This window comes from Homalodisca vitripennis, chromosome 1 (genome assembly GCF_021130785.1).
Source record: "Homalodisca vitripennis isolate AUS2020 chromosome 1, UT_GWSS_2.1, whole genome shotgun sequence".
Taxonomy (NCBI): Eukaryota; Metazoa; Arthropoda; class Insecta; order Hemiptera; family Cicadellidae; genus Homalodisca; species Homalodisca vitripennis.
The window spans coordinates 89,898,031-89,970,119 of NC_060207.1; the positions used below are offsets into that span (position 1 = coordinate 89,898,031).

The window sequence follows — 72,089 nt, forward strand, 5'->3', positions numbered from 1 at the left end:
GCGTGCCTCCCTCTAAAGTGGTCGTGGTCACTCACGCATATCTGACGGATTTCGTTGAAAAAGTAACGTTCGAATTGTTATAAATATTGTTAAAAAGTTAGTATTTTGTAGTTATTTTATAACTGATGCAAAACAGCTGATACCTTTCATGAGACAAACTCTTGGCTTGTGCAAGCATACTTCAGAAGTAATCGTGCTCGCTTATGCTTAGCGTTTTTTTTATTCAGACAAATATAGTTAGAATAGTTATAAAAATCATTAAATAATTGGCATCTTGTATATTTTGTATAACTATACTGTTTTCATTCCTTTAAAACCTTTTCAACAGGCACCATTTTTTTAATATAAAAGATAATCATAACATTCTTTTAAGTTTTTTCTTATTTTTAATATCTATGTGCAAAATTGTGTTTATATAACTTTACTAGTTATGTAAATATTATTTGTTTTATACAAAATACAAAATGGCGGCTAGCGGCTAAGATATAAATTTCTCGAACTATGTTTAAAGGACTTTTTTGTTTGGAATGATAAGTACTATCAGTCACAGAAGATTGTGACACTCTTTTGTGAACACCCTGTACATGACAGTAAACGTTAATCAATGAAAGTATATCTTACATTGAATATAAATAATTTATAAGTTAATTTTAATGCTAGTAAGTTAGTTTAGTTGTTGCTCTGTGTCACTAACCCGTAGACATTCAATCAGAGGTCGAATTTATTTCATATCTTTATTCCTACAGCTGTCCAGAGGTGAAATAAGAGCCACATTGACCTTTATTTTGCCTCACTTAAATTAAACACTTTTATTTATGCTAGCATTTGTGCTATTTATTATTATCAATAACAATTGTTTTTTTAATCAATGTTTTACAATCATTTCAAAGTGTCTTATTTACTCTCTGTATTGAGCACATCCTACTCGCCGACCAGCGCCGCCCCCCAGTCATCCGGCCTAGCAGAATGTTCTTAATGCCTAAAAGAACTGTACTTGGTTTTCCTCTGCTATTATCGTTGGTGGACGGAAGTTCCAAAAATGATGAGCTGATACCACGAATGGTCTGGATTATACAGAAGTCATGTGTGGTGAGGACTATAAACTGATGATCCCGTGAGAGTGTTTCTTAATCTCACCTCATTACTTATGAATACAAAATAGTTTTTAAATTATTTTGGCTTCGAAAAACCTTTTATTTACGCAGGTTTTGTACTTTTCATAATAAACCAACTTATTCAACTTTGACTTATTTTAATTTTGTTTTAAAATAACAGAACTGTCATTACTATTTTTAATGTGAATTGTGTGTCTGTAATTAAAATTGTAATAACACACTTTACAATTATGGTTTCGCCCGTGAACTTAATATTGTAGCTATTAGTTTAATTATTTAATGGAATATTTCTTAAATCTGTTGATTTTGTGTGCAGGTTATAGTATAAAAGCAAACTGAGCCGGTAAAGAGAGGCCGGCAGCGGAGATAACATCGACAACTGGAGCAGAGCCTCTGCTAACGATGAGAAGTCTGGGTTGTGACCGTCCTGGACAAACTACAAGATCGCTCTTTCATATTAGACATTTTGGAGCTATGAAAACTGATAACAACCACAACTATGGAACATCAACGCTCGAGTAGAGTAGTAGCCTATATATTATGAAGGGTTACTTAAGTTGTGATGGCAATAATCCTAATTGAGGGCCATTTTATGTTTCACGTGTTATGTCATAAATATCCCCAAAATATTGATAGTGGCCAATAACACCGTATACATGTAATCAAATTTATACAGTATACATGGATATGTTCTGCTTAAATTTACATTCAAATGTACATAAACAAGCAAGGACGAGTAAATCCATCAAATAAAGTTTACTTTTTCTCGGGAAACAAATATGAGTGGTTATTTTGATTAAATAGATATATTTGGTTTAATTAGACTGTCAATACTTAATAAATAAAATAAGTGAAAACTGAATTGATTACTTGACAACTTGTTACTTTCTAAAGCACATAGTACTAATTACACGCGTATAAACAAAGCAAACCGTTTCACTACGGTTCCTCTGTCATTGATCATATACATTATAAAACCTCCGGTAAAACTTTTAGTTAATTACTTGTAATCAAATTAAATTTTATTTCTTGGATAATGGGTATATCAGTCTCGTCGAAGAGCTTATAATTGAAGCTGAAAATAAATGGTACTATAAAAGGTAACACATCCGGCAGGTACAAAATAAATTAATGCGATTTGTGTAACCACGAAGGTTGTGTGGCTTTGCTTTACCAAATTTTGGGACATTATAAATTTCGTTTAACGCTTGCATGAATTGGGCTCACTGAAAACTAAACTGCTGACGACTAATCTGAAATAAATATATCTACTTTTTGTTTCATTTTATGAATGAACTGTGACCAAGCTTAAGCAATGTGTATATATTTACTAGAAAATAAGTACATTATTTTCATTAGTTCACAAAAAATGTGCCATATAAAATAATACTAATCTACTAATTCCTGGCATAATGGTTTTTTAATTACAAAACCATTATGTACATAATAAAGTAATTGTTAAAAACTAAATCAATATAGTTCTAATATTTAAGTTCTTTTTGATGGGTAAATGGTATTATAGATAACACAAAACCCTTATTATTATAAAAACTATCAACTATTTTTATTTCCGTTGAAATATAACAACGTAATGGTTCTGGTTCTTTACGTTGCAGATTTCCATTGCAGTTTATAAGGCTTCTATATTGAAACAGTAATTTAACTTTAACTAACTCTTGAAGCTCTAATATTCTGAGATCTCCCTGTCTATGTCAGCTTCGTCTTAGGGAACTCTCTGGCTCCGAGAGCTCTCAGTTTTTAAGAGCCCTTAGCTCTGTCAGCTATACGGCTCTAAACCTTCGAACTACGAGAATTCCTGGCACTGAACGCTCTGAGTCACTAGGAATCCAAAACCTCTAGAAGCTCTTGGCCATTGAGTACGCAGACGCCGGAATGTCCCGAAGGCCTGCAAATTTCGGAGGCTTAGAACTTCTAGAAGATCGGTCATTACGGGTTACACCAGCTTCTATTTATAAGGTTTCCCCCTTTTACGGAATCCCGTAAATATTTAGAGATTGAAAATAGACCTGTATTCTAGTAGGTTACAAAGATATAATTGACCGTGGGATTGTATGAATCCGAATGACTATTATTTATATGTCGGACGTTACATTTAATGTATCTTTTGTGAGTAACTTGATATATCTCTCAATATTTCGTTGTATAATTGAATCGTTGAATCTTCATAGATATTTTTATATCGATAAATTTTGAAATTGCGACGTACATTTCTAGCTCACAGATGAAGTGAACTATCTGCAAGAGTGAAGATCGCTTTATTTCATTAGAGCATATTTTTGTCGAGAGGCTGTTTTTACACACAGCCTTTGTACTATGTCTTTTTGTAGGCTTCAGGGGAAGGAGGATATGGATTTTAGCTAAGAGCGGTGCTTTAGTGACGTCGCGTCGTTGTTGTAGCGTCTGTCTATGACTGTGAAGGGGGTGGACAAAGAGGTGGCAGAGGGTAAGAGGTACACCTCATCACCTGGATGTTGATGAGTTTTATACAACGCAAAATTGGTGATCAACTGAAATACGAAGAGTTTATGAAAGTAGGGTTGGAAGAATTGTCAATCGGACTTAGGCCATCAAAGATATTGATTCGTCTTTATTGCAATATGTCTTTAATTTAACAACTTTGATTATTTTTCTTTTGGTTTTTATTATAAAATCTACTAGTGCTTTTGTTACAAAATCTTTCCGAGAAAATACATTATCATTTACTATATAGTTAAAAGTAAATCAACAAATGTCTTTAAGAATCTGTTATGAGTGAAACAGCGATTTCAACTACAATAAAAATATTATTATATAATAACACGTAACAACATAAAATATTCAAACACAATATAAACTGTGGTTTTGCGAAAAACTGATAAAGGTAAATAATAGATGTATGTGCTATTTTTGAGAAATACAATATATTTCTCAAATTTAATAATGGAGGGCAGTTCCTATATTGCGCTAAGATAAAGTTTAACCGTTTAAACATTCCACACATTTGGTTGAACTGTATTGTATACCGTTAATTACTATCTAATTTTAATCAATATTGGAAACAAACGAAAACATAGTTAAAGCCTTTCCGTACAGTCCTTATATACAAAATATAAACCCAATAAAATATTACTTGTAACACATGTATCGTTTAGTATTGTTTTAGTTATCCTCCCTTTTCGACACCTACCAAAATTAGCGCTACTGGTGATCAGTGTTTGTTTATTCACGAAAAGTTAGGTAGTATAGTTAAACTATGTAAATTGAGTATTGTTCTCCATACAGTAACAAATTACGTAGCAAGGAATAAACAGCGATATAATATTTGTCAAGTTCAAACAACTAAAGATTATGGACAGACGGTCTGATCAGGAACTCTGATACAGGATGTTTAAACTAATGGTGATTTGAGTTACATCTCATTTAAAATACCTGACTTGAAAAGGATGACTGAGACACGAGCTACACTTACTCAATATTTAAAATTTAATAATACCATGGTATTTGATTATTAGTTATGTAATATATCGACACAGTACAGGAGTGAATGCAACTATCCTGCTTGTAATTTATTAAGAAAAATACTAATATTTTTTTGAGTTACCATAATGTTATATCATATAAAATATATCAAATTATTAGTTATGAAGCTATATATCAACAAAAATCCATTATTTGTATCGCATGGTTTTAGAATCATTAAATGTATTCCAGATGTTTACCTAACAAGCATATCTACTTATAACCAATGGCTTAGAATTCCCATTCAATAGGAGAAGGAAGCAGTACTTTTTTTAACTTTAAAGTCTGATTGTGTCCACAATTTATTAAAGATTTCTGAATCATTTAATCAATTATTTACCATTTAATAGTAATTAGTTTAAAGATCACTAGGTTTTAACGTGAAATTCGAGAAATGACATGGTCCTTGGTAAGCAACATTAATTTCTATAAAAACTGTCCATTTTTTGAAGTAAAAATGCTAAAGGAGCAAATCTTTTCAGTCTAAGATTATATCAGTTTCATAGTGCACATCACTAACGTACTATGGTTGCCTGTACAAATTAAAATTTCCTTTATTTGAGTGTATTATTACTCAAAGGTTTTAAGCTTAAATAAATACAAAGAAGGAATTCTAATTTTAGATAGTCCAATGGTTTCTAAGGAAAGGTTTACACTTTCAGTTTCATGATTGAAGCATGTCTCAAAATAGGCTTAAGAGGCATGAAACGGTCCACATGGTATCTTCACGGGCTTGACTTCTACTACGAAACGACCACAATAGCTAATATACGTAGGATTCATAGGATAAATGAACAAGGCGTTTCCATGTTAAGTCCAGTTAAGCTGACAACATATCTGTGGAAACATCGACCCGATTCTAACCTGACTCTGCGCCAATGTCGTCTGATTACATCTGACATTTCCAGTCGGTTAATGTTCCCACAAAGCTGTACCATAATCGTTGGACACAGCCACTACGATTTTCTTTTTATAACCTTGTTGTTGTTGTAAACAATTTGCTTTTCTTACTTGTTCTATTTGTAGTAAAGGACATTTTGCTCTCTTAAAAAGTCTAAATGATACCTTTTCAAAACATCTTGTTTTAAAAGTCTGAAACCTGTTAAAAATATTAGTTATCAGACTTCATGCTGGAAACCTTTTTTCTATCTCTGAACCCATACTTAATATATTTAAAATATCGTGAAATTATTGATTTCGTTTTCAGTTAAATTATTTCAATACGGAAATCTAATGTTCTGCTAATCTTTGAAAGTCTGAATTAACCATTGATTCAGCTAAATAGCCTATACGTTCAGTTCAGTATGTTTTGTAAGACACCAAATCTGATTTAATTTTCCTGAACCCTTGTTCAACTAATTAGAGTACTTTAATAACCATTAATTCATCTAAGATCCCTTGAATTGTTTATACAACCAGATACAGCCATAGTGTCAAGGTATATAGAAGGGCCGCTATGTACTTGTCAGAATAGAGACGATCCTCGTATCAGGTATTGGTAGTCTTAGACTTTAAACGCAATAACACTTACAATACTTCAAATTCCAGTTTCAGTCACTCATACTTGATATCTAAAAACTGAAATTTTTAAGGTTCTTATAATTTTCATAAAAACCGTACACCATATGACTGTAGAAAGGATCATTTAATACCATGATAATTTCCGTATACACAGAGAACAGGATTTGACGAAAGATATCATTATGCTTCTTACGATTAAAATAAAATAATAAAACGGAAAAGGGGAAAAAATTAACCCTGATGATTTACCTAATACGAGCGACCCAGATTTCACTAAAGGTTTCATATAGAATTTCAAATCTTTTATCTCATGTCATTAAGTTACAAGTGTTACAATATCACACGTTAAAATTTCATATGAATGCACTCAGTTTTTATACAATTTTAGTCATTCGGCGATTTTCTCTTTGCCATAATGGCTCCCTGACGTTCAGCTACATCCCATGGAGTGACATGCGCCATCATCGAAAATGATGTTGCTTATATATAAATAAAGCTTCATGCTAAATCTCAAGTCTGTAAGCAGTGCGTTGTTGAGATACAGTGCTATCGAAGTTATTACAGCACCTTGAGTGATAGATTTCGCTAATGATTAGTCAATAACATACCAGTGAACCTCAAAGTCAGTACTACATTATATTACATAAACTTCCTTCACCTACGTCAAAATGTGAACATCACTTCTAAAATGTACTTAACTCAATATATCTAAATCACTCAACTAAGGGAGACGCGGTATTGTTCATCAGCCATCGCTGTGACTCAAACAATGTCGCCTCGATTGTCGAGAAGGTTGTTCGTATCCTATGTAGACGGAAACCCCTTAAATAATTCATACAATTCTGATATATTTACGCTATCAAGACTATAATCTTGACTGGAACAAGCAAAAATAAGAACTTTGGACCGCGGTTACAGTAATGCCAGGAGTAATACAGAATCGTTATCACCATTACAAATGAATAGTATTTGACAGTTAATTAAGAGGCACTGTAATGAGAGTACTAAGCTGACACAACTGTGCTTCTCATCTCTTCCACGACAACATACGCAGGACTAACGACTGTTAATAAAACTCACGATTGAAATGCTTTGTATGGTTTACGGCGATTTATATTGTACAAACATTTTACTAAATAGAATGTTATAATTTTTCATGTACACTTTTTGAACTGCTCAGAATTAACAAGAAGGCGATCTCTCCAACATGATTCTTTATGTAACACTCAGCCTTTCTCCATACAAAGAAAATACTAAACAGATTTTCAATCCATAACACACCTATTGTATATTGCGTTATAGAAAACTAATAGCGTAGTTATAGTATACTACTACCATAATTTTATTGAATAAACTGACTATTATGTCGTAATAATTCATAACTGCAGTTCAGCGAAATGAGGTCAGATGTTTACAGTACGTAACATTAACATATAAGAGCAAAGGTGGACCGTTAAGTACATTTCATATATTTTTATTAACTTTATTTATATATTTATTCATTTATCATCCTTCATTTTAATTAGGCGATCCAATTCCTACTTTGTGAGTATAAATTACTTTCCTAATTAAGATATCTCCAGAGTATAATTTAAATAAGTTTAGAGTTTTACCACAAATATTATTTCATATTCGTACTATCAATGCAATGTTTTTTTTTTTTTTAATTAATAATATGTATTGCAATATACAAGAATTGATTACATATTAAATTCATTTCAACATGTCAAATGAATCAAAAGCTTTAGTAACATGACTTTTAGTGAGGGGTAAATCTGGTATTTTTATGTAATGAACCTAGTATACAGTATACTGCATTAATATAACCTAATAAACTAGTTTAAGTTTACAACAACCAAAAGAAATTGAATAAAGTGACTAGTTTGTCCTAATAATGTATAACTTCAGTTCAGCAAAACGATGACAAATGTTCACAGAACATAACGTTAACATGTGAGAGCAAATGAAACAGCTATGTCTATTAAATAAATATTTCAAATCATGTTTCTTAACATTGTTAATATCTTTAACACTTCTTCATAATTAGGTGAACTGTAGTAGATCAGTTTTCTATTCAAGATATCTTCAGAAAAGATTTAAAATATGTTTTGAGTTTTACCACAAAATAATCTTCCAAATCTCGTATTATTAATTCAATATTTTTAATCAAAAGAACTCGTATTAAAATATACAAGAATTCCACTACATCAGACAATTCACTCCAATATGTAAACTAAATCGAAAGCTCTGGTAACATGTCTTATAGTAAAGAATAAAATTGGTATTGCTATGTAATCGATGTCATTGATTTATATTCTTTCCACCAACTAATTTCTGTCCAAGCATGTAAGAGTATATTTTGAAACGTACGTAAGAGAGAGGAGGACCAGATAAAACTACCATAGAGGATGTAACAACTAATTAGGGAATGCCGATGGCCGAGCGGTCTAGAAGTTGGACTTTGAGTCTGAGTTTAGAGATAGCGCAGGTTCGAATCCTATCTGTGACCCATGTACTATTTATCAGTACTATCGACCTTGTACTGTATCGACTCTCACCCTTATTCTATTTGATAAGGTCCTCGCACAGACCAGTAGCCCATTATGACGGGCAGAATAAGGCATAAAAGGGGACCGGCTTTTACTATTAAAAAAGAAGTAAAAATTAAGTTAAGTAAAAGAATGTTTGCTAGCTTCAAATATAACAGGTAACTTAAGAAATAGCAATGTGTTACTATGTAGATAAAGCATCAGCATAGATACGGCCCACTAACGAGTTTTGAAACTAACAAACAAAGATTTAATGTATTCAGATCCCAGGCAAGGTCGAGGCACTTCGGTTACCACAAACTCGTGTCAAATGAGTTTTTGAATATTTGACTCATTTTTTAATATGCCACACGTCCGGGGTGCATTACAATGACAAATTCATCACTCCCCCATTGTAAGCATTGGGCTGTGTGGAAGGTGACTAGTCTATAGCTCATTGGTAAACCAGTTACAGCAGTGTGTACGTTTTATGGTTAATTGCATCGAAAACATATATCAGACTATGCGAATTTTAAAATTCCTCTAAACTGATTTACGTAATAAGGGCCTATAAATGAAGTTTAGACTTTTTTCTGTAAACTTAAGTAACAAACTTCAAACATGTTACAATGAATTTGTTTACACAATAACTATCATTACATGCAGTCGCCCAAATGTTTTAATGCGTTTTATTATGTTAATGGCGTACCTTAAATAAAATATTCACTGTACTCATGTTTCATATTATTTTGAACCAATAAAAGCGAATAATATTATTTATTACAAATATTCAGCATCTTGTTCATGAAAGCTGGAACTCTGCCAAACATCCCAGTTACCAACCAACACTTGCTGATTCCCCCGAGCTGTAAGGGCATGTCTTTTGTAAGACTATCTCTTCAAACTCTATCCTACCCAAGTAGTCTAGTCCAATTTGAATGTGGAATTACTTTATACAATCTAGTATGTTATCATCGTATTCCATTCATGGTTATCAGAAGTATAATAAACAACGTTTTACATGTGAAAAAGCGGCAGTATAAAATTGTATTCTTTTTAATAATTGGATCTGATTTGGATGAGCTATAATTTAATTTTATAAGAATACGGTAAAAGTATTGATTTATTCTCATATGCTTCCCTACAAATAACATACCAATATTTCTGTAGTTCAGGTATATTAACGAGCGAGATTAACAACTGCTTAATTTAAACAACAATGGTTTTAAGTCTTAAAAAAAACAACGCTCTGCTGGTCAGCTTATAATGTATTGTTATATCAAAGCTAGGCAATTAAACTTTATTTGGAGCGGAAAACTATATTTTTTTTTCAAGATGGCTTTGTCGGATCCTTAATAATTAAACTTAGATATGTGCAAAAATTAGTCTAGTAACAATGATATCTTGGGACTCTGATGAAATAACCATTTTATTTTAAAATAATGCTGGACTTGATGGAACTATAATAAATATGAGAAAAATAAACGTTTTCAGTTTTACGACCTGTTAATAACTTTGAAAAAAATCACAGCATGTCCCGAGTGAGTGATCTTCAACATCAAGGTTGTCCCACTCCCTTACTAGTAGTGAGATACTACTGTTACCTAGCTCTTGCTTGTAAGAGATAAACGAGAGATTTCTTTACTTTCAGCATTTGAACGTTAAGCAGTTTGATTTGGGGACATTATGCTATTGAAAGTCCATAATTTTACAATTCTCTCTAGAAATGCAGTGCGAAAAGTTAGAATTCAACAATGATCAATTTCATCTAATTCGATTTTTTACATACATAATATTGAAGTTTCATGACAAATTTAAAGTCTACATGTCCATTTGTTCTGGAGATATCGAGGGTACAGACAGACGGCAGAGAATGTTTAACAGCCTGATTAATAGGTGTTGCTAACACTGTCAAATAATGAAGATCAATATATTAAATAACACAAATAAATGTAACCAACGAGCATCTGAAAATATATTCCACTTTATTTTCCCACACTATGTGTAAGGCATTTAAGTATTTTACGGAGTAATTAATTGATAAAACTCAAATAAGTTTATTTATTGTATTTAATACCATTAAACTTCACCATTATATGGATTTACTTCATATTTTCTAATGAAAATTCAAAGGTAAATCGACTGCTTAAACTGAAAGTCCAAACCTGGGAACTTAGTACTAGATGAACTGGCTATACTTTCTATTCTTTATCCGGATAAATCAGGATTGCTAAGAATTAATAAACATCTCACGACAAGTGTTACCAAGCTATCGAGCTGTACTTGCTATCCAAGCCAAAGATTGCTCAAACTGTAATGCAGTAGAATACACGACGTATGCTACCAATTTTATAGATCTGCCCACAATTCCCATTCATTGCCCAAAACTTTCAGGACTACTCAGACTGGATATAGAACACTCGACACGTGTTACCAAGTGTATAGTAAATAGTACTTCTATATTGTACAATCAACGGGTTATAATGTACAAAATTATGAATGGTAAATAATACTAAAGCATTCTCCTGGTATCAAAGTATCAAACGCCTGAGCTATATGAGTACTTGCACAATCAAGGCGTGAAGCTTGAGGCGAGAAAGGTAGAAATATTCAAATTCCGAGAGAAATGGAACGAGTTTTGAGGACTCTTTTTTCTAAACTATTTAACAGGAAACATGTTCTCTTTAAACATTTCCCATGAATTTCAATGTTGTAATCCCACTTTTCTTATTTCTTTTGAAACCTTTCATTTCATCAAAAATATTCTAGTTCATAACAATAAGACCCCAAGAAAGTAAACTTTAGAAGAAATACAAAATCAACGATTTATAAAATAGACGAGACGTTTTAGCTCACTTCTCTTATAACTGAAAATTACATCGTCCTATTTTATCTCGTAGTGCTCAGTATACTAATATGTATTTCAATGTTTTTCGCAAAAGTTAGTTGCCGTAAAAACCAATAATGAAATGTTTTCGCTAATTTGCTAATAAAACGACAATAAACATAACAAACGTTACATTTAACAAACGAGTTGCAGTTTTAAATGCATCTCAACAGTTAACTGAATTCATTCAAGATAAAAAAAGACTATTTTAAAATGAATTGAATTTTCAAATCAAACCTGACGACAAAATTACATTGAGAAAACGGTTTATAATTTTAAACTCATCTCGACAGTTAACTGAATGAAAACTATTTTATAATTAATCGAATACGCCAGTCAAACCTGATGACAAACTGTTATATTTAACAGAAGGGTTACAGATTTAAATGCTTTTCAACAGTTAACTGAATGAAGACTATTTAATAATTAAGAGAACTTGCCAACCAAGCGAAAATTTGACATCCATACAATTGTTCAATTATAATGTCTACATCATGTTGTATACAGACATTAGCAATAACATGTAACATCACTTCATTTCAGCGTTCATTATGGGTGGTTTAAACAGATTAAATATGCGTTTATGTCATTTTTCATCATTGTATGACATAAAATTGCAACAATATTTATATAGTAATATTCCATTGAGTTTTCAAATCAGTTAAAAGCATTTCTTGTATTTACAGAAACCATTTTATAATAAGAATGTCCCGGTATATTTCTATGATACACATAGCATTTAACATGCTTATAATATATACATATATATATATATATATATATATATATATATATATATATATATATACGAGTATATACGTATATTATATACCATGATGTATTATGTTAATGGTTTGAATATGCTTATTTAAAAAAAATTCATTAATAGCACACCCTGGTCTTAAAGTTCCATAAGGCTTGTAGGTCCATATATACCGTTTGCGTTTACCAAAGACATAGGCCTACTTGATTTATTTATTACACAAATACAAAAACCAAAATCTGTTTCGTGTGAACGTATTGGCCGTCAATCTCTTAACACCTTTGGTACTATGATACGAATCTTTGTCTTTGTCTTTCATGAGGTATATTGTTTTCTTGTGCCATTTTTTATTGTTTTATACGTGAAAAGAATTATCATCATAAATCATTTTTGAATGATAATGCACTCTTATGAATATCTGACTAAACGTTTATGTTGAGTCGAATGAAAGTCACATATATGCAGTACGCATCCCATGATGTACTTCTTGGACAATGTGACGGGTTATTTCACTATAATATTGATCCTATAGGAACACATTATTTCTGAGAATACTATTTGATTATTTATCATATAATTATAGTTGTACAAATAAACATCTTCCAAATATTAAACTTATTACTTTCTTTTTAAGTACAGTGTGTTGCTAAATTTCAAACGCCTACTCTAAATAATCCCCGCGTTTTTCTGTAATATATTTGATTTAATATTAATAATGCCCTTTGCATTGTACATATATTCTCAAATTCTTTATGGATGGGTTGGAGCTACGTTTTCAAACACATTTTTGTAATTCGTTTTTCACAGTAAAAACGTTCTTTGTCGATAACCAATATTCAAACTTGTGTGCTAATACAATTTAACTACAGTCAACTAAAACTTTCTAACAAAAGTTTTCAAGTGTTAATCATTTTTTTTAATATATTAGTACAATAATAAAATAAATACAAGTATAACAAGTATTTAAATTCTAACTTGTTATAAGCATCCGTCTCAAATTTGACACCTGAATGACGATTCCACAGAGCAACTGGAGTAATAACTTGAAACAAATCATAAAACATATAAAATGTTTAAAATTTAAATTGTATGTTATATTAATTTACAAAGGAACGGTGATCTAAATAGGACATGATCCACTGATTGACGTAGTTTATAAACATACTTATTACACGGTTGGTGTAGGTCTTTATGGACATCTTACCTTTAAATGTTGTGTATATGAGCTATTTTGATGTATTTAGATTACATTTTGCAATGCAGTATCTATATTTAATGCCTTTTCGTGGTTTCCGAAAAATAATGCGTATTTTTCACTTAATTAAACAAAGTTTTTCAATTATAACCCAATCAATCTGACCTTAATACAGTTATTATTATTTCTACATAGTTCACAGTTATTATTTCAAAAGAGTCTCATGTTTATTTTACCTTTTTTCAGTACAATGGGAAAATATTTCATCACTAATTTATATGCAGAATACAAATTTTGTTAAGTGGAGTTCATTTGAAAAGTAACAAGGTGGGCATAACACAACAGGTAACAGTTTTCCCGCCCTGGCCCGGCACTGGGCAGTACAGCCACGGTCAGATCGATATATAGTCAGCGTCACCTTTCCTTAAATCTCTTTGTAGTGCTAATTAGGATTACGCACGCAGAACTTCTATATTTAAAGTATACAGCAGTTCTTCATGGGATACATTTTGGCGAGGCAGAGAAACAGACACTGACTGTACTGTGAGTATTGTCCTTGTTGAGAACACGATAGTAAGCCATCACCTGTTGACTTGTAATGGCCGGTCTCATCTTGATTGTAATAATAGGCACTGACTATACTGTGAGTTAACCTGTCGACATCACGAAGGGGAACATCACCTGTTGAGTTAAGCTGAGGCTTGTCATGACCGGTCTCGTCTTAACTGCAATAATAGACACTGACTGTACTGTGTGTTAACCTGTCGACAACACTATAGTGAGCCATCACCTGTTGATGGTTAAGTTGAGACTTGTCATGGCTGGTCTTATCTCGTAGTAGTATAATACATTCCTAAATAGTAAAATCGCACAATATTTATATACAGAAAGTATTGAAATTTGCTCTTATTAATTTATTGTGCTTAAATAAGCACTATACCATTGCATTTTCTACATGCTTTATTTACGAGTACATACATCAATATCACATCTAGAAACACCGGTCCATGTACTCGCCTTGTAATATCATTCATACAAACACATAAATATTTATCTGAAAAGCACACAAATTTACTGTAATAAGGTTCATTCAATTACATATAGTTACTGTTTCTAAATTACAAGTTATAATGACCTATGTTATAGAACCAACACGTCATACAAACTGAACAACAATATTTACAAGCAGACTTAATTATGTATGTTTTGAAAACAAATTAATATCTATAAAAATGTGTTTGTAAAAAATAGTAATAGAACTATATTATAAAATGCTTGATTTATGAATTGGGTTACGGAGTTTATCTATGCAAGATGGTTTATTCAAGCGTGAATATAACCTCCACCTGATATTTCTGATGGATGTGGTGTTAATGCAAACACCGCAACGGACAGATCTATTATACCATCTATTATACTAACTTTCCAATTTTTCACCGTCTTAACACTATTAGGTATTAGTTTTCTTATACACTTTTTATTCATAAATTTATTTTTATTTTTGCAATAATGTGCAAGATGATACTGTGCCTGTTCGTAAAAACTGCAGGTAAATATCATATTATTTATAGAGTAAAACTAAAAACATTGTGTACTACAAATATAATAGTTACAATAAATAATTTATGTTACAAAGAAACAACCTTTTATTATTTTGATAATAATTACTATTACTATTTACATCTCAACTCGTTCTCTTCATAAAAATAATTTAGATTTTTTTAGAGTTATTCTTATTTTAATGTAATTTAATAAACTTTAATTACAGTTCATTGTGATATGAAAATGAAAATTACTTGCTTGACTTCAATAATAGCTGAGCTCACAAGTTGACCTGAGCTGAGCTGAGCTGGACCTGAATTACAACTGATAAGTTGTCATAAGCTAGATATCTGTGACAGCTGTGATAGTATGTCAATTGGACAGTGGCGTACGATCTGTCACTGGACCTGGGCAATAACTTCGACAATAGCTGAGCTCACAAGTTGACCTAAGCTGGGTTGAGCTGGACCGGAATTACAACTGACAAGGTGCACAAGCGAGATACCTGTGACAGCTGTGATAGTATGTCAATTGGTCAGTGGCGTACGATCTGTCACTGGACCTGGGCAATAACTTCAATAATAGCTAAGCTCACAAGTTGACCTAAGCTGAGCTGAGCTGGACCTGAATTACAACTGACAAGGTGTCACAAGTGAGATACCTGTGACAGTTGTGACAAGATATAAAGTGGACATTTGTGGATTCTGTGAAACTATTACTCTGATATTTATAGTTCACGCTGATGTATACATTCCTGTATACTTGTAGCCTACATTAGCTTTTCATTGCTTAACTTAAATTATTCCAAAAATTAAAAAGGTTACAAAGTTAGTGATTTCTGAAAGAAATGAAAGTTAATTCGGATTTCATTAAAAGATAAACCATTTAAAAGTTTTGTTAATATAATACAAGATAAGGTTTTGTAGTTATTAATTTTTGTATTTAGCATATACATTGTTTTTATATTTTTCTATATTTTTGCATTAGTTTACGCGCAAATTGTTTTGCGGAGAACAATGATTGATTATACGCTAGCGCCACAGTTTGATGGATTGGTAGACGGTAGTGTTACTGTAATGGATCTTTAAACATTGTAAAATTACGTTATATAATAATCTTTAGTGTAAATAATTATGTTTTATATTACATTTAATTTTAAAAAAAGACTTAAATTTTCTTTTAAAATTCAAAATTCTACGTTTATTGGATTTTATTTGTTATAATTCCTTAAATCAGCATGAGGGGATTTATTGAATTTAGATACTAGTTCTTGGGAGGACATTAAAATTTGCATTAGTATGTTATCTTTGTAATATTTAAGCTTTATAGCTTTTTTTTATTTTGGTTTGAAGTTAATAAGTGTTTCTAATAACACCATTATTAAATAGCCATTTATCTTCATGCAACAGTTATTTAAACTGTAATAATAGAAATTTAGGTTCCTTTTAAAGAATGGGAGAGCACATGTAAACTTCAGATGAAGGTGATTTTTTTTTTTAGTCCCGTTCAATTAACAGATGATTTTGAATACCCAATATTTCCAGTATCTATTCGGAGTAGTTTTTAAAAATTGAAATTTTTAATACTACAGGAAAATTGAACATAATTACATGATCATTTTTTTAAGCTTAACATTATTCTAATAGGCCTAAATTGAAGATCGAGTCATGTAATAATTTCTAAAACTTTTCATGAGGTTTTCGGCGACACGGAAAATTTTATTTTTTACTATTTTGTATTAATTACATCTAAAATACAGTTTATCTTAAAATAAAAATAAACTTTTAGTTCAATTTTATATAAAACGTGTACCGTACCGTACATTAAACATACTTTACGCTTTCATACAATAAGAAAGCCTTGTACTTTTTAGATTACTTATTTTACTGTTGCTGTGTAAAGGATATCCTTTAAAAGTAAATAAGACAATTTTAAATCTTAGTCTGTATTAGTTTTGTTTCGAATGAAAACCGAGCCGGTAAAGAGGAACCGACAGCCTCGGCTGACGGAGGATGAGGCTGGGATGTCTCCATCAAACTATAATAAGAACTGGATTGTCCTTTCATATTCGGATGTTTCAAACTATAAAATCAGATCTCCCACTTTCATAAAGAAAGCCGCACCAGTGTTCATAACGTTAATCGAAGCGGTTGGCTTAGCCTTGTGACTTGATGTTGAAAATCGATGACAAAGTTTATAAAAATCATCGTTTCACAATTACTGAACTCTCAGAACATTTCCCATAAATGTCTCAAAGTTTACTTCTTGAATTTTAGTAGGGAAGCTTGAATACCACACATTTTGTGCCAGGTGGGTTCCAAAAACTTTACTACTGCTACTTTATCTATGAAGCATTTTTCTTGTTTGTCATTCATTTTTAAAACAGTTAATTTTACACGTGCAGTACGAATTTTCTGCCAATATACACAGTTTTTAGGATTAGCCAATTTTATTACTTAATGGTCGTTATGATTCGTTGTTTTAAGACAGGCTATTTGAAACTTCTCGCAATAAAAGCATCTCTTAGCATCCTTGCCCAGTATTTTAATAAAATCTTTAATGATTATCGATTACACTGACTCTATTCGTTTGTTCCCTTATCTGGTAAAGTACCAAGTATATATCACTAAGATATATACTTGAAATCCACAAAACTCTATTTTTGACAAATAAACATGCTGTCTTACCAGATTTCTAAATTTATTTTCAATTTTATCTCAACCTTCCAAGATTTACTCAGACTTCTAGGAGAGGTCAATGCGAGTGTACCGTTTTATAGGCATAGGATTTGATGTATGTTTCTATAGTTGTATGGGCTGCAGACTAAGAAGGATATGGATTTAGCTAAGAGCGGTGTTTCAATGACGTCGTAGTAGCGGCTGCTGATGGTTGTTGAGGAGGAGGGTCAGGGGGGAGTGAGGGAGTAGACCTCGTCACCTAGATGGTGATGAGTTTTTAAGGAACGCAAAATTAGTTACCAATTGAAAATCGAAGAGTTCATGAAAGCAAGATTGGAAGAATTTCCAATCAGCCTTAAGACGTTGAATAAAGTAATTTCTTTTAATTCAAATATTTATTTCATTTAAAAGCGATATTTTTCCTTGTGATTGTTACTATAGAATCTGCTAGTGTTCAAGTGTCAAGATTTTCTCAATAATTAATTACTATGCACTACTAAGTAATAACCCTTTACTTAGCATGTACACATTTAGATACACCACTCTGGCTGTGTCTATTAATTACCGTGCCATACACCGTTTTATTTCAAATACTCCAAAATTATTTTGGAGATAAATGCTAAAAATACACCAATAATATTGTATTTGACGATATATTTCTTCATATTAATCTTGTATTGTTACGATAAATTTCTGTATAAGAGATCATAACACAAATCTAGACATTCTGCAAGTGACTTTGAGACCTTCCTTGCTGCTGTCCTTCAGCTCTTTTAAAACACTCATAAGCCATTCATCTTTCAAAATCAGTTGCTTTGGTCCCAATTTTATTGAGTCTCATTAGTAATCTCTTCTCCAGCAGCTGCAATAATTTGTATAACCATAATCCATCAAACATTTTTGTAAAACTACAGTCAAGCGACACTTCATCGCTGAAATGGGATGAAACAACAAACTTGTTTGACGATAACACTTTGACGATGTAATGGTTGTTCAAGCAGTAAACAATGTTAGCGGCCAAACATCATCCAACAGCCTTGTTCGCGACAGTTTTAAACCAAAGTGTCAATCAACTGTTGTAACACAAATTTTACAAGAATCACATACTAAATATAGAAAACATTATAAAGAAAACAATGCATTATAAAACAAAATTAAATCGTATTTATGTAACTTAAAATAAAAAATCCTGAACCAAAGTGTGAATGAACTGTTATAACACAAATGTTACAAACACAACAGACTATATATATATATACAACATTATAAAGAAAACAATGTCATTACAAAACGAGAAATAAATCATATTTATGTAACTTAAAATAAAAAATTTGTCATTTTCTTCTGATCCGTGACATTGACCAGGTTTATATCGTCTAATTTAATAAAAAGGACAGCAAGGTCATTAATTCGGAATACTTTAAATAAATATAACTACTTTACTTGTGTATACTGTTTTACTTGTTTTTTAAACTTTTATTTTAATCTCACTTGCTTCAAACTATTTGTTTCACTAATGGTATGACTTCTGGTTGTAATGTTTTCTTACTTCAATGAGTTTTTAGATAGTTTATTACAGTTACAAAATCTGTTTCATTTTTATATATTATATGTAAATTAGCTGTAAATTTACATCATTCTTTCCATCAATATATGCCAACTGTTGGAGCCCGAAGGCATTAAATAAGCAACTCAGAATAAATGGAAGGTTACGCAAACAATAACTTATTTAGAGAAAAACAAAATGTTTGCGCACTGAAAAGCTACATACAATAATGTAAGAAACATATTAATTAACAAAGGAACTGTCAGAATGAGTGAAAAAGTTTTACCAGAAGCAGTTTACGGATGATTTTTGATGGCGTCTAAAAATTAGATAAGCAATATGTAGTTATTTTATTCACATAAAATGGGTGTGATAATATCTTTAGTCCTGAGTACTTTGTTTTCTTACTAAGTTCTACGTCTAATGCATCTTACTGAAGTACTTGTATGCCAGTTGTGTAGCTTACATCAGTTGGCCCTGTCGCCACCCTTTCTTTTATAATCTCACCAAAGGTAGTGTAAACGATAATCGATTCGTTCCTGAGGGGATTTCTTCTACCGTTTTCACAATGAAGTAGGTTGAGTTCTACCGTTTTCACAATGAAGTAGGTTGGTTGAGTTCTACCGTTTTCACAATGAAGTAGGTTGAGTTCTTATGCAACGCAATTTGGAAGTGGTCACTCGGAAGTTAATAATATAGTTATCTCTGAATATAGTTAAAAGAACGTTCTGGCCTACAATATTTAAATTTTATTCCTAACGTTAGTCAGGTAAGTAATTGTTAATGAAGATAGCGATATTTCCGAAAAAACTGAATTATTTAATATCTATTTCATGTTCAAACTTTAGTGGGTAATAGTCTGACGTATAAGCGATGAAGCTGTTTGTAGTGAGCATATATTAGATAACATTAACCTTCATTAAAAAATCTAAAATGTTTGAAATATTCAAAATAATTCATTGCTACGAAAAATAAGGCCAATGAATGGAGTACCGCAGTTTGAGACCGTTATTTTTTCACATCACAGAGGGACTACGATTTTCCTATACAAAATAAATGTATTTATATCAATAAGTTATTAGGTTTTTTAAACTTCTATGAATAAAATTCTTGAACCTGAATCCTGAATTCGGATATGAGTCGACGATAATTATTATAAAACTACCAAGCGTAGGCTATTTGATATTGCAACTCTCAAAACATGCTAGAAGCCCTCATTTTATCCCCACGAACCTGAGTGATAGTACTACAGATACGACCGCAGCACCGCATTTCCACATGGGAATTCACTAATTAATGAAAGAAGCACTTCCATGCAACAGGTAGGCCAGTGAGTGACGTGTTGGAACATCGACCGGATGGCTATCTGGCTCTCAGCCATTGTTGACTGATTACATTCTGACATTCGCTAATTAATGAAATAAGCTCTCCCATGCAACCGGTAGGCCAAAGAGTGACGTGTTGGAACATCGACCGGATGGCTATCTGGCTCTCAGCCATTGTTGACTGATTACATTCTGACATTCGCTAATTAATGAAATAAGCTCTCCCATGCAACAGGTAGGCCAGTGAGTGTAAGATTTACTCAGACTTCTAGGAGAGGCCAATGCGAGTGTACCGTTTTATAGGCATAGGATTTTACGTGTGTTTCTATAATTGTATGGGCTGCAGACTAAGAAAGATATGGATTTCAGCTAAGAGCGGTGCTTCAGTGACGTCGTAGTAGCAGCTGTCAATGGTTGTTGAGGGGGGGGGTCAGGGGGGATTGAGGGAGTAGACCTCGTCACCTAGAAGTTGACGAGTTTTTAAGGAACGCAAAATTAGTTACCAACTGAAAATCAAAGGGTTTATGAAAGCAAGATTGGAAGAATTTTCAATTAGCCTTAGGACATTGAATAAGTGATTTCTTTTTATTCAAATATTCCTTTCATTTTAATGTGATATTTTTCTTTGTGATTGTTACTATAGAATCGAGTGTTGGAACATCGACCGGGTGGCTATCTGGCTCTCAGCCATTGTTGACTGATTACATTCTGACATTCGCTAATTAATGAAATAAGCTCTCCCATGCAACAGGTAGGCCAGTGAGTGACATGTTGGAACATCGACCGGATGGCTATCTGCCTCTCGGCCATTGTTGACTGATTACATTCTGACATTTCCAGCCGGTTAATGTGCCACAAAGCTGCGCTATGAACGCTCATACGGCCGCCACAATTTGCTTTTATAACCTTGTTGTTTTGTAACCAATTTGTCTTTCTTTCTCAGTAAACGTTTAATACTAGCTATATCACCTCTCATTCTCTAAAAATATATACGATCAAATTACAACTTAAAAGCCAAATCCGTTGACTTTAAAACAAGAACTATTTGTTTTCTTTCTTCGAATACTTTTCTCAATACTGAACGGTAATAATACTGGTTATGGTTTCTGTCAAAGTGTTTTACCTGAAACATGTTATTCTTTTTCTACCTAAACTCTTAACTGTAAGAGTGAATATTCCGTAAGATTTCTATTATTTAATATAAATGCCATAATTTTATTTTTTTTATTAATTTGTATGAAGTTTTATTTTTTTAATCTGTTGTCCTATTATCATATCGTTAAGCTCCTAGACACACACATTTTTTACCACCAACATAGAGCTTTAATAATTTTTATTTCATCTAGACATTCATTCAGTGTGACAGTGTAGTAAATCAATATATAACTTACTGTAATAACAGGAAAGAGAATATGTACCTGGTATGTTTGAATACCGGTACTAAGAATAATTGTTGGTATGTTTTCATCTAGACTACAGGCAACTATTGAATCACAGACTGGAGTCTCACCACTCCTAGGCTTTGTACGCAATCATTAATTTTACTACATTTTTAAATGCCGTCTTCAAGCAATCCATTTTGTATTTACTATTAAAAAAAATTACTATCTCTAAAACTAGTGAAACCATTTGTGAGAAATGTTTAAACAGATAAAGGACAACTATAAAAAATAATGGTGTTATTTGCTTTAATATAAACAAAATGGCATATGTTGAAAAGTGTTAAAAGACAAATAAACAAGAAAACCAGTATATTTATAAAAAGATTGGTTGTAATTTCCATATTATACGATTAAAAACAGATTTAAAAAAATAAAATTTCATACAAATTAATAAAAAAATAATTGGTTAAAATATGTTGTAAAATTTGAACAATTTCATTAAAATTCCTAAGGAAGTTTTTAACAAAATCCGTTGACATATAAGCGAGCACACCCACATTAAAGATAGGCTTGCATAAGTCGGAAATATCAAACTTTTTTTATAGGTATCAGCTATTTTACATAGGTTAAACAATTTTACAATATACTAACATCATTTAAAATATAAGTACAAAGCTTGATTAGCACAATAAGTATATATTTTTATCCATTTTAGTAAATTTGGTTTACCGACAGCCTAGATGACTGCTCGATTTGTACATCTACTGTTTTGAAATTACTTCAAATAAAATAGTCCATCGATATGCTTGAGTATTGTATGTATGTGTATTATAAAAACAAATAATAAATAAAGTAGAAATTCGATTGCAGATGAAACCTTTTTTCATTTTTTATTCTTTCAATTTACAAATAATCATAAGGGAACGTAACAGTTCACACGATAATAGTTCTTTTAATCGAGTTCATTTATTTACATTACATAACTAAACCGAACAGATTTCGTATCCTTAACTCAACGTTATAAAAACACACTGTGATAGATAAAATATGTAACAAACAGAAATCACAAAGAAAACCAGACATAGCAATCAACTTATGGCTGTAATTGCAGTAAACAAGGTCATATGTTCACAGCAACAATAAAATTGACAGAACGGATGAAAGTGCTAAATTGATTAAAGAAATACACGACAAAGTTGTCTCTTTAACAGTCCATCATTTTAATTAGGTTATTCGGCGCTGACTTAGTGAATTTCCATCAGATTCGCTACTAATTGAGTGTTTCTTTGGAATAGAATAAAGTAAGCCTTTACTAATATTTTAAATCAATTGAAATACCACTTCTTTTCTAACTTACTAGCAGTATAAACGTGTTGTGGTTTGTAATAATACCGTTTATGTATTCAAACAATGATACCTTAACTGTTTTCTGCATTAAAAATCTATTTATACAGTTTTATTATTTGTTATGTATTAGAACTATATTTACCAACTATTTATTTTACATTACCAAAGTTAAAAATCTTTCTCGGTCTGTAGGACAATGCTGGACGTTTTTTTTTTTTCATTTTATGTGTAAACCTCAAACTGTGTTGTCAAGCACGTTCTTTAGTTCACGTTATTTCGTCATTGTTTGTACAACGTCACGTGTAAAATTAAGACTAATATAAACATCAACACACCAAACATTGAAACTCGTATTCACTCAAATTACAGTTTCCTATTACATCCCAACAAACATTTACGTACGATTTCATATTTTTCATAAACACTTCCCTCAGGACTTAATGCTAAAATGGATCATTACAATGGATCTACATTTGTTGCTGATTTCAAATTCTGTTTGTCGTGTTCACTCTTGAACCCTTCCATTGTGTGACGATATAATGAACAGATTTGGAAAGTTAATAAAAGTATATTAAATTATTCGATTTTTGCATGCTATTTATGTAACACCTAGCGTTATGGATAAGAAACACAATATAATATGTTATGTGCCCGTATCATTTGAGCATACTTAGCCATACACTGAATAGGAATAATTGTCACTTACACATCGCGTAGTCAAGCGTGAAAGTTTAGTTTGTCGAGGCTTTCATTTTTCAAATGTTTTATGCCTTTAGGCTGTTTATTTACATTTCCACTTTCTAAAGATCTTATTAGTCTGATGTATTAGTGGGTGGTCAGATTGTGCAGTCTGAGAAACAGTCGCAGTCTAAGTAAAAATTATATACTTATAGTTCATAAAATCATACTACATTAATGCATTACTTATTAAATTACTGACATTTCGTATAATAGTATCTTGAGATCTGCATTTCGGGAAATAGGTTCATGTAAGTAATTTATTTTACTAAGGGGTAAACTCCAGAGAGGAATTTAATGCAATTGAAACTTGCTCTATTCTATATGTGTATTTTATTTCACTATTAAACACATTTTATCTATTGTAAACTATCTTTTTACCATTAAATGGTTACATGCAATTAGTGCGGTAACTTTATCGTCTCTCTCTCTCTCTCCCTTTTCATGCTCTGGTATCAGTTTTCAAAGTGAGATAAAAAAGAGCAATTTAAAAAACTATTTATCTTCTCAAAATATTTAAGATCACTCTGTGAGTGTTCATTACAAAAAATATATGTGTTTGGGGGGGGAGTTTGATAAAACCACGTTACAGTACGTGAAAATTAGACATATTTTTAGTCACCTAAATTAAATAGGTAGAATAAGGAAAGCTACCTTGTTTCAACCAGACAAAGCCGCAACATGCACACTGCTGACTAACGAGTTTTGAAACTTTGATAATAAAGATTTAATGTATTCAAGTCCCGGCAGGGGTCTGGCCCTTCGGTCACTACAAACTCGTGTGGAATTAGTTTTTAAATATTTCACGTTCAGTCTGCGTTACAACGAGCAATTCATCACTCCCCCATTGTTAGCTTTGGACTGTATGTGAGTTGCCTGGTCTGTTACGAAATGGAAACCCAATTAATTAAATATTGCCATAACTACAAACCTTTTCCTCGTACACTTACGTTCCTCTAACCTTAACGTACGCCTAAATTATGTTCACGATGTCATTCACGGTTATACTCAACACTTTTGTTCAGAATGGTTTATTAACATGTTCTGTATAATATAATTTGTAATTTAATGACTTTAAAATAAAGACGGCTTTTACATGTCAGATTTCCACACTTAGTAATCAGTTTTAAAATTGCATCGTCATTTTATAATAAAATTCAATGTATAACCTCCCCAGCAATACTACTACCTGTGGAATAAATATTTCCATAACATAGTACAAACTTTCTCCCCTTGTACAGGTCGAACATAATCACGTTCGCTATGTCAATTATGTTTATTATTGCATTGACATGTTGTAGGCCAATTCAGTTTGGTGTCATTTGCCTAGTATAGCACTATTAAATAATATATTTTACAATTTACTACCACCCATTAAAACTCTTTTGTACTCCAAGTGGTATTTGAATTGTAAGAAAAATGGATATACTTGTAAAACTTACTCAACTGGTTGGCTGTTAGCAATGAAATTATGGACCAAGTAAGGGAAAGTCTCATGCATTATACAAAGCTTTACCCTTGCCTAAGATGTAGTAGAGAACTATGGATGTCAGAAAACAGTTCCTGAAGTTTCAGGTAAACTTTATAATATTTCATTACTTAAAGCAAATGAGAATGTGCTGAATCGTTTTTGTAACAGTATATAAGCATAAGTAAATAAATGGAACCTTTTTAATTTTGAGTGTTTTACTACAAATATTACCTATGTTTTTAATTGAAAAGACATCAAATCAGAATTCGGAAACTAGTACATTCAGACAGCATATATGCCTACATTCCTAAAGGTTTTATTTTTGCGCCATCACTTGCAGCTAAGTGTACAATCCTTCTTTCGTCTTTGGATAATCAATTGCAAGACAATTTGTATTAACGTTTTAATGCTGGTTTCTTCCAATATTATAAAAAATATTCAGAATATCTTTAATTCGATTGTGCTCTTTCATATATCACTCTAGTGTTAGGATTTATTTATAAGATCACTTACAAAGATGACACTCGGTCGTTTTTGTCCCGATGACAGAGCATTTTTGTCTGGCATCCTAGATCTCCAGATCTCATTCCTTTGTTTCTTTTTCATTCCGTTAGCTATTAGGAAAAAATTGTTATACACAGTGTTTATCGCAGAGTATCACAGAATTCTTTGAATGGTCAGTCCATAACATTTTTTTAAATCATTGATGACAGCATTGATACGGGTTTCATCACAATAGTTAACAAAACTGGAGTATGAAAACGTTATGAAAATGGTAGGATAAGAAATGGGCTTCAATCATTCATTTATTTTCCCCATATCTTTCTAAATAAAATAAAATTATATTAATGCAATTTAAAACACATTTTTGAGTAACAGTTAAGCAGATCTTGTACTAGACGATGCATTTCGCTGTTTTGAAGTAACAGGCCTGTTGGGGCAACATTCAATCATTCAAATTGAATGCAATGCATATGACTTTTACATGGGAACATCGTAAATACAGTACAACACCAGTAACCAACAAGTGGGTTGTGTGCTGGAGGATTACATATATTTTAGTCTAAACTTACTTGAGGTACAGTATAAAATATGAAAGAAAGGTGACACTTTAAAGTAAACTGCTTCCAATTAAAACCTTGCCAAGCTTCCACAGCTACTGCCAGTATCGCGTATATAGGGTTGCTGGGAAAGAAATGTTCACTCGTTTAAAACGTAATGTTAACCAAAGAGCGCTGATGTTTACTTTTTTACAAATAAAAAGTTTTAATGAGCAATTTGCGCCTTTTTAGTAACATTGCTCTTGACTGTAATAACTTTCATTAACACAAGTTATTACGTATCATATTATTCTTGTTGAACAACCAACAAATCTGAACATGCTTACAGATTTTATGACTTTAATTACAGCTTTATACTACTCAACTAAGTTTTCCATTTATAATTGTAAAGTTGGACATTTTACATGTATTTTTTATTTTTATTGAGTAATAGAATATACTTGCTTTGTAAAAGAATATATTTACATAGCACTGTTTTTATTAGTGTTTTATATCTTGTGGGGTTCTAAGATAAGGGTCTCATACAGTTTCAAACCGTATACGATATTTTGATATGACTAAGATTAAGATAATCTCTAGCTTGACTTCTAAGCGATTCCAATCTGGCACGTTTATATTACTAACATTTTTAGTGGAGAATGCCACGCCATGTGTCGCATGACAGACTTTGCTAAGGTTACAAGCAAAATCTTAAGCATATAGCTCATTTTATTCTCGAAATGCTCTGCGGTTAGATAAACAGACTACTATCATACAGAGAAGAAAATTGTGTCAATCTATCGAGTGATAGGCTTTAAATAAATATTAGACATTTGAATTTTCCATGGTTTGATATGCACTATCACACAAATTATTCTTGTCTATATAGAAATGAAGTTTCATGCAAAACTGAGTCTGTGGATGATCTTTATTTTGCGACATGATACATTTTTTTTCATTAAGTTAGAATATTTGCTAACACTCAGACATATCCCATTACGTGACATACACCACCATCATCGAACTCTGTATCAATAATACTTTAAAAAAGCTTCGTGCAAAACCATCACCATGCGGATAGACAGGCAGACAAAACTAAAAATGTTTTAATCCCCACGAGTAATAGGCTTTTGCTAACGCCCAGCCAATAATTTCAAATTTAAATATTAAAATTGGATAAACTTTTTAATACAATTCAAAGTGAATTTTAATTTCGACAACGATTAAATATTATGGTCTTCTCAAACATGTATACAGAAGTTGCAAGATACTGTTTCAATTTAAAAAATGCTATTTTCATAAACATATTTTTCTTTACTTAGGAACAAGAAGTTGAGGAAATCTCCCATTGCCTTTTTACTTAGGAGTGACAGGATATTCAGGATGTGTAAGTTTGGGAGTTGAGGTCGCCGCCTCCCGAAATCCTATAAAGAGGAGTAATTGGCACTATCTTAGTTACGTCACCATGTAAGACAGGAAGTCTAGCTCCGTCCCAACCTCTCTCAGCCAAAACAGGCATGAGAAGCCATTACCCCTCATGTTGTAGGTTTTAACAATTGTTATCATTAACACAACAACATTAATGTTAACATGTTGACAATTATCTCGCCCACTTTAACAGTGAACCTCTGAAGTCAACTCGACCTACTGACCACTCCTTTTTACTCCATTATCTCACCATCTGCAGATAGTGATGTGCCGCTCCTGGACTTCTAAGACATTTGATAAATCTGGTTGCTCAGATTTAAGTTTTTGCTTTAACCGGTATAAAAAGTGTTGGAAGGTATAAACCATCCAGAAGTGGACTCTCGTACGGTTTTCAAATAACAGTTATAGACTTTTAAAATGCTTTAGAATTCTTTAACCGTAGTGGTTTTCAGTGCTTTTATACTCATATTTTAAATTCTGTTTTTATTTTTCAACTTATATCAAGAACTGTGTTCTGAAAAACAACACTTAAGTTAAAGATAAAATAAAAGCCTCCCATGCTATAAAATTCCAAGAGATAATAAAATGTTTAGTATAGTTGAGGAAACCGAATTACTTTACTCAAATAAACAGACCATTCTAAACAAGTTGTTTTTCTCTTCCCTCAGAACCCTACATCATCAACAGTTCTTTCACTCCCGGATTTATTTCATCACAAAGAACACAATTATTGTTTTATTACAGTCTTTTTAAATACTCCATCTAAAATGCCCTTTAACTTGTATTTTTATACTATATTAGAAATAGAATCGGTGTTTAATAATTTTCATAGAAAATTGAAAGTAAATAAAACTCTGAATTACATTGTAATGTCATTTTACAGAATCGATTGATGTCTATAAAAAACTTAAATATTATTTATGTTACTATAATTTAATATATGCCGAAACAATACCAATATAGACTATAAGTTCAACAGTGTAATTAGATGTGAAATGCATCAATTTAAGTAGTGGTCCACCTACGTTTTTAATTATAATAATAACTTGCTTCCAAAACAGCAGTACTGTGGAGGCATATAGAGGAAGTATTGCCTTTGAACATATTACTAATGCATAGTCAATATAGAAATAAAAGATTGTTATTTTAAGTTAAAGTCAAATTGTGTACATGAACCAGTAATTGTTCAATCTAAAAATAAAACAAACAGAAAGCAATGGCATGTTGGCATGTAGGCCGTGTTTGTTCACTATAGAAAATTCAAAAAAAAATTAAACTGCAGGGAACTCCGAGGTTAATGAAGTGGCCGATGGCTAACAAGGCAAGTAATTTAATTTTTTTGCTTTGTAAAAGAATAAAATAAGAATAAATGTATATGTTATAGTGTTATATTTATTGACTAATCTACAAATGGTATTAACCTTTATTACATGACCAATGTAAATATCCCACATGCAAATCAGATGTAAAATCAACAATAAACAACTTCAGACCCATCTCATTGCTCGTTGCTTTAATGGTAATGTCCAATTTATGACTTATCCAGCCGGCTGCAGTATTCTCTCAAGTAACAAATTTTGACTTGGACATAATAAAACTACAATAAATGTTATCTTTAACACATTAACATCTACCTCTACTGAGATTGATTCTATAGGTTTTATAACTTAAACTTCCTTGACTTTGCTAAAGTTCTTGCGTTCATTGGGGAGGGAAAATTAGGCTACTTTCAAATCTAGATCATGCTGAAGTGTGTATGAAACGCTTAATTTCTTTATTGACTATTACACTGATGGCAACGGTTTGCTTCAATTAATACTATTCAATATTAATTTTATAAATGTTGACTGTTAAATGAGTAAGTCAAGGAAGTACTGATTGATGTTCCTTTTCTGTATCGACAACATCATCACTGAAATTGTCATAATTAATAAGTTGTTTGTATTGTCTTACTTCTTTGCTGTAAAATCATCTGGTCTTGTGGTGGCTAAAACACTGTGAAGGTAACATTCTTACTAACAAGTTACAAAACTATTCAGTAAACATAATTAGACATCTCATGTTCAAATTTATTAAAAATAATAGTAAGAATTATGCTTATAAACGGCTCAGCATGCTTTTGAGTCATGAACACTGCGGTGCAGTTTATTTAAGTGCATGCAGTTGGCTCTACACGCAATTTCAAGGAAATCAACATTTTAAAGTACGTGGAAACAACATGAACCTGTTTAAGTTCCACGCCTCAATTTTGTTGGTATAAAATTAATATTTTTAACTGCATTGGCCGTATGCATTCTGCTTTGAAAAGCTTAGTAAAACTAACAATTGCTTAGGACGCAATTTTCTGCTGAAAAAGGGACGTTTCATTTTAAATTATACTTCAATCACTCCCACTTATGTGATGGTTACTGAAAGAGAGTGAAACAGTTTTTACATAAATGAATTTCTCTGCAATATTTAGTGACTTTTTTCCAGTATCAGCAGATGTTTAGATTCTGTCACATTCAGATCATTCAGAAAAAAATTATTACTGTTCCATTGTGATTCAAAAATATTTCGAGAAACTTTTATACGTTTTTTAACCTTCCTGAAACTTCAAACATTTTTCAGATTAGCCAAAATGGTCTAGCCATTCTTAAGATAGTTATTCAATTTGATTAGATAATATGGATGGAAAGTGTCAATTAAAGTGACATACGCAGTTTAAATTCAAAGAGGAAACTGTTTCTTAACTCTTCCTTACTATTCTTGTCTAATATTTAACCTCCAAATTCATTGAAAGCTACCTGAATTAAAGTTATGTACCAAAGCTCTTATTATCCTGCTTCTAGATATCTTATCCATATGTTAATAGTTTTTTTGTTAGTTATTTAGTTTTTAAACCATGTAGGCTAAAAACAAGTTAAAGTTCTTTTACAGAACAATAAACTCTATAATATTACATAGAAAAAGTTAGACATAAGGTTGGATTCAGAATAATTGGATATAGTTTTTTATAGCATTTAAAGTAATGTAACTTATAAAAATACCAACTTTTCTACATTGGTATTTGAGTACAAATAAATAGATGTACTGATAAAATCTAACGTATGTACAAATTCTCGAAGTCGTGTAAACAAAGACCAAACGGAAAGAACTAAGATTAGATAATGTATCCAAACTCTTACAGGCCTATACAACAAAACGAAAAACTACCACACAAATAAAATTCATTATGCCATAACATAACATATGGAGCTAAACCTACAAGTTTGAACAAAGAAGGGTCTACTGTCCATAGTTTAGGTAGTCGTCGTTAGTCAATGACAGACAAGGAAATTGACAAATTGAAATTCCACCAGCACAATCAGCGGTGAAATATCAGAGTTTTTTGTAAATGGACAAGGAAGTATGACGGAATAAAAGTTGAGGGAAACGCTGTGTAGCTCGATTTTAATCTCAGTTGAAAGTGAGCTGTTCCATTATTACCCGACCTCTTGGCAGGCGGCATTGTTTCTTTAGAGACGGCTGGCGAGGAGGTGGAGGTGGTCTTACTTACATTACACTGCTGACATTGACGTCGTTTCTTCACCTCCAGACTCTGATTTTTGTTAATAAAAATGCCACGATGCTGTTTGTCCTTTATTTGATGGAGCCCAATAGTTAATTGTTTTGTATGCTTTTATTTCCATTTTAGTAACATTATGAAGTTTTACTGATGTGGTTTTATTTTAAAATGTTTTAAATTGTTGAGAACTATTTAAATTGATTACATTTAACGAAAATACTAAAACTATCATGTCTTATCTTAATGTACTCTGATGGTTTCTGAATACGCTCTTGAGAAACTTCTGTTAGTGGCAGATTCATGGTAGGGGCATGGAGCCATGGCATCCTCCAAGATTAAGAAAATGTTTTACTAGAAAGAAAATAAATCTAGTATTTTAGGCATGTAAAACCGAAATCAAATTAGCCCAAAATGAAATAAACTTTGAGTATGAGTAATTTTTTTTTTAATTTTTACTCAACAATTTATATTTACTGTATAATCCCCCGTTAGACTAAAAACAATGGTAAACTAAACCAAGGTGGTCCCACCTGAAAATTAGTATTATGGGCCTAGACGTTAAATCAAGTAATTAACATCAGCAAAGATCAAGTGACATAGCCTGATTACGTACCGCCCCCGGTAAACTGGCTGGCCTAGTCCGAGTCTACCAAAATGAACACACGTCCCCCTCTCGCTCGAAGCCGTTGCTTATGATATGACGTAACCTAGTCCCGGGAGCGGTCTCTCTAAACGAGGTATTTCGAAACCTCCCCCACCGGTGGGCGGGGGTGGACCCCAGAACTCCTCACAGGTGTTGACTGGAAGTCTCTGGTTATCCCTGCATGTTTGCCAATCACTACTGATTATTTCCCCGATGAGGTCTGCCTCAAGACCGACTACGTGTTCTCTGACTACAATTTGTTGCCTGACGACGTGAATGCTGATTATGCTCAGCGGCGCGCTATCTACGCAAGCCACTCTCCACACCTGAGGTGTTTCGTGAACTGGTGTCCCAGCGTTTGGCGCAGGATTCCAGATAATAGATGATGGACTAGGAGTGGGTGGGACTAGGAGTGGGTGGTGGAGTAGGAGTTGGACAAGTGGAAGTGCTGTGGTGGGTCCACGCCCCGCTGACATTCAGCCGTCCACCGAGTACAGGCTGAGCATTGGTCGAGTCTTCCATCGCATCACACTGTGTGGCTCGGAAATTAGAGTCACACGATATCGTCCAAGACACCCATACCCACCTTTCAGCGTGCCTTATCGCTACCGCTTTCAAGCACCTGACCATGAGACATTTGAGACGTCCTGGGTAACATTCAATACTGAGAAGCTAGAGACCTGCAAATTGGAGTTATCTGGACCACACTACATCTGCACTAGAGGAGATTCAGACTTTGCACTTGTCGATTCACTGAAGTACTGGAGATTCCGAGTGTACATTCTCCCAGTAAAGTACGGTCAGCACTCGCAAGATTTTGGAAGGATCGGAGTACTGCGACCTTTACTACTCCCCCCTTACACAAGAGGAACAAGAACTTATCAGCGACAACTATTTGCGCTTCATAGAAACCTGGATCAACAAGATCCGTAGACCCTCTCAAAAAAAGCCTCGGGGGAAGCATGGCCGCAATGATTGTACCGTCAGTCCCCAGACCAGGTCCGGCTCCAAGGTGATGGATAGAGGAAGGGCATCTCCTGCCACCGACTCCACATCCCTTACTTCCAGCACAGCCGACTCGGAACATTCTGATTCTGTGGAAGACACATTGTCCGTACCTGGAGAGACTTTGCTACTGAAGGAGACAGCTACTCCTCAGGAGATAGTGGAGGCCATGAGACATCCAGTGTATGGTCTCAGTTTCCTGAGCCCCCATGCCAGTCTGCCTGGTCACGTGTTTGTCAGCTCAGACGCTGTCTCGTGGGCCAGAACACATGTTGAACACATCACCACAGCTACGAGGCTGCTGTGAAACTGATGGAGGATTTGCGTCAACAGAATTTGATAAGTCATGCTTCAGGAGATGCAAACCGACCCTTTTTTTGTTGGATTCCATCTTTACCACATTGTCAACTACGACCCTAACAAAGATGAACAAAACCACTGAAAGATTTGCAGAGTTTTGAGAGTGAGTGGTTGGAAGTAGAGATGAAACCTCCGACAGCTTCTCCTCCCACAGTACCTCTGTTCCTGAGTGATTCCCTGCCTACACAATGCCAAAGCTCAGCAGGCCCACACTACCGACACACCTCACCTGGAGATAGACGCACAGACCACAAGAGTGACCGTGTGGAATGGGGCCCACTGTCGCTACCAGTCTATCTACAGACCAGACCACGCATACGAACTTGTGGTGCAGTGGATGGCTGCTTCTGGAACCATCGTCAACGAGCTGATCAGTGGGTGGGCTCGGAAGGCTCAGTCGAGCGGATTACTGATGATCCCCATTCCTCCGGACCCGTTCGCTCTCCCGTGTTCTATCAAATCAGAGGTGGTCCGTGGAGATCCTCTACGGGGACCGATCTTTGTGCCTCTGGACACGGAGAGCCTTATGGGGACCAAAAGCTATTTGTTCGAAGAGTTCAGCCTGAAGAGTCTTGGGGCCAGCGGCTGATACTGTTCCAGGAAGCTATTGCTGTCAAGTTCGGCTTCATCGCATGCTCTGTAGAGAGTAGCAGCCAAGACCATCACCATCAGTATATCCATCTTACTGGTAATGTGTTCCTGATGATACCTGCTATGCCCTGTGATACCACACGGTCTAGCCTCAATGCCAGCTCAGCCCCGCGCAGCGTAAACCGCTACGCTACCCCACCTACAGTGACGTGAAGGCCAGTCCTCACCACGAATACATCACACGCTACAATACTGACGAGACCAAAGTGGGTTTTCTGTGGTCATGGAACCACATGATCAGTCGTCGCTGGAAGTGGACCTCTGCCCCAGCCAAGAGTGACGAAGCTTTCCAGAAAAAAACTTCTCAGCGACTTCCGCAACTTCTGCTCCAACTCCGACAACAGACTGAAGAACTTCTGGGACGCGCGTGCTGGGCAGTTCCTCGCTCCTAATCTTGCTATCAAGAGTTCCTCAGCTAACCAATCTTCACTGTGAGAAATGCTTAGTTGAGGCCTGAATAATATACTGATCTTATTAGCAAATTGTGTTATTGACAATAGACAAAAAACAACAATGGAAACTAATCAGCTAACGTTGCTAACTGTTTGGTAGTTTCAGAACATGAATATTATTCAGTATGGACTAGATCTTATTATACTTAATTTTTTGTCTTTTAATTTCTTTTTATGGTTTGGGTAGTTGTAAGAGTTTGCTTAGGTTAATGTTTTCTAGAAATGTTTTAATTGTTGTGGACATTATTATCAATTTCTCTTATTATCTTTCTTTTAGATTTATATTGTTTTAGAAATATTTTAGGGTGTTTTATGGTGTTTCTGAATATGTTTTAGGGGTGTTTTATGGTGTTTCTGAAAATGTTTTAGGGTATTTTATGTGTTTCTAGAAATGTTTAGGGTATTATTTTGCTGTTTTCTACTTATTATAATGGTGCATTGTATCCAGGGTTAAAAAAAGTGTTTAAAGCTGAAATTTAATTCAATATCAAAACATAAATAGTATGAAGTATTGTGCATTAAATTCTGTAAAGCACATTTGTGGTGGACTTCCTTTGTACCACGTGCTTCTCCCCAATGCCAGACACCTTTGAGAAGTGATAGTGGCGTCGCCAACTGTCCATCCACCCATGGACACCGAGCCGACCCCATACGATCGCCGATGGTGACAAGAGGAGAACCACGTCGGCGAGTCGGCATCAATCCTACTACGCATCTATATCGTTAATTGATTTTTCTCTCTTTAAATGTTTCATCTTTTATCAGAGCTTACATCTAGTGTTCTTAATGTTCCCACAATTTCTCATTTTCGATCATTAGGTTATGAATATAATTTGTTTATCACAGATAATATAAAGCTTTTTAATGGATAACTTGTGTGTCTATTAGTTCAAAAAAATAAAAGATTCTACTATTTTGAAATCTTTTAAAACTTGAATAATTAAAATAAGAAAATAAAATAGGGTATTGTAATCGCAGTGGATTTTATTTTTGCCAAGGTTTTTCGATAAAGCCGGCGTGTTACCAACAACTCCCAGACGTTAATTAAAAAAGGTTGCCGATAAAGCTTTGGTTTTTCTCTATTTCTTTTTTTTACTGTTATACATTTTATAAACTGACAATAGATGCTCAAAAATGTTGTTTACAGCCCATAAAACTGGCTATGAATTTCCTGAATGAAATAAACTGAGTTTGATGGCGGTTATAGTACCATTAACTTCAAATTATTATAACACCAGTCACAACAAGTTCTGCTATTTTATCATTGCCATCATGTTCCTTCAGACCAAAGAAACAGTGTTCCTTAACGCTAAGCCAAATCCCATGAAGTGAAATGCTCTATCATCAAACGTGGTATTGTTTATACAGAAATTAAATCTCTAGGTCAGTTTGGTTTTTTAAATATTATGTTGTGTAGACAGACAGACAGAAAGGAATTGAATTACTTCAGTCCCTCGAGTGAATGGCTCGCAAACGCTAAGCCAAATCCCACGAAGTGAAATGCTCTATCATCAAACGTGATATTGTTTATACAGAAATTAAATCTCTAGGTCAGTTTGGTTTTTTTAAATATTATGTTGTGTAGACAGACAGACAGAAAGGAATTGAATTACTTCAGTCCCTCGAGTGAATGGCTCGCAAACGCTAAGCCAAATCCCACGAAGTGAAATGCTCTATCATCAAACGTGATATGGTTTATACAGAAATTAAATCTCTAGGTCAGTTTGGTTTTTTAAATATTATGTTGTGTAGACAGACAGACAGAAAGGAATTGAATTACTTCAGTCCCTCGAGTGAATGGCTCGCAAACGCTTAGCCAATGATTGATGCAAAAAAACTATTTATAAAATATTATATTAATCAGAAATATAATTACATAGCAACTAAGGTGTAGTAATAACTCTTACAACGGTAGTTGTAATTAACTATAAACAAAGATAACGCTTTGCCAATTTTCCCTTATTTCAATACGTTTTATCATCCCAGCTTGAGTTAAAACTTTGTTTCATTTAAGGTCTTGTGGAAGTTTTCCTATTAAAATTTAACAAGGTTTTTTTGCCACGAGGTTACTCTTTTTAGCAAAGCATGGATTTATTTCGTCAACTTCTGTTTAATTTCTTGTAATATTGGTTTTCTAAAATGGAATACACACAAATATTTACGCAGTATTCAAGTTAAATAACTTTGTTTCAAAACAGTCCAAGCTTAAGTAATTTCCTCATACGGAAGACTGGACGCGAGCTGTTGTTTCATTTCACCACGCTTGCTGTTTGCAGATGTGTAAATCCTGCATTCAAATTTCGGTACAGTAAACTTTTCCATCGACGATAACTATAACTTTATTGTTACAATACTTCAATTTTTATAATCAGTCTAATTAATATGTTTTTCGGAAATAAGTTTAATGAGATCTTTTAGAAGCAATGAACAAAATCAGAGTAATCAATACGAAATTTCCCAATCAATACGAGATCAAATTTACCAATTCTAAAACTACAATAAAGAAAGTATTATAGATAATAATACAATCGTAGAAGGAATTAATCTAAACAATGAAACTATATTTGATACTAGAAAGAAACAGAGCTGTAAATATTATAAAAACCTGAATAGTAATTTAAGAAATAAAACAAGGGGTTATTCATTAGAAATATAATATGTTGTTTGGGTAAAAAACCTGGGATCACTATAAATATAATATTTAATTATCCAGAATACTTCATTTAATCGATAAAAGCAGGGGATATTACCCCCTATTATTATAGTTAATAAGTTGTTTGAGAAACAACATACGCGGGATCACTTTAAATATATTTAAATTACCAGAATACTTTATTTGAGAAACAAAACAAAGGGATATCACTAGAAATACAATATTAAAGACAAATGACGTCATATGAGAAACAACGTAAGAAGGCTGGAGCGATAAGCCGAGATGATAACAACTATCTACCAAAGATGGGTAACTGAAAATCTGGTTAGAAAATGTTTACACTTGAAATTTAAAATATTCATACTCGGGTAAAATTATCCAAACATGTCTCAAGAATTGTGGTTGAAGATTTTGTCAGGAGCATGTCTCTCCACGAGATTTGGTGGAGTGATAGTGAAGCTTATCTTTTCACAGGATATCTCGAGAGCAGAGTAAGTTATAGATATGAAACTTTTCCATAACTATGCTAGTAAAACTCTTCTCTTGTTTTATGACCATCTAGTTTGTCTGTTTTAGAAAATATGCTATAGACTTTAACTTTTGTATGCGGCTACATTCTGCATAAGCAAGATTAATTTCGTTAATAGCGAGTATCCGTTCATGGGATGTTGTTATCATTCAAGGGGATGCTCAAGAACAAATTGAGATGCGAAATTTTACTCGAACATTTACTTTTACATAGGTAAGGTTGAGTTCAGTAATGATGCACACTCGTCCATGGAATTAGTCTGAGCGTTATTTCAGCCTTTCAGTGAGGGTGATATATGAAAAAGAAATTAGCTATGGGCTTTAAATTGTAATGAAACTTTATTTCTAGTTAGACAAAAGATTGAGTTTGACAATGGTATTTGCCTCTCTTCTGTCCAGGATGCCATAAAGAGTACGATTATTGGCTTCAAACAGGGGATCCGGAAGGACAGCAGCTCTGGATGGTTACAGGTAACTTATAGTTTTTTGGCGGAAATTAGGTCAAGGCAGATTTTCGAACAACGGGAAAAACCATATTCCACCAGAATGTCATTCAGATAACTACACAGCCACAACTCTCAGCGGAGTATGTTACGGGACACATGGTTGGGCGTTCTCCTACTTTACCATATACAATCGGTTAATTTACATTCTATATCACTTAATGGATCTTTCCAGGAGCTCCCAGTCGTTTAGCGGTGCTTCACCTGTTTCAAATAAAAAATCTAAAGATGTAATTATAAACATTGATTATTTGTGAAGGAGAAATCATTCGCTTTTGTTAGTTCAAAATTACATGAACCGGTTTGCTGAAAGAGCAAAGGAAAAAGTTAGCAAATACAAGTAAAGGAGAGACGGAACGTATAGAAAATGTAATAAATTTCTTATTCACCAATCATTATTATTCAAACGTTCAAGAAAATACAATAAATTATTTATATTAAACATAATAGATAAATTATATAATATAAATTATAAAAATAATAATACATTATATTATTTATTTATATTATATGAATTATAGTCATATGTTATGTTTCATAATAGTGTCTTTATATTTGTTACATTATACTTACATTTTTTCTTGCACATTTTTTGGAAACCGTTCAACTAGTCTCTTTCACAGTAAACAGGTGTTAGTGATTTGACAATTTTAGAGTCATGTTTTGCTTCATTTTGTAGTTCTGCAGTTATCGTGTTGGAATAATATGGAAATTTACAGTCATTCATGGCCAAGTCGTAATAGTTATACAGTATATCTGTTTCAATTATTACAACTCATTTCGCTTGTATAATTAATTATAATGGTATGTTATACTGCTTGAAAATACTGAGATTGTAGGTGTTGTTGTTAAAGAATTGTTTTATAGTCGATGTATTAAAGTAGTTAAAGAGTCTTCAGTGTTATGAAAAACATATAAAAAACTAAATTAGTTTCCATAAGACTTGGCCACTTAGTATGTAAAGTAGTTATGGAATTTCGTGGTGTTTTATAATATTTTAAGTGTATAACATTCTGTTGATAGTTCATTTTGTAGTTCTGCAGTTATCGTGTTGGAATAATATGGAAATTTACAGTCATTCATGGCCAAGTCGTAATAGTTATACAGTATATCTGTTTCAATTATTACAACTCATTTCGCTTGTATAATTAATTATAATGGTATGTTATACTGCTTGAAAATACTGAGATTGTAGGTGTTGTTGTTAAAGAATTGTTTTATAGTCGATGTATTAAAGTAGTTAAAGAGTCTTCAGTGTTATGAAAAACATATAAAAAACTAAATTAGTTTCCATAAGACTTGGCCACTTAGTATGTAAAGTAGTTATGGAATTTCGTGGTGTTTTATAATATTTTAAGTGTATAACATTCTGTTGATATTATAAGAAGAACACTAAAATTGCCTTATTGTTACGTATACTTAATTATTTATGTAATTAATACATTCCTAGTTATACAGTAACTCTTTGTATTGGACATTTAACAGTTAGCAATCCGGTCTTGCGACCGGATATACTTAAACCTTTTTTTAAACTAACCGTTACCAAGTGTGACGTAGCATTCAATCTTTTGTACAGGAATGAATATTATGATGTGATTCCAGGAAGCTCACAGAGGAGACCATACATATACAATGCGCAGTTTTGATAAAAAGAACTTAACAAATTTATCCTCAGTACATAGTTTTTAATATAGTAATTTACATGTAACTTGTATGTTGTGTTGAATGTAAAATACGGTTTGGTTTGATCAATCTTATAAACTTAAATATTTGTACTTATTACATCATTTCATGGCAGAACTGTTTACCTCTGTATAGAAAAGCTAATATAAAGATGTGTGAAAGTGTTGTATCTGGTTTTCCCAATGGAATAGTCCCATAGGAATTCACTCAGCTGAGAGATGAATTGCTCGTTGTAACGCAGACTGGACGTGAAATATTTAAAAAAAAAAACCCCATTCCACACGAGTTTGTAGTGACTGAAAGGTCAGACCTCTCCCGGTATCTGAATACATTAAATCTTTGTTATCAATGTTTTAAAACTCATTATTCAAAGTACACGTTAAGCCTCTGTCCATTTATTTTGTAGTCTTCCTCTTTTACTGCATAAATAAAGAAAGCGCTGAAATCAAAGAAACCACCCGCTAAGGTGGGGTCTTAGGTAGATTTTGTATACAATCGCCATTTTCTTTCCTCAGAAAGAATAACAAATGTTAGAACATCTTTGTACTATATTATACTATAACATGTATTAAATTATATTATTCATAGTGTACTATATTATATCATAAAGATAAACATATAACTATTGCTGTAAGTTTGCGTCATTTTGGTTAAATTGTACAAGTAAAACGAAAACAAAATACTTCCATACTACTTTTACAAATTACAACTGTTTCAATTTCATTTTAGATGTGTTTAAAAAGAATATTTCTTAATAAAAATAAGGTACAATCTCAAACAACGGAATCTACTTCACTTAACTGTATTGGACCGTATGGCGTTGTCAAATTTAATTTGACAATTCAATTTCAGTGAAAACAACAATCTCCATACGCAGATCCAATTGTTATAAACCTAAGGGGTGATTAAAAGAAACATTTTTCTGCGACTTTAATTAAGTTCAATTTGACAAAGTGGTTTTCAAATGAAACCATTCTACACCGTGGCTTTAGTTTACAGGTTAACCAAATGTATGAACCAACATTATACATTTTATAGTGTTACTAAGTGAAATATTCCTTTATTATTTAACCATTACTTTCTTTACCTTTTCCAACACCAATTAATTTGTCTTCGATGATACATGCAGCATACTTTTTTTATAGTGGTATTCCAAAATATATTAAAAGTGTCAATTAAACTATTTTGACAATAATTTATATTATTAATATTAATATTATTAATATTTAAAAAATATAGATTATATCAAACTTGTTGCAATGATAACTCCTGTACAATTATTGCAGTGTTGTTGTGCATTAAAACCAACACAAAAACATTCTAATATTTTACAAATCTTGACAGCATAACTGTTGGTAATTACAAGTAGAAATTGAATAAATTAAAAATAGCCCTTCCGGCTCACTCGGTTGTAGTAGGTAGAAGTTGTGATAACTGAAATATTATTAATATGTTCTTATGCAACTTACATGTACCGTACTTTTAATGTAGTAATATGCTATATAACGGAGCTTGTGGAAATGGTAACAAAATGTGTTATGGATCTGGATTGCTTTATGTACAATTAGAACGAACAAAAAAATACTTCCATATTACTTTTACAAATTAAAACTGTTTCAATTTCATTTTAGAAGTGTTTAAAAAGTATATTTCTTGATAAAATTCAGTCCCACAGAGTGTCCCACAAAGAGGTTTAAACGTTTGAGTTTATATTACTTTCCAATTTATGCACCGAACATTTTCAAACTCTACACAACAATTAATAAAGAAGGTTTTAAAAATATTCTGTGAAAATCAAAGCTCCGCTTAATTGTAGAAACGAAATGGTGACATATTGAAAATTTTACCACTTTGCTTAAATAATCATTTCTTGAATTACCTGACTTGATTACAGCGTTTCAGTTTTATAGAGCAGCTGTTTAATAACGCTCATTGTTGAAGCTGCTTAGAAATAATAGGGCTGGAGTAAATTACATGGCAATAAATATACTCTTTCTGACAGATTTTCTTGATCATGGCTAGAAGGCGAACTCAACATTGGCGCCGGAAATATATACATATTTATATGTCGAAAGTTTTTCAATAAAGATTTAATCAAAAAATACTTGCCGCTTGCCCGGCGAGAGACCCAGATTCGAGTCCCGGCGGAGCAAGTGTTTTTTGTTGAAACTTGTTATGAGGCTATTTCCGCTTGTATATATATATATATATATATATACACATTAAATTGTATAAATGGCAATAGCCTTATTTAATTTCAATAAACATTGAATCACAAAAAGTACTTGCTCCGCCGGGAGTCGAACCCGGATCTCTCACTTGCCGGGTGAATGTGCTACCATTATGCCTGGTATAATATTTAATTACGAGGGTAACAAGGCAAACTCAACTTATGACACTGAATATACGTTAGATCAGAAGTAAATTACGTGGGCCGCAAATAATTACTTTTTAATCGAAGTTGATTCCTGTATTTTCTTCATTTGGGGGCAACAAGGCCAACTCCACTATGTTACTGGAAATACCGGAGACTGAAAGTCAATTTACCGACTGGAAGTTTCATTTGGCCTAAGTAGATTTCCGAGTCCTTTATATGTACATATTTCTTGATCCGAGCATCAGGGTAGGCAAACTCTTGTTGATGGTTATCTCTTGGAAAAAAGGGGCCAAGCATATTCTTCCACCCACAAAACATGTTCAGCTTAGTGCTATCACGAGCCTGTTGCAGTGTTACATGTGGATTTTCACTACAGTTATTTGTGTTAACCTTACTACTTAAGTGAAAATATGACTCATCAAAAAATATTATGTTGTAACAGAAATGTAACAGAAAAGATTATGTTTTACATATCCGCACAGAAGTTCTTCCAGGTAATCTTGTAAAGGTGACAAACTGTACAGTTTCAAAATGAAACGTTTTCTCAATACCGTAGCATTCCAAAAACTTGAGAAAGTGACAGTCACTGAAAGCTATTACAATAGCTTGATCCAGTTTAGATTTAAGATTAAATTAATATGGAATCCTGAAGTCGGAGAGTGAAACTGTTTTTTGGAAAAAAGGTAAAACTAAAGGGAAATTAAAATCGAAGTCCTTAGTTAACACATTTATGATGTAGAAAACGATTGCATTTTACTGTAGTTGATTAAAGTCCCAATAAAAACAAGCCCAGACAAAGGACAGGCTCTTGCCTGTAACTAGCCATTTTTAAAGTTTAACTGACACTGACAGATGAATAACAACAAAAATTTACTATCACCTGTTTAAATGTGTATATATTATTATGCTAATTTTTCTTGACTTTCGCAGATGATTGAAGCACATTTACTATATTATGCTAAGCCAAATCCGTAAATACGAGTATAATGGGTAAGGGAGTGTCAACGGAGTTTCCGAAACCATTGGGGCGTAGTCCGGAGAGATAGGAGAGAGAAATATGAATAAGCCTATATATTAACCAGGAACTCTAAGAATGTCCATGTAAAATTTCAGAACAATGGGCTCTGTAGTATTTACGTGGTTGAGTAACACACAAACAAACACCATTCGATAATTATATAATGGTATAGATTACAATTTTTTTTATATTTCTGTAGGTTGTACCATGAAATTAAAGATATGTTCTTTTACATCTAAAAGTGTCTTTAAAAATGATAACTTTAAATGTTAGAGCCCGAAAATAAGAAAAATAAATAAATAAAGCCTAAATTTTCTCATATAACTTTGGTGTGATTAAGTAATTTGTATGTTTCACTCTACCAAGCAAATTGATGTAGTCACATAGTGTATATAAACATTTTAAATAATCACTTTTAAAATTGAAAGCCATAAAACTGTATAGTACGTCGCAATGAGTTAGATACAATTGCTGTAAAGCCATTGATTGTCTTGCATATCCAATTAATGTACTGTTGGGACCAAATAACATACAAACTACTATACAGAAGAATTGAAAACTAAAGCAGGCTAGAGAGCGCCACCGTGCAACAAGTGCGTGCCCCATATAACAAGGCCAGCCCTACGACACACCTTTACCCGGTGCCTGCGTTCTGGGTCACGCACAACACGCACTCCGCTAGTACAACACCCAGCGTAAGCGTGACCCACCTACGCCTCACATGTTTACCGTACTCCTAATATGGAACGTTTGTTTTAATATTATACTAATCAAATGTACATATACCTATTTTAGGCTAAATAATGTTAATGGAATAAATAATAATACTTTAAGTTCTGAGACGACAGCAATAACATAACCAAGAGTTAGGAGTTAGTTCTTAATTAGGACAAGTCTTTTGTCATAGAAATACTACAAATTTAAAAATTAATACATGTAGAGTCAAATATGGTGTTACATTTTACTTCTGAATACTTTAATTATACTACCTATATATTTTAAGTTGCTAAAACTGTATTCACATATTCGTAAAACTATAATTTTCTACTTTGTGTAGTTTTGGCACGACCCTAAAATGTGAAGAAGTAAACTTTACAGTGTCTTTTTCCCCACAGAAAGTGCAATTTTCATTAAGTTCCTACACAAAGAAGGTGTACATGATGCATAAAAAACACGAAGAATTAGTATTTACTGTGGAGTCGTACCTCTAAAAACGACCTTTGCGATTTTCTCCCCCTTGCTCTTTGCAAGCTGGAACTGTTTAAGCTTGAGAACGAGCGACATGTCACATGGCACGGGTACGCGACGTTGACACGGGTCGCCCAGAGACGAGCGGCAGACTGATGGCAGAGGGCTACGCTACCGTTGCTAGACAACCACTGCCGGCACCCTCCACCTCCACCGCCCCGCGCAGCACCACACTGTCTCCTCCATCGATCTGTCCTCCTCGCGCTCATTGTTGCGATCAGCTGTAAACATCCCTTGATTGGGAACACGTACTTGTTGATCCTCGCAGTCGCAACCCGATCAGAGGAGGGTTTACAAGTCAACAAGTACTCTTGTCCTCCCTCAACGAATTACAGTAATTGGTTGAACCTCAATTGATTAAGAGTTGATTTTTAATTTACTTTCATTACATTAATTACAGACGTTTATTGATAACTTAATTATTTAATGAACTTTATAAAACAGAACGAAAGGTCAGGAAATTAAATATGAGTCGGGCTTGTATACACTTTTAGTTGCCTTGAATATTTTATTACTTGACGATTTTTATCTAGGTTAGAGTGCTACCGATTGGTGTCATTTAATTCATTACTACTCGTAGTAAAGAATATAACGTAATCCTTATTTCCACGAAATAGCTATGAATACTTTAACACTATTAGCAGATTAAACACAGCTAAATCTGTATTACTTTATTATTTTTCTATTCATAAATGCTCGAGCTATAATTTTACCAACATTTATAAATACAGATCGGCCATGTTAAACTAATAACTACTAAAAAGTAGAAGAACGCAACTCCGCGCGTCACGCAACAGGCATGACTAAGGTTGTATGCCAATGTTTAAGTTTATGGTTGATATCAATCTTGATTGCCTGTAGACAGACGTACAGACTGCCTACTATACAGAAAATAAATCTTTACATACTCACAGACAAAAGAGAAATTGCGTTTCAAAGTTGATTTAATTACTGGTAAATACACCTCCTGTATAAATGCATGGAATTGTTTTGACCTTAAAGACTAAACAAGGCCTTTTGGTTTAACGGCCATACAATTTAAGTACATGCCTGCTGCAGTTTGTAAACCTGGTAAATTTAAACTTACGTCACTGGTTCCATAAAAGCCACAAAATGTACACTAAATTAACTCTTAAACACTAAGCTACCGTCTTCTGAGAGCTTCCGCCCTCTGCAAGTCTCGGATTAAGGTCGTTCTCAGGCACCGAGAACTCTTATCCTTTGGGAACTCCTGATTTCTGGCATTTCGCAGTCTGTAGTCCGGGATACCGGGAACCTTCAGCCTCTATAGCCTCCCACCTCTTGGCATGGTCCAGCCTTCGGAAGCTCCGCCTAAAGGAAGACTCCGGCCTCTGGAGGGCCCCGGCTCATGGCAGGCTCCGACCCCTAGAAGCCCCGGATCCTGGCAGGCACCAGCCTCTGGCATCTCTAGGCATCTGAAAGCCCTCAGCCTCTAGAACCTATGCACCTGCGGGCGCTCTTAACCACCCGACCTTTGGTGGTTCCTGGTTTTTGGAAGCTTTCACCCTCGAAGACCTCCCGGCCTCTAGCAGGCCTTGACCTTTAGCATCAATCAGTCTCTTGGAGCTCTCGGCTTTAGATCCTCCCAGCTACTGAAAGTTCCGGCCTTAGGAAGATATCAACCGTTACAGCAGCTCACCACATTTTGCAATTCCTGGCCTTTTGGAGCTCTCAGCCTCTAGCACCTTCCAATCTCTGACAGGGCCTAACCTTCCTTAGCCCCAGGTCTCTTGCAAGCTCCGGCCTCTGGCAGCTCCCCACTTCTGGTACTTCTAAGCTTTTGACAGATCTCAGACTCTGGGAGCTCGGAAAAATCTCTCAAAGGGCACCAAACATCCTCGTCCAGTTAATCTACAAGTAAATATGTTTGAAAAATCATTCACCTTGGACTGTGCTCCAGAATGACATATTGTTACACTAGTTTTTTACTTTGAATAAAGGCTGCAGTCTAATTTGGGAACCCTTACATCACTATGAAACTTAAAATAACACAAACTGCCGCTTAAATCTTATATCACCTGTGTTCTACTGACAAAACTTTAACGAAGGCTTTTACTGATATTAGAAGCATAAACATTATCCGAAGTAGGCATTACTTTACTTACACATTTCTTAGAACCTAAATTATATGAAATGTTTTTTTTATTATACTTCTTTAAGTTCTAGTATCTAATAAACGTTTGGTTTTAGATTATTAATGACCAAGGCTTCAATTAATAGCAGTGTTTGACATTTCATTGTAGTCCCCTTTTTATTACCTCTCTATTGATCTTCTAGTTTTTCTTTCTTAAGCTAGTACTTATTATAGGAATAATACTAGGTGTAAATTTTGCTGTATGTTTTTTTCCGGGGAATAATAATTTTGGTGTTAATGAGATTTATTGCTCTCCTACTTACAAGTCTTTGGGTTTGCCATAACAATTTTCAGCTGTGTGATCAGGTTTACTACAAGTAAAGAATTTTAGACCGAATTTACTCTGACTAATGGCTCTACTGCTTGATAACATGCGGTGGATCAGGTTATGTTGCTTTGGCATGCAGGCCATTCCCCTACTATAAACATAATATGCTACATTTTGGCTGGTTATACAAATTTTCCAATCCTAGTAGAATTTGTTTTATCGTATTTCTGTTTCAGGGACAAATTCTTTGCTTTGTACAATCAATTAAATCTTGTTCTGTTCAATTACACAAAAAATTTCACTATTGGCTTTTTATAATATAGACTAGCTGTTACGCACGGCTTCGCACACAATCTTAGAACCGAAGTCCTTATATTACTTAGTAAAAGCAATTATGATGTAATATGTTGGGAGTCCTATAAAAATTTTAAAACGTAAGTAGATATACATCAGGTAGATATTATTTAAGTTCATTGTAAATAGTATCAGAGTTTAACTTAACTATTATATCATGTTTGGCACGTGTAGGAGCATTTCTGGTTCTATTTAATTATATACATAACGTTACAGCTGAATCTTCCTTGTCATCTCGATCAAGAAAACACAAATCTCGGATCATACAGGTCTCGGAAACTTACTTCGGTCAAAAAGCGTATATTTCCAGTCCTTGTCATATATTTCAGTATTTCAGGTCTAAGATATTTCCAATACCATAGTAGAGTCTGCCTTGTTGTTCTGACGAAGAATATATATATATATATATATATATATATATATATATATATATATATATATATATATATATACTTACGTAGGACCGAGATGCCTACTTCGGTTAAAATGTGCCTACTTAAGACCGTTTAAATTCACTTACCTACTGTGTCCCAGTGGCGGATTTCCCATTAGGCACGATAGGCAACTGCCTAGGGGTCGCAGGTCTAAAGGGGCCGCAAACCCCAAAAATAAAAAAAGATTTTCCTCCAGTACAAAAAATTGTTTTATTCATATAAAACGAGTTTTTCAGTGTACAGTAGACTAGACTCCCGATTTACCGCGAGCGGGTTAACCGTGATGCTATCCGCAACGAAAATAAAAAAACCCGTAAATTTACGCTACACAAGAATTGTAGTAATTTAAATGCGCGATCGCCTTCGTTCATCTTTCCGCGCCCCGTTTATAGGGCCATCCTTCCGTGCGCTTAGTATAGTTGCCGCGCCCGCGCCAGACGACCAATCGCAGAGTGGGGGAAGCAAATCAAATCAAATCTTTAATTGCTCGTCACAATAATTACACATTGTATGGCAAACGTCAGAATTAATTATAAATTTAAAAATTCGCATACCACATTACCACCACGTCCAAACTTACATAATTTTCATGCATTCCAGTCTCATTCATTCATCGCCAATCTCAACCCACTTTCAGCGCTGGAGTCAGTCATCGAATTGGGCGGTCTCCCAGTTAAACGCCAGAAACTCGTCAACGCTGTAGAATGCATTTGACACCAGGAAGCGCTTAAGACGAGCTTTTGACGCCTTGGGCGTTTGGGCGTTTGTAATAAAATTTGGCAAACTGTTGATGAAATGAACACCTGCCTGCGAAGGCAAGTGCTCATAAACCACCGTTCTGTGTCTTCCAGTACGGTAGTTATCTCTGCCTCTAGTCTCATACCCGTGTATGTCACGTCCCCTGGTTAGGGCACATTTAGACAAACAGAACCAAGATGTTTCTAAAATGTAGAGACTGGGCAAAGTCAACAGTTGCAAAGTTTTGAATGCTGTCCTGCACGACTCTCTGAAATTCAACTTTGCGATGATACGAATAGCTTTTTTTTGCAATTTGAACGCCCTCAGGAAATTATTGCCTATACAGGCCCCCCACAACACCACTCCATAGGAAAGGTGAGAGTGAATTAGCCCATAATATGCCGCAATCAATACCTGACTGGGGCAGTACCGGGCCAAGGACCTCAAAACATATATTCCTGAGGACAGTTTGGCGCACACATGGTCAATGTGATTATTCCATGTCAACCCTCGGTCGAGGAGTATTCCAAGGAATTTTGAGGAGTAGACTTCTTCCAATATGGAATCTGCCAACATGACGGCTGACCCACATTGGGAGTCCGTTGGACGCAGTGTGAAATTCAACACGTTGGATTTCGAAGAATTCGTTTGAAGGTTGAGGCTATTGAAATATTGCACACAATTGTTGATATCTACGAAGGATTGTAGCTCCAAACCTTCTTGTGTGTTATCTCTGAAACAGAGAGTCGTGTCATCAGCATACTGCACAATTTTACCATGCAGCAGCGATGAATGTACGTCGTTGACGTATATCAGGAAAAGGATTGGACTGAGTATAGAGCCCTGAGGGACTCCATAACTCAGTTGAATTGGTTTAGAAAATTGGTTTGAGATCTGAACCACTTGACTTCTCTGACTTAAAAATGATTTAAGCCATAAGAGCGGCACACCTCGGATACGATGAGAATGTAATGTGTCAAGCAGTATTTCATGGTCAACGCAGTCGAATGCTTTAGAAAGGTCCAGGAACACACTTAATGTGTGATCCTGACGTTCTAGACCCTCTACAACCATATCAACCAGACTCACCACTGCGTCTATCGTCGATTTATTTTTCCTGAATCCAAATTGGTGTTCAGAAAGCTGGTTGTTTTTATTTAAGAAATAAAGCATTCTCGTTAGAAAGAGTTTTTCAAATATTTTGCTCAATACAGGCAAAATTGAGACGGGCCGATAGTTATTTATTGAACAGGGGTTTTCTTTCTTGAAAATTGGATGCACTTTTGCAATTTTTAGGAGAGAGGGAAAAACTCCTGAGTTAAAAGACAAATTGACCAATTGAGTCAGTGGTTTCACGATATGCTTAGAGCATTGTTTTATTAACCACATGGATCTCGATTCTAGATCATTCGATTTTTTAGCTGGGAATTGTTGAATGATTTTATCGAGCTCTTCCTCAACTACAGGAGTCAGAGCCATTGAGGCTGTTGGACTCTGTCTACGCGTGGGATTCCCCTGTGGCAGCGATGGACGAGGGCCCCGTCCACAAGCAACAGACGCAAAAAATCCGTTAAACTCGTCGGCAACCCTAGAGGCATCGCTAACAAGGGTGTCCCCAATTTTGACTGTGATTTGCTTGGATTCTTGATGTTTATTGTTAATGATGCCCCATACAGTTTTAGAAACGTTTTTTGAAGAAGTAATTGATTTTGAGACATCATACGATTTTGCAGCTTGGATCACCTTCCTGTAAATTTTTTTATAATTTCGAAAAAAGATTTTGAACTGTTCCTTTGTCTGTTTTTCTGTTTATTTCGGAGAAAAACTTGAGTTTTTCTCTCGACACCAGAATGCCTTTAGTGACCCAAGTATTATTTACCTTCTTTGGACGAGGTTTGATCGTTTTTGTAGGGCAGCAGGTGTTGAGATGGAAATTCAAACATTCATTGAAAATTTGAAACTGCTGCTCTACTGGGTGTGAAGAATTTAGAAAATTCCACTTTTCTTTTGAAAGGGAAGCGTTGAGGAGAGCAATATTTTCTGGCCTCGTGTCTCTTATTGTTTTGGTAATTCTTGGTTCTCTCTCGATTTGTTTTCCACTAATGATAGCCTCTTGGCCATAGTGGTCTGAGATAGCTGTGTTGACCACCGATACTGTGACATTTTCAACGTTTGTGATGATGTTATCAATAGCCGACTGTGTTGTAGCCGTCACTCTCGTTGGAGTTTTGACCAGCAGTTCAAGGCCAAATGACCTCAGCAGATCGACTAGTCGCTTGGTGGATGGATGGTTGCTGTCCATCGCATCCACGTTGAGATCGCCCATCAAGACGTAATCGTATTGATGGTTAGTCAGGTCAGTGAGTAACACTTCGAATTTTGAAAAAAACTTATCTTCATTTCCACTGGGAGACCTGTAAATCCCTATCACAATCAATGTTGACCTGTTAGTTTGTACTTTGATCCCAACTGCTTCGAAATCTTTCGCGGTCGTTTCTTTGATTGTAAATTTTGTAAAAACTAAATTTTGTCTCAGAAAAATTGCTACACCACCTCCTTTGGAGGTCTGGCGACAGTATGCTTCTGCCAAGTTGTAATTTGGAATTTTGCATAGGTCAAGGTTTTCGTTGTTAAAACCGTTCTCGGTTACAACGAGTATATCTGATTTCAGCTCCTCACACATCAGCTGAATTTCATCCAATTTATTGGTTGCGTACTGGGCGTTTTGGTGGAGTAGTCTTAGGGAACCTTGAACATGTAATTTTTGATTTGTCTGATTTTGCCGATTTTGGTCTGTCAATTTTGTCCTTTGCTGTAAAGTGGGCCCCCTAAAAAAACTGGATTTTCTTTTAAGTTAGTAGAGCCTCCTATGATCTGCAGAATGTCTGGACTGGGGGAGCGTCTCACGGCGTCCGCGTAGGAGACATCCTGTATGCTAGCTGGCCGTTGAGGGGTGGTCGCCGACTCTTCTCGGGCAGCAGCGGGCGTTGGCATGCTGGAGGTGGAAGCAGCCGCTGCGCGAGGATTCCTCCAGAGTCGCGGCTGCGCCTTCATTTTTGATTCTTGAGTGGCTGGACTCATCGCCGCCACGATCATCCCAGCCAGTAACCGCTTGCCCCGCCAGGAGAGATGTTGGCCGTGTCTCGTGAAATACCTACGGCTGATGTCATCGAAGTTTAACACTCTAATATTGTGTCTAACAGCCAGTTCCTCAATGTAGGCATTCACGAGAACGGTCTGATAGTGGACAGGGTGGGTCGGGTCCAGATCGTGACGATGCGGCAGTGTGGTGAGGATGATCTCGGTGCTGGAAGATCCAGCAGCGATGTACCCCTCCAGATGGCGGTAAATATTTCGCTGCCCGCCGACCGCCAGGTCGTTAGTGCCGGCGATCAGCACCTCGCAGCAGGGCCGGGGCTCAGATGCCGTTCGAGCTGGTTTCACAATATCCAGAAACCGGCCGCCGGGTACACAGACGTCGCTCACCGCGGTTGCAGGGCCGAGCTGTTTCCTCACGAGTCCAGCGATGTGGCGAGCGTGGCTATCCCCTCGAACAGTTATGGACTTAAACTGTACGTTGCGTGTAGGGGTTTTTGGAGCTTGCCATGATTTTTTTGACGTTTTTTGAAAGTTAGTTGGATAATTTTGGTTTTTTTTTCATTTTAGAAAAAGATTCACTTTTTTGTTGAGTTTCATTTTTGGTTGGGGGGCAAATAAATTTATTTTGAACCGGTACCGGGTATTTGGGCTTCCTCTTCTTCACTTCTGTCCACCTGTAGTTCTCTTTGAGATCAGCGCACTCGCAAGTTTTCAGCTGCTGCTTGAGAACTGTTCACTAAGAACCTTGCTGGTAATTTTTCTATTGACTAGTGTCATGTTTTGAACTTTCTGGCCATCCTTGGACTTAACGCTTTTTTCCGGCCACATTTTCCGATACAGCTGGATTTATAAATACCACTGATATCAAGTTTTTTCTTGATCCTACTAACTGACTTCTGTGAAATATTTAGTCTGTGTGCTATTTCAGTTTGTGTGTAATGTTGTTCTTCCAAAAGAACCTTGGCCAAAGCACATTTCCTTGGTGAAAGGTCCGCCTTTTTACCCATTTCCTGAAAATTTTATAAATAGCCAATAAGGAAGTAAAAAAGTGGTTTCATACACTCAGAAATGACCTTAAACTTACTGGGTTAACTTACTAGGGTCTATGCAATTCGTTTGGCAAAATTGAAATAGCAATACTACTGGTAGTTTGGAATGATATCCTTGAACGTTTCAACGCTGCTAGTAAAATCATGCAAAGCACAAGTGCTGACTTGGGAATGGTTTGTAATCTGTATAAATCACTTAAAGATTACGTACAGACCCTTAGAGAGAGATATGATTAGTATGAACAGAAGAGTATGGAATTAATAAAAAGTGAGGTAGCTAACTACGAGGAAGACACGAAAAGGAGAAGGAAGAGAAATAGAATGTCAGACGAAGACGAATTAAATGGGACTGATAATGATACCAGTAGCTTTCATGGAAGACAAAACATGATTGTAAATACATTTTATATTGTTATTAACAATATAACCCAGGAATTAGACAACAGGTCAAAAATTTTGTTGATCAAAATGAGGTTTTTGGTGTTTTGTATAACATGGACAAACTAAATGATGAAGGAATTCGTCAAAAAGCGTGTGGATTGGTGGATAAATATTCCTCGGATCTCACATCTGAACTTTGGGAAGAACTGATCCATTTTAAAGCGTTTGTGGAAGAAGCTGAAGGTATAGAAGAAAACGCAAAAGAACATCATTTACCTGCCTACTATTTAAAATTTATCAGGGAGAAACAACTGACAACACTCTTCCCAAACATTGATACTGCACTAAAAATCTAACTATGCATGATGTCTTCAAATGCATCGGGAGAACGGTCATTCAGCATTCTCAAACGTGTGAAGAATTACCTACGCAAGAATTACTCAACCACTGACACCAGGCTGTCCAACCTAGTTGGGTTTTCTGCAAATGCTGAACTGTTGAATGAACTGAATTTTGATGATATTGTAGACGAGTTTTCTGCATTAAAAGCTAGAAAAGTTGATTTGTAAGGAAATATAAAACATAAAACTATTCATGTAAATAATGTATAATGTCACTAATATGATTTGAAAATTATAGAGTGTACAAAGCCACTAACTTAGTTTTAATTGTAAGTAACCTTTTTTATTTTGTGTAGTTCTGTTTTTTTAGGTAGAGGGGGCCGCAAGTTAACATGTGCCTAGGGGCCGCTAAGGTCTCGATAAAAATACTATATACTTTGATTGTCTAGTTCTCGGAAATTTATCTTTCTCAAAATCGTGTTGACATAGTTGAGTTTTCCTTGTCCTGATGAGGAAAATACACACATACGAGGTAGGTAGGACTGAAAAGCCTATTACGACCTAAGGGGAAGTAATACCTACTTGTTATGTACTTTCGGTATCAGGGGGAAACCCTTATTAAGGTTATGCAACATACCAAATAATCGTTATTAAAGTTTTGTATTACACTTGTTTTTTGGAGTGTAGCCAGGGAAATAATGAATCGTTAAGGCATGTTAGTATTCATTTCTCTGTTTTTCCATAAGCCATTGTTTAAATGTAATATTATAATGTCAAGGAAGCCCACCAGTTTAAAGTAACTTACATGAAAACATTCATAACTTTGTTCATTAAGGTTAGTTTTATAACAGTATTTAATGCATTAGATTATTTTAAATCGTCACTGGCGCAACCTGGAGTAAGATTTATATATTAATGCTGTATCTACTATCTGCATTACACTACCGATCAAGCACTGTTTACTTACTATTGATAACATTTAAATGGCCCTCCTCCGTAGACTAATGGTTATAGTCTCGGCTCTCTAACTGAGAGATCACGGGTTCAAATCCTGGGGAGGGCCAATCATGTATAGACACGAAACAGTGTACTTTGAAACATAATAATAAAACCAGTGAACATCGCAGCCTACATAGCAGAAGCTGAGGCTTAAAAGAGATTTTAAAAAAAATAAATAAAAAATAAAAAAATAAATCAAAAATAAAAAAATAAATAAAAAAAAACATTTAAATGTAAACAGATGTTTCAGAAAGTTTGTCGAACTATAGCTGTCAACAGCTGTTTAGTGTCACTTTAATTTGAATTCTGAAATGTAAAAACTACAATTTTTTCTCAATTCCAAAATATTTCAGGTAACTTTTCTTAACTTTGTCTTCATAAAAACCTTCTTTGGATTTCAATGGACATTTTACAAAAATAATTAACCGAATTGGTCCAGCCGTTATCGAGATTAGCGGTTACCAACACATTTCGCCATTCATTTTTATTTATAAGATATACATTATTCTTTATTCCTTTGGGGTTTAAAAAGAAAATCACGTCTTAATATTTCCACAAGACCTATTGGAAAAAAGTGCTGATAAAATGTATTTGTCCATATATATATTAGGCATTGAATTTTTATATTCTAAGATCTCAGTGATAATAGTGGTCCCTCGGCATAATATGGCAATAAAATAAGCATCTCTAGAGCTGACAAATTAGTTTCATTTTTTGTGATCTAGTAATTTGGTCATTATAAATCTATTACTCTCCTAAATAGTTTGTAAATAATTTTTAACTGGATTTTTCGATTTATTAAATACATTTAAACTAGTTATATGATGATATGCATTGCTTCCCTGGCGGCTGTTGATCACATACACTGGTGGGGGTGTTTGTTGTAGATACACTAGCTGCAGGTTGCAAAGATCACTAGGGGGCGGATTTTCCTAGCGTAGTGTCTAGGTCCTAATCTTCGGTTAATAATTTATTTAGCTGCTCCTGCAACTAACTCCACTTTCTAACTTTTCAACAAACTATTTATATTGTATTACACATTGTCCCTTCTACAAGCCCTTAACATCTCTCTGCACTGGTCCTTATCTAGCCAATTTTTCTGTTCAAAGGTCACTTCGTTCTTGTACAAATAGGATGGTTAAGTAAGGATAAATGTTAACCACGAAAATATACTGCTTTTAACTAGTTGACCAACCCGGGATTTAGCATCGTGGCTTTACAAGCCAATTTAGTCTAAATCACCACATTTATACCGGAATTGAGTGTTTAAGTCAACCATGTAAAAATGAAGCGTTCATTATGATAAGTTTATCGTACTATCAAACATTGCAATATACGGTATAAATTAATCATTATGAATGAACATGTAAATTTTGATTAAAATCTGTCCGACCACAAGTTGTTCAGATTAATAGTGTATATAATATATATGGTCCGAGGATTCCACCCACTTATCTTAGAAAGCGCTGTAAACCTCCTTGGTTGATCGTTATTTACAACGTTCGTGCTGAGTATGGTTAAAATACAATATAATATTGCAATGTATTTAGATTTATTGTACATGTTATGGATTTGATCCAAAAACTCCGCCTCTTGTCTCAAAGGACGCTAAACAACCACCATTGTTTAAAAGCCAATTATGATTCAAATATATCCAACCATATGGCGTTTATAGTTATTGTATATAAAACTGTTGTGGCCTAGGGGTTCCGCTTCTTTGTCTCCAGATCTGGGTATAAGCTATTCTTTGTTATTACTTGTGTTATGAAATATTCATGCCAATTATTGGTAAAATCCATAAACAACCAAAGGTATTAAGAGTATTTAAAATAATTGTATGTATTATGGATTTGACTTCTCCCTCTTGTCTCAAAAACGTAACGAAATCCCGTCAACAATAAACATCTATCAGGTAAAACATTCATTCCAAATTGTATTCAAATCCATCCAACCATAACGTGTCTATATTAGTTGCGTAGAAAACTATTAGGACCATGTGTTTCCGTTAAAAGATGATATAGTAATGGCACTTATTTTTTCAATAGATTACTTGATTTCTATGACCCCTCTAAAAGGAGGGTATCCGTGTTTCGTTTCAGTTTCTCGTTCTTGACGTCTATTCGCATTTCAACTAAGTCCATAATTATTTGAAGATTAGTGCAGGAAAATTACCCATGTAAAAATGATGAACTTTAGTTTAAATATACATTTTAATCCAGATTTTTAAAATATTAAATGTACAGTTGTGTGTTTTTAGTGTGTTACGAAAATCCAGCGAAAAGGGCTTGAAGAAACGGGTTTCTTCAGATTGACGAAGTGTTTATGCATTTTTTTAAACGAAATTTGAGGATATAAATGAGTATACTCGGGATGGTCCAGACAAAGGTGTTTACAACATGGCTTCGACGCTGCATTGCGCCATGGTCAAGTAATGGTCAATTATTAAAAACAGCTGAACTTCTCGGTCTGGTAGACTTTATGAATTCGCTTTGTGTGTAATAAAACTAAACTTTTCGACTGAAAGTCTCAAATTGATTTTATAATCAAAAAACTATGCTGATACTGTTCGAACTTTATTAAAATGATGTCAATGTTGCGCTTGACATTTGTAAAAACAGAGTTCTGCGTGGAACTGTATTGGGATTTAATCACAACGTCGGTCGAGTAGGAACTTGAATTAGAACTTCTGAGTCGTAGTGGTGGGTTACTTAATGAGTAGTACTCTTTTACAATTCAGGCTACCTTCACACTCTCCAACCTTCCCACGTTAATGAGGAGAAAGGTTCCTTCCTGTTGTATTTTCAGCTCCCGTCTCTTGATACTGGTTTTGTTTTGTTTCATTCTGACATTTTTCTTTTAGAAAACCTGAATAGCCGTATAAACTGCTTTAAGAGATCCATGGACATTTTGGTGTATATTTTGCACAGAGTGCCTTTAAATTTTTCTTTACAATTCGTTGATTTTTGTTTGCCGAAGTAAAGAAAGGTTTTCTTATAAACATATGACAAAATTCAGTCAACAAGATATTCGCCTTTTTGGTTTTTTACTGTATAATATTAAAATCATCCACCGTAATAAAATTTGTTACGATACCTAATAATATGTTAGACCAAGGAACAACTAGCACACAATTACCAAACATTGACTCTGTACGTTTCAGAAAATTTATGTATTCATTACATTGTATACCTTAATCATTTTTTGTTACTAGTAAAACCATACGTTCTATAACAGTTGACATGATAGATAAATTATACAGTATTTATAATTGGTTTAAGATTTAACTATTCGCAAGACTAATGGACACATTTTTAAGTTGATTTTTGACAACAGCGGTTTTGTAAAGGAGACTGAATTTTTAGTACATTTACAATAGTGTCATAGGAAATCAGTAACTCTACGTTGCAACAATTGCAATTTGATCTCTTCCTCCGGTGGATAACTAACCTAACATTTAACATTTAGTACATTTACAATAGTGTCATAGGAAATCAGTAACTCTACATTGCAACAATTGCAATTTGATCTCTTCCTCCGGTGGATAACTAACCTAACATTTAACATTTAGGTTTTAAAAACCAAATCAAACCAAAGCGGTATGACATATTATAAATAACATGTAGAACATAATAAACGGTTATACAAAGAACCAGTTTCCAGAAATTGCAGTTTAAGTGTTAATATCATCATGGACTATACCCACCCAATGAAAAGTTATTACTTGACCTTCCAACACCATATCCGGCAGTGAAAACAAGATAGTATAACACACATGTTTCGGATATATTTCCAATAATTTATTTATTAAACTGATTACTATCAACACTCTTATATTCAGTACATTAAATAACATGTTATGTTTTTCAAAAAACGTAAAAAAGGCTGTGGTTTATTACTTTTTCAATGTTTATGTATTTTGATTTAAACAAAATATGCGCTAAACACATCATAAAACTGCATAGGAGTTTAAAAATCCGAAGATGTAATTTGTTAAAACGTTTACTGTCTAATTGAAATGTAATATTGTGAATGATATATACTCCACCTCATATTACAGAATCGCCTGCCACGTGTTGTAAGGCAATTTGGATGCAAGCACAATTTGCCGCCTGAACTCCTTCATTTCTCTCTCATAAAATGTGCCTTAATTGATGTACGAGTACAACGGCGCCTCCAACACGTAATTAATATTTATTACACTGTATGCCTAAACCATTTTACAATACATTACGAGTAATGCTTAATTAGCTAATTCAGACATCACACATTTGAACGTGTCAAGGGTTTCAATTTAATTTACAAGTTAACTACCACTGCGGGAAGCTTATGTTTGTGTTTGAACTGTGATGATTAACATAGTTTCGCTTATACTTCAATATTTATTAATATTCATTCGAGTATTTTGAATACATTCTCGCTTAATGACTTCAATGTTATAACTTACGTTTAAGTAATAATTACATGCCGCAATTACATCTTTTTTTATTTCCTTTAGCTAATCGCACTTTTAACCATGATGTGCACACCAAACGTTACGTCAAGTAATGTTAACTTGGGAGGATTTGCATTCTTCCCTTTGGAGCTCTTATCTAAGAGCTTCATTGCATTATTAGTATCAATGCAAAACGTCACATCACCTCATGTCAACTTGGGGAGGAGGTTTCCATTCGCCCTTTGGGAGCTTTCCTTGAAGAGCTTCATTGCATTATTACTAGCAGTGCCAAACGTCTCGTCATCATGTCAGCTTGGGAATTTTGCATTCACCCCTTAGGATATGTTCTTGACGAGCTCCATTCCATTATTATTACCATTGGTGTATTATTTCGTATTGGTCTACTGCCACCAATAGTCGCGGAATTATTAGTTTCTAAATGAAACCAATTGAAACGTTCAATGTTTCAATATTTTTTCTTGAAAGTTCTTTTATATATTTATTTCCAAATATATTTCCTGTAGAGATTTTTGTATATTTATTTCGTTAATGTGTTAAAATAAAACACTCAAGATGTTGTGTAGTTGAACGAGAATGTTCTACTTGGGTCCGATTTTTCGGATGAAATAGTATATCTAGGGGCGGAGGTAGTTTCATTGCCAACCCCTGTCATCTTAGTGAGGACAAAGGACATAGAAGAAAATTTTCAAGCTTTACCCAAAGCTAATGGATTCCATATGCATTTCCTCGACAACTTTCTAGTGGAAATTGGAACTTTCTGAGTGCGAAGACTGAAGAGGGAACTAGGGCTAGGATCGCGTTATTCAGCTCCCTCCACCATCTTCTCGAGTATACCTGTATTTATGCCAAGTGATGAAGGTACTCATGTCTCCAACTATAAGAAGGCATTGACAAATGTTTCCTCGACGGAGGCTTGGTAGGTCGTGGTACCTTAGATTGTCCGAAGAAGAGCCCAACATAAAATGATAGACTAACTATCAAAACTTCTTAGTCTAAAGTTTTGTTTGTGACTGTTAAAGGTTTGTAGAGGAAGCATGATTTTTCTGGAAGAGCTAGCATGCTTGGAGATGACACACAACATGATTGTTGAAATTCCTATCATATAAGAGGTGACAACGCTTTGGTTTGGTTTATTTATTTTAACCTAGATTGTAGTTATGTGTTAGGTTAGTTATAACTACCTGAGGAAGAAATCAGATTAAAGATCTCAGAATTTAATGTTACTGATTTTTTTATCACTGAACGATGGTGAATATCCGGAAATTCAGGTCTTCATATCAAAAGTTACTGTCCTGAGAAGCAAGGGGGTGCTAACCCACTGGACCCCCACTTTCTCAAAACTAAGATCATCTACTTTATGGCATATTTCTGCATCCTAGCACACACAGTGATTCCCAAGCAAACCAGATGCATAGAATATGGGTGGTTCCCTATATGCCTCAGCAGCCATAACATGTGGCGGGCGGCATAGCTTTTGAAGGGAGCAATCCGTTTTAACTCGGAGGAATATATCTCATATCAGATTACGGAGAAACCCTTCTCTAGCAGGACCACTCTAGCAAGACCAGGCAAGGGAGGATTACTTCCCCAGGAAGTATGAGTTACGGGTGCTGGCGCTGCGTCGGCCCATTCCAAAACAGTGTACCACTGATGTACTTGTGTAAGTCTAAAATTATCCAAACTTACAACTAGTCTATCTCTTCATGGATACACGCGGATACTCCCTCCGTGGTCCTAGTGTCTCGTGAAGCGCTATAAAGAATTCCGCGAGTTGTGTCCCGTCTAGGACTCTCTCAACATACACACCTATATAGAGGGAATAGCAGCCGTGCCCAACTCAAGTCGGACAGAATCTGCATGGAGGTTTTCTTTATAGACCAAGAAATACGACAATTAAAACGGATTGCTCCCTTTAAAAGCTATGACGCCCGCCACATGTTATGGCTGCAGATGCATAGAGGGCACCAACCCTTTTCTATGCACCTGGCTTGCTTGGGAAACAAAGTTTGAGCAAACGAGTAAATTTGCAGTAAATCTCCGCTTAGTGAAAGCTGTTTCGACGTTGTTTCGTCTCTTCAGACACAGACAGACAGCAGATTTCAGTTACCACTGTGTTATAGCGTAATAAGTTGAAGATGAGCGCTTCGCTGTCTCTTCGTGCACCAACCCAGCCAGTATAACGAAAAGAAGAAACTAGTAGAAACTAAACTCTACTATTGAAATCCCTATAAGCTATGAAGAGAAAAACTATCAAAACTTATGTATCAGAAAATTAACACACTATTATTAACTAATGAATATAGAATACTATGTAGGGGATACTGGGCAAGATGACTATGTTAACAATTATTCTTGTTTATTCATTTATTTTTAAGTATAGTAAATTAACTTTACATGAACTGTTAGAGTATTTATTTGTAGTATTAAATATATTACCACTTAATTTTTCAAATAAAAAAATCAATGTCACCTTTATTTTTTATGACCATTACAAATTGTTATCTTGCACCAGTACTGGGGCAAGATGACAACATTGAAAAGTTGAACATATTTTATCTTTTGAATATGTTTCATGGTTTAACAAACGATAACTGTTTTTTTTTTTTTTTCATTTTACAGAATATTAAACTAAGCGTAATTCATTGTAACGTAATGTTGAAGTGTTTAGTTGTGCACTAACAATAGTCACAAATAAAAATTCCAGTTTCATAATTTATTGGAACATTACTTGTGACCCCACTCTTAACATTTACAACACTGGATTCATTCTTCTGTTGGAGGGTCGTAATATTCCTCTTCACAAGCAGGGCATCTTATAACACCGTCCTTTGAAGTTGATTCAACTGGGCCGTTTGATTTGGATTTTATACACTTAGGCCTACAGGAACTTAGTTTAAGTCTTTTTGACTCCCTTCTTAGCTTCACGAGCTTATTTTCTCTGTTGTTTTTTCCTTTGTTATAACATTTCTTTGATAGGTGTTCTTGTAAGAACGCTTGAGCACAGTTTTTATCCTTTTTATTTTGTTCTCTTATTGTTTTGCTTTAGGCCATGGTTTGAGATAAAACCACTACCAGGCTTCTTATGTGTATCGGAATCAGCATGTGTCATAAGTTTCAGTTCTTCTGGGGGGTGTATATGTTGGTTTTCTACTAGCTGCGTCTGAGGATTAGCACCATTGTTCTCAGTTTCATCACCTGACCATGATGTCAGTAGTTTTTGTAGCAGCAAAGTCATGTTCGTTGAACACAAGAGGATTGTGAGGCTCCATCCCACATTTTTTTTAACCGTAACCGGTTCCAACTGTAGCTGCTTTAAAGTAGACGGTGCTCTAAAGCTCACCAATATGTTTGTCTGTGATAGGTTGTCCTGGATGTCTGATCATAAAGTTGTCACATGCTTGGCTATATTAGGTTTTTAATGGGTCGAAAAATGACACATCATGGGACTGGAGACGATGTGATGTGTGGGGCGGCAACCCAACCATGATGATATTTTTATCTTTGCAATATGAGATACCCGCCAAAATTATATGAGTTTTGTGATTGTCATTAATCAACAAACAGGAAATTCTTTGTTTGGCTTCATGTAAAGATGGAAGTGCATCAAAAAAGATAAAAAGGTGCCCTCATTGCTCCAGCCATTATCAGTACAGTGACCTAAAGTTCCTGGTGGAGCTTTTTCTACAAGTTCAAGAAGCATTCATTTTCTGGAAAAAAATCAGATAAGGTGGCAAGGTAAGAGCCAGTAGCACTTATGCATAAAATGTTTCCTACATTCTTTCCTCTGTCTGCTGAAACAATTTAGAAACTCTTCTAGATCCTGTAGGACTGACAGACTGACAACTATTGGTAGTTTATTACGCACAATGGACAGACCTGACTCATATGAATTGCAGATCGAAGAAGCAGAAAATTTATATTTTTCTCGTTGCTCCCTTAAAATTTTGAAAACCCCATCTACACTTGGCTTATTCAAACCCATTACTCTGGCAATCGATGTTGCTTCTATTTTGAGTACACTAAATGTACTATGTGTCTTCGTAGAATTAGTCAATCTTCTTCCACCATATTTAAATCCTTGTTGAAAGGATGCGAAAGACCACATTCCTCAGCAAAGTCAAAAACCAGCCCTCTACACCGTTTATTCGTTAAGCCAAATAACATTTTGTCCATTTCTGTAAAGTGGGATTTTAAATCTTCTTGCTGTGCAGCACTGAAGATTCTCTAAATCTTCCTCCATGAACCGGCATCTCCTGAAATAAACATTATTAGCATTCCAGTGAGAAAGTTTCAGATCTCAGATTTTTACATATTTAAATACAGATTTAATAATAGGATTTAAAACAAGAGACTAGGTCAGTTAATTATTTCTGTAGTAGAGCTTATTTACATATGCATAAATATTATATCGTGGCAGCGGTAAACAATCCAAGCTTTCACAATTAACACAAAAATGACGATTTTAGCGTCTCTATACTGTAGTTTAACGAGTATCCGACAGGAGAACCGGAGGAATAGTGTCCGGTTGATTGTGCCACCTAGTGGAAAACTGAAACACTTATGACATTCGTTAGATTGCCCCGGTCTCCCTTACATATGATAAATTATTTGTGTTTTTGTAGACTGTACATTAAAGTTAAATAAAAAACTTTATTGAAATTGCTTAATATGTGGAAAATGTATTATGGCACGAAACTTGGTATCCGAAAAATGTTACGTTATTTGAAATAATAAGTGATGTTGACTTTAATCAAGGGCAGACTTCCAGTCTGGCTTTAGTTTTTCCCCCTAAAAAACAAAATATTAAATAATAAAAGAATGTTTGGTTTCATACTAGTCTGATATTGTTTTCAAATGTAACTATTCAACTATAAAACTAACACAAATCTATATGTTCTATTTTGAAACTAGTTAATTTATATGTTTTGTATTCAAAGCATCTAAATTTGTCTTAGAATTCGTGTACTAATAAATTACGACTTCCATATAACGGTTATTTTATCTGAAGAAATTGGATCTTGTTGACTGGTAATATAAATGAAATCATTGTGAGCCGTTTTAGACATAGGAGGCATATATGTGATTCCAATATGGTATCAAAACTTTAAATACACAAAATTTTTAATCAGAAGTCGAAAGTTTTGGAGTATTGAAAACACAAATTGATTTTATATGCACGAAGAATTTCAAAAGATGTCTCCGCTCATGTTGTGTGCAGGAAGTAACAATACTACATTATTCTTCTGAATAAAGATTCTGATCCCAAAAAGAATTCAGTTTATGTTACACTCAACATTATTTATAACAATAAAAATACAGTAAAATTTAATAACTTTTCAAATTTTGTATTATAATGTAAAATTAAATAAAAAATTTGAATTTAAATTTGTTAGTTATTTATAATTGTATAATTTAAGAAATGACTAAACAGTAGAATTACCTGGTCGGAAGTATATGTTTACGACGTATTATAATAATATGGATCTTTTAATTGGAAAATCTGCCAATACCAATTCTCATTTCCCGAAAATAGAAAACTACTTGGCTTATTCATGAGCTGAGGTCAGATTTTTCTTCGTTGGAAAAATAGCGTTATATCAAGTATTAAATCTCGAAAGGCAATAAATTGTAGCCGTAGTTACCTTTCTAACATAAAATTCAGTAAGCATATAGACGTCAACTTGTCAGAATAAAACTGAGAAGATATGATATTTTCAATATTTAGTCTTAGATGTTAAAAATATAAAACCTGACCGCTCCAAATTTCTAAAACTTTTTGTAAGCAGGATGTTGTAAAACTAAATAAACTAATAATTTTATAAGTTTTAACATTAACCATAGCTTTCCATGTTCTTTAAAGTTTACTAAAGTATTTTCGAGTGCACTAAGCAGAGGCAGTATATCATGATGGTCAATAACAGACCACTGGGGAGGAAATGCATAACTAACTTTCATAAATAAAAGAGATCTACACATTGTCGCTAGACGCCACCACCATATAGAACAAGGACGTGTACAGGTACGCCATACGACTGAAAAAGTTCCGAAAAACTCCGCTAGGTGTCACAATCGTCAGTAAGAACATTGGTTCTAAGAGGTTAGTTCAAAATTATCTATAAAAATTAAAAATTTTAAAAGGAAGTCAAATTTGACAACAATAAAAGGTATTAAGCTATATAATTGTGTAATTGTCATCAGGTACAATTCTAAATAAGTTGGTTATGTTTTTAAAGTTACCCGGTACTACCGCTCTGTAGATATAAATTAACAATATTGTTTGACAAAAAGAAGTTAGTATAGGTTTTGTATCAGTTTATGGAACATAATTAATGTGACAATGAACCGTTCTTAATATTTTCATGGCACGTTGGGATGACGAATCTCCAATTTAAGCTGTCGACTTAACAATGGACGTAGAGTACAGTCTTTATACTCGTAGTGCTTTTACTATAGCTAATTTAATACGTAGGCTACCCTCACTTGGGGCTAATAAAATCTAGTGTGAGTGATTGCGTGTGTGCATGTTTGCATTTTATCCACACTATCCACGCAAATCGACATTTGTTATATTATTATATAGATTTTCAATTAATTATAAAGCCGTCGGTATTGAAATTCTGATATATTTTTGTTGCCACTTTTGCTTTTGTTTCATTTTCTACAAAATTTGTGTATACTTATAAGAAACTCATTTAATTGTATGTAGGCCAAGGTTCAGTAAAGTTTTAATGGCGTGATATACATTTGAATTATTTTATTTTTAATTAACGTTATGTATACAAGTCAGCAAAATATCAACTTTCCTATTTTCTCTATAATTCATATTAAATATTGTTTTGGATGGGCTAGTATATTTCTAAGTAGTAAAATAAAATGATTTCAGCATACTTCTTATTGTTAAATGCTTGCTAAATAATACACCTAATACAATGTGCAATTGTTTCTTGAGTTGAGTAAATAATCATCCCTAGCATCGAACCTGTGTTTTACTTATGACAATTAATTAATGCATGCTATTCTAGAAAAAAAACAAGGATATTCCACCAAACGACCACAGCAAGCCGGATTAACATGCGAAGTAGACACTGGTGACCTTTTAGTGAAAGTACCTAATTCTAAAATATTATGTTTATTGTTTTAATGTATAAGCTTTTATTGGGGAAATTTTATATATATATATATATATATATATATATATATATATATATATATATATATATATATACGATTCTACAAAAGGCATAAAACAATTTTAATTAATACTAATTTTATTTAAATATGTGGCAAATAATTATCAATTTAAAATATTTAATGTAAACAATAATTAAAAACAGAACCTCTCTAAAGAAAAAACTAGTATTTACGCACAAAAACAAACAACATACACACTGATACCATTAACACATCCATCAACCTTAACAGTAGTACCTATGTGCAGAATTTTCTAAAAGTAAATTGTCCAGCAAAAACCAATGATGAGTTATGTATACACAAGCTAGATAATTTTTTACTTCTTACCTGGTTACTGGTAGATTGTAGAGTTTTATTTTTTCTTGTTAATTTACTTTAGTTTCTACAGAATAAAACTAGGGTGAGCGGGTTTTAAACTTAAAAATCCCACGGCTACGCTACAGTATTGTCCGTCAGGGATCGTGTTTCAAAGTCAAATCTACAAAAGACATGTATCTCTTTCTATAGATAATTTACTTCATATCCACACATGATGTACATCCGGGATCTTAAATAACAGAATAAAGAAATAAATCATACGTATTATATCATCAAGTTTAAGCAAACCAAAACATTATATTGCAAATTATAAGCGAGCAATAACAGAAGGTGCAAGCTGAACTTATCATGATTAAACATCACAAGCTAATAACTGACACAATAATAAATATTTATAACAGTTGTGTTAATGGAAAATGGTAAAATAATTGTATCATGAGTAAATAATGTTGTTCTCTAAAACTTAAAAATCCTCTTTAATGAGCAGGATGCTCAAGTTGAGAAATTAATATATTATGACTCTCCGGGGGACTTATGACGTCAATGGGAGTTATTGAAGTAGATAATTCTTAAATAATTTCACAGGACGCTCACTCTCTTCGCACTGCGCATTCTCACTTATTCAGGCTTACCAAACCAAGGGAATTGCTTAACTTCAAAACGAATGTCGTGTTAAACTAAACAATTATCCACAGATTTTTTAAGATATTCAAAAATGTAATACATCGTTTAACAATTATAAAAACACCAATACTTAAATATAAGTTTTAGCTGTAGCTTTAGACAACAAGATTTTATTGATCTGAAACCTTACAAAAATACTTATTTAGGGTGAGGCTTTGTCGGCAACAGGTCTCGCAAAGGAAAACTTTAAAAAATTTGTATAATTAATTTACTGATACAATACACATTTATTAGCGCTAACCAACATAAGCTCACCGTTAATTTCGAGGTATATTGAACATTTAATGATTTAAAACTAATAAAGACTAGTAACATGGATCTTTTGCTTTGATGTTAACGTAGTTAGTATTAACTTCCTAGTCGGTTTAAAAACATTGCCTAAAGAGATATTAAGGCATTGTAATAATTAATCTGATTTATACTAAACTTTTAGGACTTAGATTGATTTTAGATCATAAGTACATTCCTCGCTAAGACTACATGTACTATGTATTTTGGTTTGAACAATCCATCCTAATAAATGTGAACTATTAAATGACTAGTTCTTATTTTCAGAGAGTCAAAGAGAAATTTAGTGTTATTTTCTTGGTGTTGGTAGTATGAATAAGAAACCAAATATTGTCTGCTATCCGTCAAGTAATCTGGGGACTCTCGCGTCGTCTACGTTACTGAGCCCTGGGCCAGACTGCCCAGGTCTTGTTTTGTTTTGGTGTAGTGGGTGCAACTTGTTGAATATGAAGTTTAAATTTGACTTTTATTTTATTTGGAATGTATTGGTTGTGTTTTTCCTTATAATAGTTTTTGTTGTAATATTTTTATATTTATAAAATATTGCCGTGTTACCTCATTCATTGTGACAGTATCAAAAACTTAACCTAAAATGGTATAGGTTATAAAATAAACGACACAAGAATGGCATTTTACAGAAAAGCTGTTTGGTTTTACAGAGGCTGGAAAGAATACACACAAGAAGGATACATAGAAGCTGAAAAGAGCTTCAATCCTACTGATTTGGATGTCAATTTGAAAGGAAAATCATACATAATAACAGGTATAGGTGTATTAATTAATAAGTTAATTACGTTCTTTAATAGATTTAAGTTCCTTCTCACGAGAATTGTAATGACTTAATTTGAACATAACTTAAGTAAGAATTTGAGATAGGCTTATCAAAAGAGGATTAGAAGTACCCCAAATTTTACACAAGTATAATACTTACAATCTCTTGGGACCTAACCTCTCATAAATAGGCTACCAACCTACTATGCATGGATTACTGTAAGTTAAAACAAAAAATACAGATCTTAAGAAAAGGGTACATTGGTATTATCTGGAGGCCACTTGTTTAAATCAATTTATATTACCATGGACCTATAAAAACTAGAAGGTGGCCACTCTGTCCCCATCTACGATTTTTTTATAAGCTATTCATACATATACATATTTACTATAAATATAAAAAGTTAAGTCAACATTTACGAACGCTTACGTGATCTTAGGTCGGGAAAGTACCAATCGGAAATGCACGTGGCAATCAGTGTGGGTTTTGGTGGCACCTCCACCCTACACTTCTGGTGAAAAAGTAAACATCCCTTGAGATGTACCCAAATTCAAGCTCAGACCACGTGAGGGGTTGTAAAGGTTATCTTTAAATTTGGCATTACTAGTAACATATTTATGATAAATTAATCTAAACCTGCTTAAATCTTGTAATAACAAAAAGTAGGTAGGGACAGAGTGACCTACTTCTCATTGACTTTACTTCCTTTCGGTAGTCAGAAAACAAAAACCAATTGTCATAATGACATGTAATTTTCACAATGTCAAATAAAGTCTCTTCTTTATAATAATGAAGTTTTTTTAGGTCCTAGATAACATTAACTGTTGAAAAAATGGCCTCTGGATAATACCAAAGTGCCAAGAAAAGTAAATTACAGAGTACATTACTGTACAAATTTAAAGAGTTCTATAATTGTTCTATGTGTACTTAAATAGGGAAGGGTCAAATAAACAAAACTAATATTTTTATATTTACACAATAAAATATCTTTAAAAAATATGTTAGGCTTATGCAGCTGACGTAATAACTAGCCTAGGTATCAGTGAAGTTAACAGCCGGAGGTGATAATTATAATTTCAACAGTATAACATTTCTGCCTTTCCTATGTGTGGTATTAGGAGGTGGAAATCACAAATAGCTATGCTTTTCAATACTGAAGATGGAAATGTCATTTTGTGGTTATACTTGTGTACTGTGTTTCTAGTTATCTATGGTTTTATCTATAACCAATAACTAATCTGAGTGTTTGTGGTCAGAATAGCTTAGTACATCTACATCCATCCTGTGTGATAGTGTCTTCACTGCCTTGTGGATAACCATTAACGCACTCTACTACCATGGAGCATTAACTCTAATACCGTAATGTGTTAATATGTTATGTATTAAAATCTCCTATGATTTTACTCCTACAGGTCAGTCCATTTTTAAGATATTGTGCAGACAGACAGAATGAAATTTTTCCAGCGACATGAGCAAAAGGCCTTGCTAATTCTTAGCCAATAATTATATGTTCTATCACAGTTTAGATACTTAAAATTGTGCTAAATAATATTGTATAGAGTAAACATATTTTTAATAATATAAATCATTATTTAGTAAAAAAGTCACCTTTTTCCAAAATATTTTTTTATATACACCACTGTATATAGTACTAATAATGTGTTGTGCAGGTGCTACAAGTGGTATTGGGAAGTGTTTGACAGAAGAAATAGCAAAACGTGGTGGAACTGTTCACATGGTCTGCAGGAATATGCAAGAAGCTGAAGTTATCCGTTACAGCTTGATTGATCAGACAAAAAATAATGTGAGTTGATATTAGTGTTGTAATAAAGTTATAATGTTTCATAACCCGTGAGATGTCGCACCTCTAGCAACCATACAATTTTTGTAACTGAATATGACTCTAAATTGTAATGATAAGCAATCAAAAAAGACTAAAATTTTGTTATTTGGAGAGTAAATTTAGTTTATTGAATACAAATATGAAAATTCTTAACTTTAGAATATATTGCTCAAAAATACTAGGGCCAGGAGAAGTCAGCTAAGTGGCTCATGTGTCTAAGTGAGAAGGTTGTACAACAGCACTGCTCACACGTGTTGAAACCCTTCCAGTTCTCAACAAGAAAGGTTTTTCCAGTAGTTCCTCATACCGGCTTATGAATATTTCACTTGGTCTTTGTTTTGAGATGAGTGTGGAATGATCACTGTGCTGAAAAGGTTCAAGTAAAGCAGAATTTTGAAGGAAGTGTGTTGGTTCCTGTAGCTTCTTCCTGAACAGTCCGTATGAGTTTTACGTGGTCGGATTACTCCAAGTCTGTGTCTTCTTCATGAAGCTCAGAATCAGCATCCCTGTCAGACTCATTCCCTTGCTTATAAAAGTGACATTCACTAGAATGTTCTTCCAACCATCAACAAATGTTCTAGTCATTGTCGTTCATCATGGAATAAAACTGTTGAAAAAAGACATAATATTCACTCACAAACACAAATAAAACTAAAATTAATAACCCACATGAACTATTCATACAGTTACATGGTAGATTGCACCATTAAATTGCTCTTAACAGTGCATTCACACGGTAGGTCGTGCTGTTAGACGCAATTTAACATTTTACGACTCGTCGCCAAAATTCTCCAGTATACTCACCGCTCAAATCACCATGTTTAGCACTCATTTTATATAGATGCGTTGCTAAATATAGCGTAGGAAGAATAATTAGAAGATCAGTGTCATCAGACAGGAAATAATAAACATATACATCAGATCGACTGAAAAATGTTAGATTTTATCTCATAGCGTGACCTCTTGTGGGTTAAAATATTTTAATGAGTACGGTTACATTCATAGATGGCAGGTGTATGGTTAGAAATATGGTGAAATACATTGTTTTCTTACTTGAGACATATTTTTGTTTATAAGAGACTATAGTTTTTACAAACCAGCAGTTATATGCTTCACTAATGCATTAAAACCGGTTAAATACTGAATTAACAAAAAAAATATAACAATACCTGATTAGCACAAGTGTAGAATTCTTAGCCTCAAAGATTTAGTTCATAAGCAAAATCACATTTACTGTACTTGTCCTGTAGTTAGATTGTCATATGGGCTCCAAGCATCTTAATATTCATGTATTTTACCTCCTTGGTCAGATTCATGTAAAAATGCGTTAAAGAAATTGTTTGTAAAATAATTTATTACAATTGTATTTTTTAGTAAAACTTTAATTCCTGATTTACTTAGCGAACCAGAATGCTGGTGATTTTGTTAATATAGGTAATGAAACATCCTAAAAGAATTTACTTTCATTTATGAGGAACTGAATTATGTAATAATTTCTTTTTTGTCGTTGAAAGAAATAATTGTATATGAGCATAGTATTTTTTATTTAAAGCAACTAAAGGGATTAGCCTATTTGTTTTATTTTGGTAAAATATTTAACATGACATTTTTATATTGTTTAACTATCTTATTTTTTTAAATTCTGTTTAGTATTTTGTAAGAAGCGACATTTTAACCCTTTGGCTGGTAATCCCGAAACAAATACAGGAGCACCCTATGTGCCGTCTGCAGTAATCCCGATAGCCGTGCAGGAAGCGCTATGGTACTAAACAGAATTCACAATAATGTTTCGTGTTGAATAATCTCTCATCTGAATATGACGTATGTGATCTAGTGAAATAAATAAGAAACACTTTTAAGTAGTTTTTGTTGTTCCCACTAGATCGCAGTTGCTCTTTTATTTATTTCCTTCAGACCCAATTTACTGCCATTAAATTACGTATCAAACCATACAAAATCTGTCAAAGAAGGAGTGGCCTAATCGTTATTTGATACAGCAAAGAGCTTATGCTCAGATGAAGATGGATTA

At 34.0% G+C, this 72,089-nt stretch overlaps 1 protein-coding gene and 1 pseudogene across 2 annotated transcripts in view; both read left to right on the top strand.

The window, feature by feature from the left end:
- Positions 1 to 3,542: 3,542 nt before the first annotated feature.
- On the top strand, positions 3,543 to 34,909 carry LOC124369585 (annotated as a pseudogene).
- Positions 34,910 to 67,804: 32,895 nt separating this feature from the next.
- The window catches only part of LOC124366286 (dehydrogenase/reductase SDR family member 12-like), a 12,558-nt gene continuing 8,273 nt past the window's right edge, over positions 67,805 to 72,089 (top strand). For both annotated transcript variants that reach the window (XM_046822702.1, XM_046822712.1), the window contains exons 1-2: positions 67,805 to 68,208; positions 69,888 to 70,021. In XM_046822702.1, the coding sequence (XP_046678658.1) occupies positions 68,070 to 68,208; positions 69,888 to 70,021 (273 nt within the window). In that variant the 5' untranslated portion in view covers positions 67,805 to 68,069. The remainder of the gene's footprint in view (positions 68,209 to 69,887; positions 70,022 to 72,089) is intronic.